The sequence below is a fragment of the Rutidosis leptorrhynchoides genome, chromosome 11, assembly GCF_046630445.1.
Source record: "Rutidosis leptorrhynchoides isolate AG116_Rl617_1_P2 chromosome 11, CSIRO_AGI_Rlap_v1, whole genome shotgun sequence".
NCBI lineage: Eukaryota > Viridiplantae > Streptophyta > Magnoliopsida > Asterales > Asteraceae > Rutidosis > Rutidosis leptorrhynchoides.
The window spans coordinates 274609465-274681553 of NC_092343.1; the positions used below are offsets into that span (position 1 = coordinate 274609465).

The following is a 72089-nucleotide window of genomic DNA, read 5'->3' on the forward strand; positions in this document are numbered from 1 at the left end:
AAAATTGGTAACAAATCTATTCCAACCATAACTTAATCAACTTGTATTCTATATTATGTAATCTTGAGATACCATAGACACGTATACAATGTTTTGACCTATCATGTCGACACATCTATATATATTTCGGAACAACCATAGACACTCTATATGTGAATGTTGGAGTTAGCTATACAGGGTTGAGGTTGATTCCAAAATATATATAGTTTGAGTTGTGATCAATACTGAGATACGTATACACTGGGTCGTGGATTGATTCAAGATAATATTTATCGATTTATTTCTGTACATCTAACTGTGGACAACTAGTTGTAGGTTACTAACGAGGACAGCTGACTTAATAAACTTAAAACATCAAAATATAATAAAAGTGTTGTGAATATATTTTGAACATACTTTGATATATATGTATATATTGTTATAGGTTCGTGAATCAACCAGTGGCCAAGTCTTACTTCCCGACGAAGTAAAAATCTGTGAAAGTGAGTTATAGTCCCACTTTTAAAATCTAATATTTTTGGGATGAGAATACATGCAGGTTTTATAAATGATTTACAAAATAGACACAAGTACGTGAAACTACAATCTATGGTTGAATTATCGAAATCGAATATGCCCCTTTTTTATTAAGTCTGGTAATCTAAGAATTAGGGAACAGACACCCTAATTGACGCGAATCCTAAAGATAGATCTATCGGGCCCAACAAGCACCATCCAAAGCGGATGCTTTAGTACTTCGAAATTTATATCATATTCGAAGGGTGTCCCGGAATGATGGGGATATTCTTATATATGCATCTTGTTAATGTCGGTTACCAGGTGTTCACCATATGAATGATTTTTATCTCTATGTATGGGATGTGTATTGAAATATGAAATCTTGTGGTCTATTATTATGATTTGATAATATATAGGTTAAACCTATAACTCACTAACATTTTTGTTGACGTTTTAAGCATGTTTATTCTCATGTGATTATTAGGAGCTTCCACTACCGCATACTTAAATAAGGATGAGATTTGGAGTCCATGCTTGTATGATATTGTGTAAAAACTGCATTCAAGAAACTTATTTCGTTGTAACATATTTGTATTGTAAACCATTATGTAATAGTCGTGTGTAAACAGGATATTTTAGATTATCATTATTTGATAATCTACGTAAATCTTTTTAAACTTTTATTGATGAAATAAAGGTTATGGTTTGTTTTAAAATGAATGCAGTCTTTGAAAAACGTCTCATATAGAGGTCAAAACCTCGCAACGAAATCAATTAATATGGAACGTTTTTAATCAATAAGAACGGGACATTTCAGTTGGTATCCGAGCGTTGGTCTTAGAGAACCAGAAAATTTGCATTAGTGTGTTTTATCGAGTTTGTTAGGATGCATTAGTGAGTCTGGACTTCGACCGTGTTTTCTTTAAAAATGATTGCTTAACATTTTTGTTGGAAACTATATATTATTAACATGTATATATTATGTGATATATTAATCTCTTAACATGTTTGATATTATGTGATAGATGTCTACCTCTAGCACAAATCCCATTGACTCACCTAATAATAACGAAGAGTCGAATATATATTGGACTGATTCACAAGTTCCCGAAGAAGAACCGGAAGAAGAATCAGAACCGGAAGAGGAGGAACCAGAGGAGGAAATAGAACTGGTGGGGGAAATAATAAAACGGTTAAGTAAAAGAAAATCATCAACCAACCGACCAAGGTTAATTATGGTCAATGGTGTTTTCGCCAAGGAAGCAAAATATTGGGAGGATTACCAATTCTCCGATGAATCGGATTCCGACGAGAATTCCGATGATGTTATAGAAATTACCCCAACTGAATTTAAGAAGGCAAAAGAAAATAATAAGGGAAAGGGCATAAAAATAGAGAAATCTAATTCCAACCCCGATGAACTTTATATGTATCATCAACATCCGTATTTCTTAAGTTGTGACAATAACCCGGGAATCTCTAAACCACCAGGTTTTTCTAAACCAATGTGGAAAATGACGGCTCGTATTAGGGGAACATCATATATCCATAGAAACTTGGCAAAACGAACCAAAACCGAAGAAGAAGAAACGAGCGAGTCGAAATAAGATAGTTGTATTCGTGTGGTGTAATATATGTAATATAGTGTGCTTATGCTTTATGATATATGTAAAAATTGCTTGTATTAATAAGTAATTTTTTTTATGAATCTAACTCTTGTCTATTTTACAGTATAAAAACACAAAATGGATAGACAACCCAATATTTTAAGAGACCTACCCGGAGACATGATTGATGAAATCTTGTCTAGAGTCGGTCAGAATTCCTCAGCACAACTATTTAAGGCGAGATCAGTTTGTAAGACATTCGAAGCACGTTCCAAGAATGCCTTGATTTATAAAAGGCTTTCGTTCGAAAGATGTGGATATCACATCGGGAAATCCATAAATTACGATGTGTTTACTTTGACGCATATATTGCGGGGAACCCAAATGCTATTTTACGCAACGGGTTAAGAAATTATTTTGACTCAATATATCCGAATACAGGACTTCGTGATTTAGAAAAAGCGGCTAACATGCAACATAAGGAAGCATGTTATGCTTACGGGTTAGTAATATTCGCTTCTCACCAAAGTGAGAACAAGAACATCGGGCTACAACTATTAAACAAAACGTTCCCACAAGTGACGGAGTCGGTAATTGGGGTAAGAAATGAGGTTTTTAGGTTATTACGAGACTGTTGGTCATTACGTAACCCTCGTCCCTTTGACGACGTTACAACAAGCTGTCTTATCAACGACCATAACGGTTATGTTCCACAAGACCAAGGATGGGAAGTAGTCCTAGTAAAACCAGAATGCATGACTTGTTTCTGGACGTATGAATTACGTGTCTTTATTGCCTTTGCTGAACGACTTGTGTACTAGCTAGAATTATCTTCACAACTATCTTGTATCAAAGTTATTGTGTGCTATATTTCATGCTTTATGTAAAATAAGCGGTATTGTAAGTTTGTAAAATATTGTGTAAAAGTTTGAACGCGAAATATTATTATAATCAGTTTTTCATATAGAATTGTAGTAGTTGAATTGTATATTAGCTACTAAGTATGAACTTAACGGGTAGGTACTACCCGACTTTAAACTTATAAAACGCTAATATGAAGAAAAAACTTTTATAAATGAGTTCATATTATGCTACGAGATACTATTGACTACTCTTAATATTCTGTATGATTAACTTGTTTCATTTGACTAATTTGAAGGAAATGGCACCAACTACTCGACATAACTTGAATATGAGCGAAGAGGAATTTCGTGCCTTTCTTGCTTCAAACATAGCCGCAGTACAGGCTGCGCTACATACCAATAATAACCTTGGATCTAGCAGTACAGGAAATCGTGTAGGATGCACCTACAAAGAATTCACTGCCTGCAAACCTTTGGAATTTGATGGAACCGAAGGATCGATCGGATTGAAACGGTGGACCGAGAAGGTAAAATCGGTGTTTGCCATAATTAAGTGTACTGAAGAGGACAAAGTGAAGTACGCTACGCATACCTTCACAGGTTCTGCGTTAACATGGTGGAATACCTATCTAGAGCAAGTGGGACAAGATGATGCGTACGCACTACCGTGGTCAGCATTCAAGCACTTGATGAACGAGAAGTACCGTCCCAGAACCGAGGTCAATAAGCTCAAGACAGAACTTAGAGGGTTACGAACCCAAGGATTTGATATTACCACGTACGAAAGACGATTCACAGAATTGTGCCTATTGTTTCTGGGAGCGTTCGAAGATGAGGAAGAGAAGATCGATGCATTTGTGAAAGGATTACCGAAAGAATTCAAGAAGATATAAGTTCACACGAGCCCGCCTCCATACAACAGGCATGTAGAATGGCTCACAAACTAGTGAACCAGATTGAGGAAAGAATTAAAGAACAGACGGCTGAAGAGGCCAATGTGAAGCAAGTCAAAAGAAAGTGGCAGAAAAACGGTGATAAGAATCACCAATACAACAACAACAGCAATTACAATAATAATCGCAACAATTATCCCAACAATCGCAACATCAATCGCAACTATAACAAACGGCCCAACAACAACAACAACAACAACAACAACAACAACAACAACAACAACAACAACAACAACAACAACAACAACAACATGAGCAACTACAACAATCATCCTAACAACAATAACAATCGCAACAACAACAACAACAATCAGAAGCATCTATGCCAAAGGTGTGAAAAGTATCACTCGGGGTTCTGCACCAAATTTTGCAACAAGTGTAAAAGAAATGGTCATAGCACGGCGAAGTGTGAGGTCTACGGACCAGGGGTTAACAGAACGAAAGGAACAAATGGTGTCGGAACGAGTAATGGCGGAGCAAGTAGTGCCGGAGCAAGTTATGCCAATGTAGTTTGTTATAAATGTGGAAAACCGGGCCACATTATTAGAAATTGCCCGAACCAGGAGAACACGAATGGACAAGGCCGCGGAAGAGTTTTCAATATTAATGCGGCAGAGGCACGGGAAGACCCGGAGCTTGTTACGGGTACGTTTCTTATTGACAATAAATCTGCTTACGTTTTATTTGATTCGGGTGCGGATAGAAGCTATATGAGTAGAGATTTTTGTGCTAAATTAAGTTGTCCATTGACGCCGTTGGATAGTAAATTTTTACTCGAATTAGCAAATGGTAAATTAATTTCAGCAGATAATATATGTCGGAATCAAGAAATTAAACTGGTTAGCGAAACATTTAAGATTGACTTGATACCAGTAGAGTTAGGGAGTTTTGATGTGATAATCGGTATGGACTGGTTGAAAGAAGTGAAAGCAGAGATCGTTTGTTACAAAAATGCAATTCGCATTATACGAGAAAAAGGAAAACCCTTAATGGTGTATGGAGAAAAGAGCAACACGAAGCTACATCTTATTAGTAATTTGAAGGCACAAAAACTAATAAGAAAAGGTTGCTATGCTGTTCTAGCACACGTCGAGAAAGTACAAACTGAAGAAAAGAGCATCAATGATGTTCCCGTCGCAAAAGAATTTCCCGATGTATTTTCGAAAGAATTACCGGGATTACCCCCACATCGATCCGTTGAATTTCAAATAGATCTTGTACCAGGAGCTGCACCAATAGCTCGTACTCCTTACAGACTCGCACCCAGCGAGATGAAAGAACTACAAAGCCAACTGCAAGAACTATTAGAACGTGGTTTCATTCGACCAAGCACATCACCATGGGGAGCTCCTGTTTTGTTTGTCAAGAAGAAGGATGGTACATTTAGGTTGTGTATTGACTACAGAGAGTTGAACAAACTTACCATCAAAAACCGTTATCCACTGCCGAGAATTGACGACTTATTTGATCAACTACAAGGCTCGTAGGTTTATTCGAAGATCGATTTACGTTCTGGATATCATCAAATGCGAGTAAAGGAGGATGATATTCCAAAAACTGCTTTTAGGACGCGTTATGGTCATTACGAGTTTATGGTTATGCCGTTTGGATTGACTAACGCACCAGCTGTGTTCATGGACCTTATGAACCGAGTGTGTGGGCCATATCTTGACAAGTTTGTCATTATTTTCATCGAAGACATACTTATTTATTCAAAGAATGATCAAGAGCATGAAGAACATTTGAGAAAAGTGCTAGAAGTATTGAGGAAAGAAAAACTGTACGCTAAGTTTTCAAAGTGTGCATTTTGGTTGGAAGAAGTTCAATTCCTCGGTCACATAGTGAAAAAAGAAGGTATCCAGGTGGACCCGGCAAAGATCGAAGCCGTTGAAAAGTGGGAAACCCCAAAAACTTCGAAGCATATACGTCAATTTTTAGGATTGGCTGGTTACTACAGAAGATTCATCCAAGATTTCTCCAAAATAGCAAAACCCTTGACTGCATTAACGCATAAAGGGAACAAATTAGAATGGAAGGATGAATAAGAGAAGGCGTTTCAATTATTGAAGAAAAAGCTAACTACGGCACCTATATTGTCATTGCCTGAAGGGAATGATGATTTTGTGATTTATTGTGACGCATCAAAGCAAGGTCTCGGTTGTGTATTAATGCAGAAAGGACAGAGAACCCATTCGAGTAAAATCTATGAATATAATGATTCACACTAACCTTACTACTCAAATAAAGGAGGCGCAACAAGGAGTTTTAAAAGAGGGAAATTTAAAGGATGAAATACCCAAAGGATCGGAGAAGCATCTTAATATTCGGGAAGACGGAACCCGGTATAGGGCTGAAAGGATTTGGGTACCAAAATTTGGAGATATGAGAGAAATGGTACTTAGAGAAGCTCATAAAACCAGATACTCAATACATCCTGGAACGGGGAAGATGTACAAGGATCTCAAGAAATATTTTTGGTGGCCGGGTATGAAAGCCGATGTTGCTAAATACCTAGGAGAATGTTTGACGTGTTCTAAGGTCAAAGCTGAGCATCAGAAACCATCAGGTCTACTTCAACAACCCGAAATCCCGGAATGGAAATGGGAAAACATTACCATGGATTTCATCACTAAATTGCCAAGGACTGCAAGTGGTTTTGATACTATTTGGGTAATAGTTGATCGTCTCACCAAATCAGCACACTTCCTGCCAATAAGAGAAGATGACAAGATGGAGAAGTTAGCACGACTGTATTTGAAGGAAGTCGTCTCCAGACATGGAATACCAATCTCTATTATCTCTGATAGGGATGGCAGATTTATTTCAAGATTCTGGCAGACATTACAGCAAGCATTAGGAACTCGTCTAGACATGAGTACTTCCTATCATCCACAAACTGATGGGCAGAGCGAAAGGACGATACAAACACTTGAATACATGCTACGAGCATGTGTTATAGATTTCGGAAACAGTTGGGATCGACATCTACCGTTAGCAGAATTTTCCTACAACAACAGCTACCATTCAAGCATTGAGATGGCGCCGTTTGAAGCACTTTATGGTAGAAAGTGCAGGTCTCCGATTTGTTGGAGTGAAGTGGGGGATAGACAGATTACGGGTCCGGAGATAATACAAGAAACTACCGAGAAGATCATCCAAATTCAACAACGGTTGAAAACCGCCCAAAGTCGACAAAAGAGCTACGCTGACATTAAAAGAAAAGATATAGAATTTGAAATTGGAGAGATGGTCATGCTTAAAGTTGCACCTTGGAAAGGCATTGTTCGATTTGGTAAACGAGAGAAATTAAATCCAAGGTATATTGGACCATTCAATATTATTGATCGTGTCGGACCAGTAGCTTACCGACTTGAGTTACCTCAACAACTCGCGGCTGTACATAACACTTTCCACGTCTCGAATTTGAAGAAATGTTTTGCTAAATAAGATCTCACTATTCCGTTAGATGAAATCCAAATCAACGAAAAACTTCAATTTATCGAAGAACCCGTCGAAATAATGGATCGTGAGGTTAAAAGACTTAAGCAAAACAAGATACCAATTGTTAAGGTTCGATGGAATGCTCGTAGAGTACCCGAGTTCACCTGGAAACTAGAAGATCAGATGAAGAAGAAATACCCGCATTTATTTCCAGAAGATACGTCAACACCTCCAACTGCTTAAAATTTCGGGACGAAATTTATTTAACGGGTAGGTACTGTAGTGACCCGAACTTTTCCATGTTTATATATATATTAAATGAAATTGTTATTTACATGATTAAGTGTTTTCAACATGTTAAGCAATCAAACTTGTTAAGACTTGATTAATTGAAATAGGTTTCATATAGACAATTGACCACCCAAGTTGACCGGTGATTCACGAATGTTAAAACTTGTAAAAACTATACGATGACATATATATGGTTATATATATAGTTAACATGATTTTATTATAAGTATTTATCTCATTAGGTATTTTAACAATGAGTTATATGTAGTGACCCGAACTTTTCCATGTTTATATATATTAATTGAGATTGATATTTACATGATTAAATGTTTCCAACATGTTAAGCAATCAAACTTGTTAAGACTTGATTAATTGAAATATGTTTCATATAGACAATTGACCACCCAAGTTGACCGGTGATTCACGAACGTTAAAACTTGTAAAAAAACTATATGATGACATATATATGGATATATATATAGTTAACATGATACTATGATAAGTAAACATATCATTAAGTATATTAACAATGAACTACATATGTAAAAACAAGACTACTAACTTAATGATTTTTAAACGAGACATATATGTAACGATTATCGTTGTAAAGACATTTAATGTATATATATCATATTAAGAGATATTCATACATGATAATATCATGATAATATAATAATTTAAAATCTCATTTGATATTATAAACATTGGGTTAACAACATTTAACAAGATCGTTAACCTAAAAGTTTCAAAACAACACTTACATGTAACGACTAACGATGACTTAACGACTCAGTTAAAATGTATATACATGTAGTGTTTTAATATGTATTTATACACTTTTGAAAGACTTCAATACACTTATCAAAATACTTCTACTTAACAAAAATGCTTACAATTACATCCTCGTTCAGTTTCATCAACAATTCTACTCGTATGCACCCGTATTCGTACTCGTACAATACACAGCTTTTAGATGTATGTACTATTGGTATATACACTCCAATGATCAGCTCTTAGCAGCCCATGTGAGTCACCTAACACATGTGGGAACCATCATTTGGCAACTAGCATGAAATATCCCATAAAATTACAAAAATATGAGTAATCATTCATGACTTATTTACATGAAAACAAAATAACATATCCTTTATATCTAATCCATACACCAACGACCAAAAACACCTACAAACACTTTCATTCTTCAATTTTCTTCATCTAATTGATCTCTCTCAAGTTCTATCTTCAAGTTCTAAGTGTTCTTCATAAATTCCAAAAGTTCTAGTTTCATAAAATCAAGAATACTTTCAAGTTTGCTAGCTCACTTCCAATCTTGTAAGGTGATCATCCAACCTCAAGAAATCTTTGTTTCTTACAGTAGGTTATCATTCTAATACAAGGTAATAATCATATTCAAACTTTGGTTCAATTTCTATAACTATAACAATCTTATTTTAAGTGATGATCTTACTTGAACTTGTTTTCGTGTCATGATTCTGCTTCAAGAACTTCGAGCCATCCAAGGATCCATTGAAGCTAGATCCATTTTTCTCTTTTCCAGTAGGTTTATCCAAGGAACTTAAGGTAGTAATGATGTTCATAACATCATTCGATTCATACATATAAAGCTATCTTATTCGAAGGTTTAAACTTGTAATCACTAGAACATAGTTTAGTTAATTCTAAACTTGTTCGCAAACAAAAGTTAATCCTTCTAACTTGACTTTTAAAATCAACTAAACACATGTTCTATATCTATATGATATGCTAACTTAATGATTTAAAACCTGGAAACACGAAAAACACCGTAAAACCGGATTTACGCCGTCGTAGTAACACCGCGGGCTGTTTTGGGTTAGTTAATTAAAAACTATGATAAACTTTGATTTAAAAGTTGTTATTCTGAGAAAATTATTTTTATTATGAACATGAAACTATATCCAAAAATTATGGTTAAACTCAAAGTGGAAGTATGTTTTCTAAAATGGTCATCTAGACGTCGTTCTTTCGACTGAAATGACTACCTTTACAAAAACGACTTGTAACTTATTTTTCCGACTATAAACCTATACTTTTTCTGTTTAGATTCATAAAATAGAGTTCAATATGAAACCATAGCAATTTGATTCACTCAAAACGGATTTAAAATGAAGAAGTTATGGGTAAAACAAGATTGGATAATTTTTCTCATTTTAGCTACGTGAAAATTGGTAACAAATCTATTCCAACCATAACTTAATCAACTTGTATTGTATATTATGTAATCTTGAGATACCATAGACACGTATACAATGTTTCGACCTATCATGTCGACACATCTATATATATTTCGGAACAACCATAGACACTCTATATGTGAATGTTGGAGTTAGCTATACAGGGTTGAGGTTGATTCCAAAATATATATAGTTTGAGTTGTGATCAATACTGAGATACGTATACACTGGGTCGTGGATTGATTCAAGATAATAATTATCGATTTATTTCTGTACATCTAACTGTGGACAACTAGTTGTAGGTTACTAACGAGGACAGCTGACTTAATAAACTTAAAACATCAAAATATATTAAAAGTGTTGTAAATATATTTTGAACATACTTTGATATATATGTATATATTGTTATAGGTTCGTGAATCAACCAGTGGCCAAGTCTTACTTCCCGACGAAGTAAAAATCTGTGAAAGTGAGTTATAGTCCCACTTTTAAAAATCTAATCTTTTTGGGATGAGAATACATGCAGGTTTTATAAATGATTTACAAAATAGACACAAGTACGTGAAACTACATTCTATGGTTGAATTATCGAAATCGAATATGCCCCTTTTTATTAAGTCTGGTAATCTAAGAATTAGGGAACAGACACCCTAATTGACGCGAATCCTAAAGATAGATCTATTGGGCCCAACAAGCCCCATCCAAAGTACCGGATGCTTTAGTACTTCGAAATTTATATCATATCCGAAGGGTGTCCCAGAATGATGGGGATATTCTTATATATGCATCTTGTTAATGTCGGTTACCAGGTGTTCACCATATGAATGATTTTTATCTCTATGTATGGGATGTGTATTGAAATATGAAATCTTGTGGTCTATTATTATGATTTGATATATATAGGTTAAACCTATAACTCACCAACATTTTTGTTGACGTTTTAAGCATGTTTATTCTCAGGTGATTATTAAGAGCTTCCGCTGTCGCATACTTAAATAAGGACGAGATTTGGAGTCCATGCTTGTATGATATTGTGTAAAAACTGCATTCAAGAAACTTATTTTGTTGTAACATATTTGTATTGTAAACCATTATGTAATGGTCGTGTGTAAACAGGATATTTTAGATTATCATTATTTGATAATCTACGTAAAGCTTTTTAAAACCTTTATCTATGAAATAAAGGTTATGGTTTGTTTTAAAAATGAATGCAGTCTTTGAAAAATGTCTCATATAGAGGTCAAAACCTCGCAACGAAATCAATTAATATGGAACGTTTTTAATCAATAAGAACGGGACATTTCATTATATACATAAAAATGAGACTATTAATTTAAAACACTCGAAAACGATATATATAACGATTATCGTTATAACAACGTCTTACTAGGTACATATGAATCATATTAAGATATTGATACACTTGGTTAATTATGTTAAATGATAAGTAAATATATCATTAAGTATATTAATAATGAACTACATATGTAAAAATAAGACTACTAACTTAATGATTTTGAAACGAGACATATATGTAACGATTATCGTTGTAACGACATTTAATGTATATATATCATATTAAGAGATATTCGTACATCATAATATCATGATAATATAATAATTTAAAATCTCATTTGATATTATAAACATTGGGTTAACAACATTTAACAAGATCGTTAACCTAAAGGTTTCAAAACAACACTTACATGTAACGACTAACGATGACTTAACGACTCAGTTAAAATGTATATACATGTAGTGTTTTAATATGTATTCATACACTTTTGAAAGACTTCAAGACACTTATAAAAATACTTCTACTTAACAAAAATGCTTACAATTACATCCTCGTTCAGTTTCATCAACAATTCTACTCGTATGCACCCGTATTCGTACTCGTACAATACACAGCTTTTAGATGTATGTACTATTGGTATATACACTCCAATGATCAGCTCTTAGCAGACCATGTGAGTCACCTAACACATGTGGGAACCATCATTTGGTAACTAGCATGAACTATCTCATAAAATTACAAAAATTACAGTAATCATTCATGACTTATTTACATGAAAACAAAATTACATATCCTTTATATCTAATCCATACACCAACGACCAAAAACACCTACAAACACTTTCATTCTTCAATTTTCTTCATCTAATTGATCTCTCTCAAGTTCTATCTTCAAGTTCTAAGTGTTCTTCATAAATTCTAAAAGTTCTAGTTTCATAAAATTAAGAATACTTCCAAGATTGCAAGTTTACTTCCAAGTTTTCTAAATCCATTCCAAGTAATCATCCAAGATCAAGAAACCTTTGTTACTTACAGTAGGTTATATTTCTAATACAAGGTAATAATCATATTCAAACTTTAATTCAATTTCTATAACTATAACAATCTTATTTCGAGTGGAAATCTTACTTGAAATTGTTTTCGTGTCATGATTCTGCTTCAAGAACTTTCAAGCCATCCAAGGATCCTTTGAAGCTAGCTCTATTATTCTCATTTTCAGTAGGTTTATCCAAGGAACTTTAGGTAGTAATGATGTTCATAACATCATTCGATTCATACATATAAAGCTATCTTATTCGAAGGTTTAAACATGTAATCACTAGAACATAGTTTAGTTAATTCTAAACTTGTTCGCAAATAAAAGTTAATCCTTCTAAATTGACTTTTAAAATCAACTAAACACATGTTCTATATCTATATGATATGCTAACTTAATGATTTAAAACCTGGAAACACGAAAAACACCGTAAAACCGGATTTACGCCGTCGTAGTAACACCGCGGGCTGTTTTGGGTTAGTTAATTAAAAACTTTGATAAACTTTGATTTAAAAGTTGTTATTCTGAGAAAATTATTTTTATTATGAACATGAAACTATATCCAAAAATCATGATTAAACTCAAAGTGGAAGTATGTTTTCTAAAATGGTCATCTAGACGTCGTTCTTTCGACTGAAATGACTACCTTTACAAAAATGACTTGTAACTTATTTTTCCGACTATAAACCTATACTTTTTCTATTTAAATTCATAAAATAGAGTTCAATATAAAACCATAGCAATTTGATTCACTCAAAACGGATTTAAAATGAAGAAGTTATGGGTAAAACAAGATTGGATAATTTTTCTCATTTTAGCTACGTGAAAATTGGTAACAAATCTATTCCAACCATAACTTAATCAACTTGTATTGTATATTATGTAATCTTGAGATACCATAGACACGTATACAATGTTTCGACCTATCATGTCGACACATCTATATATATTTCGGAACAACCATAGACACTCTATATGTGAATGTTGGAGTTAGCTATACAGGGTTGAGGTTGATTCCAAAATATATATAGTTTGAGTTGTCATCAATACTGAGATACGTATACACTGGGTCGTGGATTGATTCAAGATAATATTTATCGATTTATTTCTGTACATCTAACTGTGGACAACTAGTTGTAGGTTACTAACGATGACAGCTGACTTAATAAACTTAAAACATCAAAATATATTAAAAGTGTTGTAAATATATTTTGAACATACTTTGATATATATGTATATATTGTTATAGGTTCGTGAATCAACCAGTGGCCAAGTCTTACTTCCCGACGAAGTAAAAATCTGTGAAAGTGAGTTATAGTCCCACTTTTAAAATCTAATATTTTTGGGATGAGAATACATGCAGGTTTTATAAATGATTTACAAAATAGATACAAGTACGTGAAACTACATTCTATGGTTGAATTATCGAAATCGAATATGCCCCTTTTTTATTAAGTCTGGTAATCTAAGAATTAGGGAACATACACCCTAATTGACGCGAATCCTAAAGATAGATATATCGGGCCCAACAAGCACCATCCAAAGTACCGGATGCTTTAGTACTTCGAAATTTATATCATATCCGAAGGGTCTCCCGGAATGATGGGGATATTCTTATATATGCATCTTGTTAATGTCGGTTACCAGGTGTTCACCATATGAATGATTTTTATCTCTATGTATGGGATGTGTATTGAAATATGAAATCTTGTGGTCTATTATTATGATTTGATAATATATAGGTTAAACCTATAACTCACCAACATTTTTGTTGACGTTTTAAGCATGTTTATTCTCAGGTGATTATTAAGAGCTTCCGCTACCGCATTCTTAAATAAGGACGAGATTTGGAGTCCATGCTTGTATGATATTATGTAAAAACTGCATTCAAGAAACTTATTTCGTTGTAACATATTTGTATTGTAAACCATTATGTAATTGTCGTGTGTAAACAGGATATTTTAGATTATCATTATTTGATAATCTACGTAAAGCTTTTTAAACCTTTATTGATGAAATAAAGGTTATGGTTTATTTTAAAATGAATGCAGTCTTTGAAAAACGTCTCATATAAAGGTCAAAATCTCGCAACGAAATCAATTAATATGAAACGTTTTTAATCAATAAGAACGGGACATTTCACTAGATCCATTTGTCTCTTTTCCAGTAGGTTTATCCACAAAACTTGAGGTAGTAATGATGTTCATAACATCATTCGATTCATACATATAAAGCTATCTTATTCGAAGGTTTAAACTTGAAATCACTAGAACATAGTTTAGTTAATTCTAAACTTGTTCGCAAACAAAAGTTAATCCTTCTAACTTGACTTTTAAAATCAACTAAACACATGTTATATATCTATATGATATGCTAACTTAATGATTTAAAACCTGGAAACACAAAAAACACCGTAAAACTGGACATACGCCGTCGTAGTAACACCGCGGGCTGTTTTGGGTTTGATAATTAAAAACTATGATAAACTTTGATTTAAAAGTTGTTCTTCTGGGAAAATGATTTTTCTTATGAACATGAAACTATATCCAAAAATCATGGTTAAACTCAAAGTGGAAGTATGTTTTTCAAAATGGTCATCAAGACGTCGTTCTTTCGACTGAAATGACTACCTCTTACAAAAACGACTTGTAACTTATATTTCCGACTATAAACCTATACTTTTTCTGTTTAGATTCATAAAATAGAGTTCAATATGAAACCATAGTAATTTGATTCACTCAAAACGGATTTAAAATGAAGAAGTTATGGGTAAAAACAAGATTGGATATTTTTTATTTTTGTAGCTACGGAAAATATTAACAATTCTATACAAATCATATCCTAGCTAAATTATATTATATTATACATGTATTCTAATATATTATGTAATCTTGGGATACCATAGACACGTATGCAAATGTTTTGACATATCATATCGACCCATGTATATATATTATTTGGAACAACCATAGACACTCTATATGCAGTAATGTTGGAGTTAGCTATACAGGGTTGAGGTTGATTCCAAAAATATATATACTTTGAGTTGTGATCTAGCCTGAGACTTGTATACACTGGGTCGTGGATTGATTCAAGATAATATATATCGATTTATTTCTGTACATCTAACTGTGGACAACTAGTTGTAGGTTACTAGCGAGGACAGCTGACTTAATAAACTTAAAACATCAAAATGTATTAAAAGTGTTGTAAATATATTTTGAACATACTTTGATATATATGTACATATTTGTTATAGGTTCGTGAATCGACCAGTGGCCAAGTCTTACTTCCCGACGAAGTAAAAATTTGTGAAAGTGAGTTATAGTCCCACTTTTAAAATCTAATATTTTTTGGGATGAGAATACATGCAGGTTTTATAAATGATTTACAAAATAGACACAAGTACGTGAAACTACATTCTATGGTTGAATTATCGAAATCTAATATGCCCTTTTTTATTAAGTCTGGTAATCTAAGAATTAAGGAACATACACCCTAATTGACGCGAATCCTAAAGATAGATCTATCGGGCCCAATAAACCCCATCCAAAGTACCGGATGCTTTAGTACTTCGAAATTTATATCATGTCCGAAGGGTGTCTCGGAATGATGGGGATATTCTTATATATGCATCTTGTTAATGTCGGTTACCAGGTGTTCACCATATGAATGATTTTTATCTCTATGTATGGGATGTATATTGAAATATGAAATCTTGTGGTCTATTGTTACGATTTGATATATATAGGTTAAACCTATAACTCACCAACATTTTTTGTTGACGTTTTAAGCATGTTTATTCTCAGGTGATTATTAAGAGCTTCCGCTGTCAAATACTTAAATAAGGACAAGATTTGGAGTCTATGCTTGTATGATATTGTGTAAAAACTGCATTCAAGAAACTTATTTCGTTGTAACATATTTGTATTGTAAACCATTATGTAATAGTCGTGTGTAAACAGGATATTTTAGATTATCATTATTTGATAATCTACGTAAAGCTTTTTAAACCTTTATTGATGAAATAAAGGTTATGGTTTATTTTAAAATGAATGCAGTCTTTGAAAAACGTCTCATATAGAGGTCAAAACCTCGCAACGAAATCAATTAATATGGAACGTTTTTAATCAATAAGAACGGGACATTTCACTAGATCCATTTGTCTCTTTTCCAGTAGATTTATCCACAAAACTTGAGGTAGTAATGATGTTCATAACATCATTCGATTCATACATATAAAGCTATCTTATTCGAAGGTTTAAACTTGAAATCACTAGAACATAGTTTAGTTAATTCTAAACTTGTTCGCAAACAAAAGTTAATCCTTCTAACTTGACTTTTAAAATCAACTAAACACATGTTCTATATCTATATGATATGCTAACTTAATGATTTAAAACCTGGAAACATGAAAAACACCGTAAAACTGGACATACGCCGTCGTAGTAACACCGCGGGCTATTTTGGGTTTGATAATTAAAAACTATGATAAACTTTGATTTAAAAGTTGTTCTTCTGGGAAAATGATTTTTCTTATGAACATGAAACTATATCCAAAAATCTTGGTTAAACTCAAAGTGGAAGTATGTTTTTCAAAATGGTCATCAAGACGTCGTTCTTTCGACTAAAATAACTACCTCTTACAAAAATGACTTGTAACTTATATTTCTGACTATAAACCTATACTTTTTCTGTTTAGATTCATAAAATAGAGTTCAATATGAAACCATAGTAATTTGATTCACTCAAAACGGATTTAAAATGAAGAAGTTATGGGTAAAAACAAGATTGGATATTTTTTATTTTTGTAGCTACGGAAAATATTAACAATTCTATACAAATCATATCCTAGCTAAATTATATTGTATTATACATGTATTCTAATATATTATGTAATTTTGGGATACCATAGACACGTATGCAAATGTTTTGACATATCATATCGACCCATGTATATATATTATTTGGAACAACCATAGACACTCTATATGCAGTAATGTTGGAGTTAGCTATACAGGGTTGAGGTTGATTCCAAAAATATATATACTTTGAGTTGTGATCTAGCCTGAGACGTGTATACACTGGGTCGTGGATTGATTAAAGATAATATATATCAATTCATTTCTGTACATCTAACTGTAGACAACTAGTTGTAGGTTACTAACGAGGACAGCTGACTTAATAAACTTAAAACATCAAAATGTATTAAAAGTGTTGTAAATATATTTTGAACATACTTTGATATATATGTACATATTTGTTATAGGTTCGTGAATCGACCAGTGGCCAAGTCTTACTTCCTGACGAAGTAAAAATTTGTGAAAGTGAGTTATAGTCCCACTTTAAAAATCTAATATTTTTTGGGATGAGAATACATGCAGGTTTTATAAATGATTTACAAAATAGACACAAGTACGTGAAACTACATTCTATGGTTGAATTATCGAAATCGAATATGCCCCTTTTTATTAAGTCTGGTAATCTAAGAATTAAAGAACAGACACCCTAATTGACGCGAATCCTAAAGATAGATCTATTGGGCCTAACAAACCCCATCCAAAGTACCGGATGCTTTAGTACTTCGAAATTTATATCATGTCCGAAGGGTGTCTCGGAATGATGGGGATATTCTTATATATGCATCTTGTTAATGTCGGTTACCAGGTGTTCACCATATGAATGATTTTTATCTCTATGTATGGGAAGTATATTGAAATATGAAATCTTGTGGTCTATTGTTACGATTTGATATATATAGGTTAAACCTATAACTCACCAACATTTTTTGTTGACGTTTTAAGCATGTTTATTCTTAGGTGATTATTAAGAGCTTCCGCTGTCGCATACTTAAATAAGGACAAGATTTGGAGTCCATGCTTGTATGATATTGTGTAAAAACTGCATTCAAGAAACTTATTTCGTTGTAACATATTTGTATTGTAAACCATTATGTAATAGTCGTGTGTAAACAGGATATTTTAGATTAACATTATTTGATAATCTACGTAAAGCTTTTTAAACCTTTATTGATGAAATAAAGGTTATGATTTGTTTTAAAATGAATGCAGTCTTTGAAAAATGTCTCATATAGAGGTCAAAACCTCGCAACGAAATCAATTAATATGGAACGTTTTTAATCAATAAGAACGGGACATTTCAGTTGGTATCCGAGCATTGGTCTTAGAGAACCAGAAAATTTTCATTAGTGTGTCTTATCGAGTTTGTTAGGATGCATTAGTGAGTCTGGACTTCGACTGTGTTTTCTTTAAAAATGATTGCTTAACATTTTTGTTGGAAACTATATATTATTAACATGTAAATATTATGTGATATATTAATCTCTTAACGTGTTTGATATTATGTGATAGATGTCTACCTCTAGAACAAGTCCCATTGACTCACCTAATAATAATGAAGAGTCAAATGTAATTTAAAATGATTCGTGGACTGATTCACAAGTTCCCGAAGAGGAACCGGAAGAAGAGTCGGAACCGGAAGAAGAATCGGAACCGAAAGAAGAATCGGAACCGAAAGAAGAAATAGAACCAGTGGGGGAAATAATAAAACGGTTAAGTAGAAGAAAATCCTCAACCAACCGACCAAAGTTAATTCTGGTCAATGGTGTTTCCGCCAAGGAAGCAAAGTATTGGGAGGATTACCAATTCTCCTATAAATCGGATCCCGACAAGGATTCCGATGATGTTATAGAAATTACCCCAACACATTTTAATAAGGAAAAAGAGAACAATAAGGGAAAGGGCATAAAAATAAAGAAATTTGATTCCAAACCCAATGAACTTTATATGTATCGTCAACACCCGTATATCTTAAGTTGTGACAATAACCCGGGAACCTCTAAACCACCAGGTTTTTCTAAACCAATGTGAAAAATGACAGCTCGTATTAGGGGAACATCATATATCCCTAGAAACTTGGCAAAATGAACCAAAACCGAAGAAGAAGAAACGAGCAAGTCGGAATAAGATAGTTGTATTCGTGTGGTGTAATATATGTAATATAGTGTGCTTATGCTTTATGATATATGTAAAAATTGCTTGTATTAATAAGTATTTTTTTATGAATCTAACTCTTGTCTATTTTACAGTATAAAAACACAAAATGGATAGACAACCCAATATTTTAAGAGACCTACCCGGAGACATGATTGATGAAATCTTGTCTAGAGTCGGTCAGAATTCCTCGGCACAACTATTTAAGGCGAGATCGGTTTGTAAGACATTCGAAGAACGTTCCAAGAATTCCTTGGTTTATAAAAGGCTTTCGTTCGAAAGATGGGAGATATCACATTGGGAAATTCATAAGTTACGATGTGTTTACTTTGACGCATATATTGCGGGGAACCCAAATGCTATTTTACGCAACGGGTTAAGAAATTATTTTGACTCAATATATCCGAATATAGGACTTTGTGATTTAGAAAAAGCGGCTAACATGCAACATAAAGAAGCATGTTATGCTTACGGGTTAGTAATGTTCGCTTCTCACCAAAGTGAGAACAAGAACATCGGGCTACAACTATTAAACAAAACGTTCCCACAAGTGACGAAGTCGGTAATTGGGGTAAGAAATGAGGTTTTTAGGTTATTACGAGACTGTTGGTCATTACGTAACCTTCATCCTTTTGACGATGTTACAACACATTGTCTTACTATCGGTCACAACGGTTATGTTCCACAAAACCAAGGATGGGAAGTGGTATTAGTAAAACCAGAATGCATGACTTGTTTCTGGACGTATGAATTACGTGTCTTTATTGCCTTTGTTGAACGCCTTATTTATTAACTAGAATTATCTTCGCAACTACTTTGTATCAAAATTTTGTGTGCTATATTTTATGCTATATGTAAAATAGCGGTATTGTAAGTTTGCAAGTTATTGTATAAAGGTTTGAATATGATATATATATTTTTTTTTGTGATTAGTTTTTCATATAGAATTGTAGTAGTTGAAATGGTATGTTAGCTACTAAGTATGAACTTAACGGGTAGGTACTACCCGAATTAAAGAGTATTAAACGCTAATATGAAGAAAGAGCTTTTATAAATAAGTTCATATTACGCTACGAAATACTGTTGACTACTCTTGATATTCTATATGATTAACTCGTTTCATTTGACTATTTTGAAGGAAATGGCACCGACTACTCGACACACCTTGAATATGAGCGAAGAGGAATTTTGTGCCTTTCTTGCTTCAAACATAGCCGCAGTACAGGTCGCGCTACATACCAACAATAACGCTGAATCTAGCAATACAGCTAACGGCGCAAGAAATCATGTAGGATGCTCCTACAAGGAATTCACTACCTGCAAACCTTCAGAATTTGATGGGACCGAAGGACCAATCGGTTTAAAACGGTGGACCGAGAAAGTTGAATCGGTCTTTGCCATAAGTAAGTGTGCTGAAGGAGACAAAGTGAAGTACGCTACGCATACCTTCACAGGTATTGCGTTAACATGGTGGAATACCTATCTAGAGCAAGTGGGACAAGATGCTGCTTACGCGCTACCGTGGTCAGCATTCAAGCACTTGATGAACGAGAAGTACCGTCCTAGAACCGAGGTCAATAAGCTCAAGTCAGAACTTAGAGGGTTACGAACACAGGGATTCGATATTACTTCGTACGAAATATGATTCACAGAATTGTGCCTATTGTGTCTGAGAGCGTTCGAAGATGAGGAAGAGAAGATCGACGCGTTTGTGAAAGGGTTACCGGAGAGAATTCAAGAAGATATAAGTTCACACGTGCCTGCCTCCATACAAAAGGCATGTAGAATGGCTCACAAACTAGTGAACCAGATTGAGGGAAGAATTAAAGAACATGCGGTCGAAGAGGCCAACGTGAAGCTAGTCAAAAGAAAGTGGGAGGAAAATGGTGATAAGAGTCACCAATACAACAACAACTATCCCAACAATCGCAACATCAATCGCAACAACAACAAACGACACAACAACAACAACAACAACAACAACAACAACAACAACAACAACAACTACAACAATCATCCTAACAACAATAACAACCGCAACAACAACAACAACAACAACAATCAGAAGCAGCTATGCCAAAGGTGTGAAAAGTATCACTCGGGGTTCTGCACCAAATTTTGCAACAAGTGTAAAAGAAATGGTCATAGCGCGGCGAAGTGTGAGGTCTACGGACCAGGGGTTAACAGAACGAAAGGAAAAAATGGTGTCGGAACGAGTAATGGCGGAGCAAGTAGTGTCGGAGCAAGTTTTGCCAATGTAGTTTGTTATAAATGTGAAAAACCGGGCCACATTATTAGAAATTGCCCGAACCAGGAGAACACGAATGGACAAGGCCGCGGAAGAGTTTTTAATATTAATGCGGCAAAGGCACAGTAAGACCCGGAGCTTGTTACGGGTACGTTTCTTATTGACAATAAATTTGCTTACGTTTTATTTGATTCGGGTGCGGATAGAAGCTATATGAGTAGAGATTTTTGTGCTAAATTAAGTTGTCCATTGACGCCGTTAGATGGTAAATTTTTACTCGAATTAGCAAACGGTAAATTAATTGCAGCAGATAACATTTGTCGGAATCGAGAAATTAAACTGGTTAGCGAAACATTTAAGATTGATTTGATACCAATAGAGTTAGGGAGTTTTGATGTAATAATCGGCATGGACTGGTTGAAAGAGGTGAAAGCAGAGATCGTATGTTACAAAAATACAATTCGCATTGTACGAGAAGAAGGAAAACCCTTAATGGTGTACGGAGAAAAGGGCAACACGAAGCTACATCTTATTAGTAATTTGAAGGCACAAAAACTAATAAGAAAAGGTTTCTATGCTGTTCTAGCACACGTCGAGAATGTACAAACTGAAGAAAAGAGCATCAATGATGTTCCCGTCGCAAAAGAATTTCTCGATGTATTTCCGAAAGAATTACTGGGATTACCCCCACATCGATCTTGTACCAGGAGCTGCACCAATAGCTCCTGCTCCTTACAGACTCGCACCCAGCGAGATGAAAGAACTGCAAAGCCAATTACAAGAACTTTTAGAGCGTGGTTTCATTCGACCAAGCACATCACCGTGGGGAGCTCCTGTTTTGTTTGTCAAGAAGAAAGATGGTACATTCAGGTTGTGTATCGACTACCGAGAGTTGAACAAACTTACCATGAAGAACCGCTACCCACTACTGAGAATCGACGACTTATTTGATCAACTACAAGGCTCGTCTGTTTATTCAAAGATTGACTTACGTTCCGGGTATCATCAAATGCGGGTGAAAGAAGATGATATTCCAAAGACTGCTTTCAGAACACGTTACGGTCATTACGAGTTTATGGTCATGCCGTTTGGTTTAACTAATGCACCAGCTGTGTTCATGGGCCTTATGAACCGAATGTGTGGACCATACCTTGACAAGTTTGTCATTGTTTTCATTGATGACATACTTATTTACTCAAAGAATGACCAAGAACACGGTGAACATTTGAGAAAGGTGTTAGAAGTATTGAGAAAGGAAGAATTGTACGCTAAGTTTTTAAAGTGTGCATTTTGGTTGGAAGAAGTTCAATTCCTCGGTCACATAGTGAACAAAGAAGGTATTAAGGTGGATCCGGCAAAGATAGAAACTATTGAAAAGTGGGAAACCATAAAAACTCCGAAACACATACGCCAGTTTTTAGGACTAGCTGGTTACTACAGAAGGTTCATCCAAGACTTTTCCAGAATAGCAAAACCCTTGACTGCATTAATGCATAAAGGGAAAAAATTTGAATGGAAGGATGAACAAGAGAAAGCGTATCAGTTATTGAAGAAAAAGCTAACTACGGCACCTATATTGTCATTGCCTGAAGGGAATGATGATTTTGTGATTTATTGTGACGCATCAAAGCAAGGTCTCGGTTGTGTATTAATGCAACGAACGAAGGTGATTGCTTATGTGTCTAGACAATTGAAGATTCACGAACAAAATTATACGACGCATGATTTGAAATTAGGCGCGGTTGTTTTTGCATTAAAGACTTGGAGGCACTACTTATATGGGGTCAAAAGTATTATATATATCGACCACAAAAGTCTTCAACACAGATTTAATCAGAAACAACTGAATATGAGGCAGCGTAGGTGGATTGAATTGTTGAATGATTACGACTTTGAGATTCGTTACCACCCGGGGAAGGCAAATGTGATAGCCGATGCATTGAGCAGGAAGGACAGAGAACCCATTCGATTAAAATCTATGAATATAATGATTCACAATAACCTTAGTACTCAAATAAAGGAGGCGCAACAAGGAGTTTTAAAAGAGGGAAATTTAAAGGATGAAATACCCAAAGGATCGGAGAAGCATCTTAATATTCGAGAAGACGGAACCCGGTATAGGGCTGAAAGGATTTGGGTACCAAAATTTGGAGATATGAGAGAAATGGTACTTAGAGAAGCTCACACTACAAGAAAAATGCTCCTATAGGACCTTTTTTCTGGGACCTAGTAAAATATGGTCTTAAATACTACTTACATAGGACCAAACAATATTTAGGTCCTTTTATGAGCTACGCTTTTAGAGTATGGTCCTATTATGAGGTACTCTTTTAGAGTAGGGTCCTATGATGAGATACACTTTTAGAGTAGGTCTCATAATCATATATTTTCATAGGACACTTAAAAAGTAGATCTTAATAGAGGATATTATAAGACATTTATTTGATATACATTATATGTTTATGTAATATGACACTTAATATGAACGTCATATTAAATATATCTTTAGAGGCCAATTATTTCCGAGATTCTTATTAAATTGTATCATGTTAGGACTTTTGGTACTTATATCCTATAAATTTATGTTATTAAGACACATTATATGACGGTCATATGAAATGTACCTTTATAGGACGTTTATTTTTGTGAGTCGTGTCATAGTAGAACATAATAGGACTTAATATGACTGATTGAGTGATTGATATTTTTCTGGCTTAATGGTCATATGATTTCATAGGACACTTTAAGTGTGAACCATAAGATAGTACTTTATAAGACATTTATCGGCATAGTGTAGTATTACATTTTAATTTAATAGAACACCTTATATAAAAGTCATATGAAATAAACTCTAATAGGACATTATTTGTCATAGTCGTATTATAACATAAGCTAACAGGACATATGATATTTATGTTGTATCATTGTAAAATTTTAGGACACGTTAATTATAACTATCATATGATTTCATAGGACACTTTAATTGTGAATCATCAAATGGAACTTTATAAGACAGTTAAAGATTTAGTGTCACATTATGTGTGAATTTAATAGGACACTTTATAAAAAGGTCATATGAAATAAACTATCATAAGACATTTTTTTTCATAGTCGTATTATATCATAAGCTAATAGGACATGTGAAATATATGTCGTATCATTATAAATATTTAGGACACTTTTATTCTTTAATGTGACGGATGAGTTGTTGGGGTCCTAAATATCATATGATTTCATAGGACGCTTTAATTGTGAATCATCAAATGGAACTTTATAAGACATTTAACGATTTAGTGTCGCAATATGTATTTATTTAATAGGACACTCTATAAAAGAGTCATATAAAATAAACTATCATAGGACATTTATTTTTCATAGTCGTATTATATCATAAGGTAATAGGACATGTGAAATATATGTCGTATCATTATAAATATTTAAGACACTTTGATTCTGTAATGTGACGGATGAGTTGTTGGGGGTCCTAAATATCATAGTAATTCATAGGACACTTTAATTGTGAATTATAAAATAGAACTTTATAAGACATTTAACGGTTTAGTGTCGCATTATGTGTTAATTTAATACGACACTTTTAAAATGGTCTTATAAAATAAAATATCATAGGACATTTAATTGTCAAAGTCGTATTATATCATCAGCTGATAGGACATTTGATATGTATGTCGTATCATTTTAAATTTTTCTGGACACTTTGATTATTTAATCTGACAGATGAGTTGTTGGGATCCTAATTATCATATGATCTCATAGGACACTTTAATTGTGAATCATAACATGAAACTTTATAAGACATTTAACGGTTTAGTGTCGCATTATGTGTTCATTTAATAGGACACTTTATAAAAAAAAGTCATATAAAATAAACTATCATAGGACATTTATTTGTCATAGTTGTATTATATCATAAGCTAATAGGACATGTGATATTTATGTCGTATCATTGTAAAATTTTCAGGACACTATGATTGTTTAATGCGACGGATGAGTTGTTGGGGTCCTAATTGTCATATCATTTCATAGGACACTTTAATTGTGAATCATAAAATGGAACTTTACAAGACATTTTACGGTTTAGTGTCGCATTATGTGTTTATTGAATAGGACACTTTATAAAAAAGTCATAAGAAATAAACTATCATAGGACATTTATTTGTCATAGTCGTATTAGATCATAAGCTAATAGGACATGTGATATTTATGTCATATCATTGTCAGTTTTTAGGACACTTAGGTTCTTTAATGTGACGGATGAGTTGTTGGGGTCCTAAATATCATATGATTTCATAGTATACTTTAATTGTGAATTATAAAAGGGAACTTTATAAGACATTTAACAGTTTGATGTCGCATTATGTGTTAATTAAATAGGACACCTTGTATAAAGGTTATATTAAATATACTATCATATGACATTCATTTGTCCTAGACGTATTAGATCGAAACATAATAAGACACTTTATATTTAGGTCATATTAATCTAAGTTTTTAGGAGACGTTGATTGTTTAATAAGACGAATGAGTTTATTATAAAAAGGACTTATAAGAATTGAAATTTGTGATCTTATGAACATTGCTAGAATAATATGATTTTGTATTTGTAACTTTCCTTATCGGTGTCGTACTTAAAGAGATGACACGTGAATCATAATATTTTGTATTCAGTTTTAAGTAATTATATATAAGCTTAGTTCTTCGAGTTATTTTTTATGTTTTGTATGCAATTCTAATAATGGTTAAAACCATATATGAACACGAAATAAAAAGGTGTATTTTTAATAAAAGAAAAGCCATCCTTAGTCAATTATGAATTTGTCGTATTGTCTAAACGAGCTTTGATATTTGTCGATACATAGGATTACATGTAATGATGTAAACCAATTTTATCAACTAACATAAAATTACCGTTTGTATACTTGCCTATTGATAGTAGAGTGGTTTGTGTGTTATGATTTCAACCGATCTTTTTTTTCTTTTTTGTTTCAAATATTAAAAATGTCGACAATTTGTGTCAAAGTAAGCCAGAAAGTTTGACAACATGATCACACAAAATAAATAAATAGACTAAGCCAAGAATTGAACTTGTGACCACCCATAACTCCAAAGTTCGCTCAACCACTAAGCCATCCTACAATTCTACATTAGTTTGAATTAATTATTATATTAACTAATGAAAAAGCCTCATCATAAAACAATTATGATGTATCTGATCAGCAATCCAAATACATTAAAACAAAACAGTATGATCGATTTCCGAATTTACATATAAAAGAATTGCTAGCGGAGTGGTGTATGTGTGATGTTTGTCAATGGTTTGACATCAGTTCAAATCCAAGCCCTTTCTTTTTTTTCATAAAATAGAGAGAGGTGTGCGTGCTTCGCTGCTTGCTCTCGAATGTTTCTTTGCGGATGTTTCTTGTTGCTGTTTCTGCTCATCTCCGGCTGCTGATTGTCGTATTAGTCTAAAAAATGAAAATGGTAAGTGCAATAGTAACATAAATGTAATTTTCAGTCGTTGACTGCAATTTAGATGATATTTACCTGAAATTTTCATGTTTGTTTATTAAAGAGAGAAGTTAATAACAGCGAACTTATACAAAATGATAGTAACATAGTACTCGTAGGAGGTTTGATATTTGAATTCGAGTAAAATTATAAAAAAAATTCAAAAGTGAAAATTCCACTGTTTGACTTTGAAAGGAACTAACTGTATCGGAGCCGTACCTCCAATTTTCGGACCAAAACCTTAGCAGTTGGAGCCGAGACGATGATGTGACGTGAACTTAGGCTAACAAAGCCTTCTTCCACTGCACTGTTAATATACATCAACAATGAGTTGTAGTATCCATCCACATTTAGCAAACCAACCTGCAACATTTTTACACATCGTAATTCCTTTCTTTAGGGTAGAAGATAATTAGCTACAAACTTCAAATTCGAAAAGAAATATACCGGTTTTTCAAGAATTCCGAGTTAAGCCCAGGTTATCACTTTAAGAATCTCTTCAAGAGTGCCATACCTACCTGCAGCAAAACTTACATAAAGTCAAAGAATTAACACAAATTATATAACTATTCCAGTTTAACTTATATACAACACAGAACTCCATCAAATAAATCTCATAAATCTAAGTATTATTAACAGTCATGTGGAAACAAAAATTAAAAAAGGAAAGAAGTCAAATGAAAAACCATTTAGTTAACTGTAACTGGAAAATAACATAAAACTTGTACGTAGCATTCATATATCACTTATTTATTATGCATCTCCGTATCTAACCTCAATAAGAACGGTTTCCAAATATGACAGAAAAATAATTCTGCTATCCTTCAGCGTATCCGTTAGGTGATACAAAAAAAACAACACTTAATGTGGTCCGACTCCATATCAGTTTCAATCAAGGAGCGCCCTTCAGCCATCGTCACCTCCGTTTCATATTGATGGAGCAACACATTAATCGACATGGCTACAAGTTTTGATAGCAGCTCATTACCTGTATTTGCATATTCAGACAGAAACCTAATGAAACATAATATAAAAACTGGGCCAACACAAATATTTTCCATAAGTTAACCACACAACATTCACCTTACTAATACCATCAACGAATGAACACTTGGAGTTTATAAATTTGTAACAAAGACTACATAAGAAGTTGTAATTCCTATTGTAAAGCAGCACGTGATATATCACATATACATATAAGTATAAAGATTATTTTAAGCCATCACAAATATTAAACATAGAAAGCATGATATATCACAATAGCAGTAGCAATGTAGCATATTTACATGCGAATAGCAGTAGCAACTAAACATAAAAAAAACTGCTATATTGTTAAGTATTATACTTACAACAATAGTACAAGACGGATGACAATAGTTGCACCTAATGGGTTGCAATTCATATCTTACCATGCCAACTTGATAAGCCACAATTTAAGTTAACATAAACCAACGTGGAAAATATTGGGTACAAAACATATCCTGGCAACAGAAAAGTTCACAAACTCAAACCCTAGTTCGACCATAAAGCATACGTATTGAAAAAGAGACAATAAAAAATATTGTAAGAACCAACTTAGCCAATTTCAACAGATTGAAAACCCTAAATTTTGTCATCGCAAAAGGGTACAATTTTTATGCCAGAAAAACATAAGACACCGATAGCCACAACCGCAAATCGTCAAATTAAGTAACAAAACAACCATATCAAAACATACCGATCAAACTGATTGCAGTCGGCGATGCCATTGAAACGACTTCAACCGTCAATCGATCCTTGGAAAACTGTCACAAAGCTAAAGAACCGCATATATGCGCATCATCGATGAATGATTATCACTTGATGCTCGATTAATGAAAGTCGATTAAATCAGTCGTTGTCCACGAACCCTAATTTTTTATATGAAAGTCGATTATCAGTTGATCCTTTTATTGTTCGGTTCTTTTCCAGAAAATAATTGGGATAAGATGGTGGGAAAAAGCCCGCCACTCAATTAGATTAGATGCAGTATTAAAAAAATTTGGTGTTGTAGTAAAATTATAAATTGAAACAAAATTTCTTAACATGAGATAAAAATTATATACACACTCACAAAAAAATACACAATTTAAAAAAAAAAATAACGGTCACATGTATTTTTTCTATACAATTCATATTATTAGGCCTTTTTACACATGTATTTCTTCTTATTTAGGGTACAGGGTTTATGGTTTAGAGTTTAGAGTCTATGGTTTAGGGTATAGGGGTTTTAGGGTTTATGGTTTAAAGTTTAAGGTTTATAGTTTATGATTTATGGTCTAGGGTTTTTTTTGGGAAAAGGGCCCAACACTCGGCAAAATATATTAGAAAAAAATTACAAATGTTTAAACTTTTGTAGGCTTACCTAAGGGATTTTAATGGACATCCCACACAAAAGCAACTACTACTAGGGTTTGGGGTTTAGGGCCTAGGATTTATGGTCTAGAGTTTAGGGTTTATGGTTTAGGTTTTAAGGTTTATGATTTAGGGTATAGGGTATAAGGTTTAGGGTTTATGGTTTAAAGTTTAGGGTTTAGGGTTCATGGTTTAGGGTTTAGGGTTTAGGGTTCATGGTTTTAGGTTCAGGGTTTTAGGTTTTGGGTTTATGGTTCAGGGTTCAGGGTTTAGGGTTTAGGGTTTAGGGTGTAGGGTTTAAGGTCCAGGGTTCGGGGTTTAGGGTTCAGGGATATAGGGTTTAGGTTGGGGGTTGCGGGTTTAGGGTTTTAAATTTAGGGTATAAGGTTTAGGGTGTAGGGTTTAGGGTTTAGGGCTCATGGTTTTGGATTCAGGGTTTTGGATTTAGGGTTCAGGGTTTAAGGTTTAAGGTTTATGGTAAATGGTTTAGGGCTTAGGCTGTATGGTTTATGATTTAGGGTTTACAATTTATGGATTTGGGATTAGGGTATAGGGTTTGTGTTTTAGGGTTTAGAGTTTAGGGTTTATGGTTTAGGGTTTAGAGTTTAGGGTTTGGGGTTTAAGGTTTAAGACCATCTTAATGATGAGGATAAGCTTAACGCGTATTGGACGAGCTTAAATCTTATCGAAATAGTTTATATGATTAGCGGACGATCATAAATAATATCCAAAGACCTTTGCCTAATTGAAAATAATTTAAACTAAACTCTCTCTCGCTATACTAAAAAGCTCTCTACCTAAAATTTAAAAAAACTCTAACCCTCCTCCTCCGGCCACCGGTGGTTAGGCTTCCTTTTTTACTTCCTTTTTGTTTTTCTATCCTTTGGCTTTGTTCTGATTGTTTTGGTTCTTCTTTGGTGTTTCCGGCTCACGACAACAGGCTCCCTCTCTGCACTGTCTACAGGCGGCGACTACCGTGATTTACTCCGGTAGTTTGTAGATCTGGTGGTAGGGATGGTTGTTTGGGTGGTAGTGGGGTTGGTACTCGTCGAAGATGGACTGATTGCGCGTCAACTGGCGTTCTTGTTTCCACCAGAGACAGGGCGTCATATTTCAAGTTTGGTTGGGTTTCAATACGATGGTAGTTCGCCGGATCTGACGTTTGTTGGCTCAAACTCACCAGAGTTTGCTATTGGTTTACACCTAGACCCACACACTTACTTATGTCTCTGATGTTAGTGTGTCACCATTTTCTTTGGTTTTCCGGTGAGACTATCAGGTGGTAGATCCCCGTGTCTCTGCCGAGGTTCTCCGGCTCTTCTCTTTCCAGGTCCTCCTTCTCCGCTTCCTGCCTTCTACCTTGGTGAAGGTATGGTGTGGCTCAAGGATGCGTGGCATCCTAGTTTGTGGTTTTCTGTTTTCCGGTGCAGACAACGTTCACTACGGCCGGAACAGCTGCATTATTCTTCATCTTGGTTTGGTCACGGTGTGGGGTTTGGTTGCTTGGTGTTATGAGATGATTTGGTGATTACTTGCTGTGATTTACTTTCGGTTTTGTTGGATTTACGAGTCTCGAGTTTCTCCTGGTTTTGGTTGTTCATAGGAGATGGAGTTTTTGGTAGGATGGAAGTTAGGCACTATGGTGTGTTTACGGGTTGTTTGATTTTCACAGATTGTATTGTAATTGTGTGTACGTGTGTAGTGGTACAATTGTTTATTGTAATGGTTTGGTGATTAGGGTCTAGGTCAATGCGTGTAGAACATATCGGTGCAGTGTTCAATCAGACATAGTTCTGAATCTTCTATCTTTTAGATCTTCTGATTTAAATTCGTGTTTTTTGTCAAAAAAAAAAAAAAAAAATTGAAAATAATTTTGTTTTGTTGTTTTATTGAAAAAATAAAATAAACAAACAAAATACCAAGAACATGTATGGTAAAACCAATTATTCCCCAAAATTTCAAGTCACCCGCCTTTTTATCCCCCCAAATATTTCGCCAAAAATTTAACCAATTATTTGAACTTCTTCCCATTATCTCACCAATCGACATCCTCTCTGTTGGTGTTTTTTTCTTTTTACCTTCCTCCCATTCTCTCATCAATCTGCAGAACGGACTTCACCCAAATATACACCCTTTTAAACCCTAATATCTTATTCTCTACCCATTTTCTCCGCTTCATCGATTCTCTACTAGGTCTCGGTGATTAAAAGTTCTTTTCTCCTTTTTTTAGATCGATTGAACATTTGGGTTTGTGACTAGCTTTTGATGGGATTTAACTCAAATCGTTGTCATCACTCTATGCCTAACGAATTGTTTAATCTTTTTCAACAGGTATTCGTTATGATTATTATTTTGTTTGCGTTATAAATGTGTTGGTATGTTGTTGTACCATATTTGCGATTTTATCATGTTGTCAATTAGATTGCAATTATTGTGTCTTTCTTGAAAATGGCTGATTTTAGTCACTTTTGTTTGTTTTTAAGTATCTAAATCCATTTGAAGGTTGTATATGTCAATCTGTTTATATGCCTATGACATGCTCGATAAAATGTCTGAATAAGTAGTGTTTACAGGTTTATCACTGCTACTCAACGCGATAGGTTATATGAAGTTTTATTGTTTTATTATTACGAAGTTTTTATGTCGTGTTGATGCAAATACAGAAGTAGTGTTTACAGCAATGTTTCCTCCCGGGCAGCGATGGGGGCGGGGTTATTGTCGCTTCATCCGCATAGTTGAAACGGGAGATGATCGCAAAGGATGGTTTAGTCCCCCTCGGTTGATTCCAATCGCTGTCCAAAAAGAAAAAGTCATTCTACTTTTATGTAAGATTAAAAGTCATATGAAAAATAGTTGGACTGCACTGTATGGGAGAGTTTACTTATGGTTCATGATCTCTATAGCCTGTTCATTATTAGCACTCTTCTAGATATTTAGGGTTAGTCAGTTTTTTTTTTCACTTTCATTTTCTTGTACTTGTTATGCTATTATTGAAGGTATTTCATATGCCCGAGAGACATATTAAATTAACGTGGCTAATATGTTTTGATCCAAGTCGGGTCATACCCAATAACAAGCTTACCGACACCTTAATTGTATTTTGATCTTAACGATTGGTTCGTTGATTAAATACGCGACACTTGAACTTTAAGAAAAATGGTTTTCTTAAATATTACTTGATGTGTATATATATATATATATATATATATATATATATATATATATATATATATATATATATATATATATATATATATATATATATATATATATATATATATATATATATAAATTATGGAATAATTTATATAATATGGATTTAATTATTTATAGGTTAAATAATTAATTATGTTATGTTGCATTTTATAAATTGGTTTTATAAAATAAAGTATACATAACAAATGGTATGGAATTTTATTAGTTTTATAAATAATGTAACATAATTTATAAAATGCAAGTTTGTAAAATTTGTTTTATAAAATTTAATTTTACTAAACAAATTTATAAAAGATGCAAGTTTATAAAATATGTCAAGTATTATTTTATAAAATGATGGGAGTGGCCTTGGAATTGGATGTAGCATGCTAAAGATTCCATCTTGGTCAAATACAATTCCCATTCCATATACATGCATGCTCCTTGACCAAAGAGAGAGACACATCACATTACACATCAAAAACAACTTGAAAATTCTGCTCAAAAGAGAGCTGTTGGCCGTGGCCTTTGAGGGTGCCAAAGGGATTCATTTTCAAGTTTTTCAAGCTCATTTCAAGTGTAAAGTAAATCCTAACCAAAAGCTAGGGTGTTGGTGCACAAGTTTGGGGTATAACAACTTGAGGTTTCATTGTTTTGGAGCTCCATTCATCATCATCATCTTCATCACTTATCAACAAGCTTGGAGTAGGTATAATCTCTTATCTTGCTTGTAGTTTGTAAGCATGTTTCACAACTTGATCCTAATTGGGATTTAACTTTAAATTGGTTAAAGTCATAACATGTTCTAATGGTAATTACATGCTTCCGCTTTTTAATTGATTGATAAATGGTTTTATGTATAATGGAACTTGTCTACCAAAAATGGTATCTAGAGCCGAAGCTGTTGAAATATGCTTCGAGATGGTTTTTGAACTCACCATAACTTTGCATTTTATGTACATGCATGATAATAAAATGCAAAAATTATTGGTTTTGGGTGGTTTGATGTCTTGGCCGAATTTGGAAGCTCCAAAAATTGGGTTTGGTTCCTCCATTTTGGTCATTTTGTTGTATGTTGAAGTTCACAATCAAGCCTTGGCCTTTTGTTTGAATGGTTGCATGTGTGGTTGAATTAATTCATTCATTTGGTATGTAATATTAATTCATTCATGTGGTTGTAATATTCATGTAATTTGGTGTGTAATAATTGTTCCTTTTGTTATGTAATTTATTTTATATTTGGTATGTAAAATAGATTAGGGTGTATTTTCATTTTCTAGACAAAATGTATTAGGATATATTTTGTAAAATGATGAAGATGATGAAGACTTGAAGAACACATGAAGAAGCATTTGGATGCAAGATTAAGTGGGAGGTTAAAACCTCCTACTTTGTGTTATAACCCCTTTACCGGTGGCATTTGTTTTCGGCTAAACAAATGTCTACCAAAAATGGCTTGATTGTGAACATATGATTTTGCATGCATGGTTGTTTTGTATGATTATGTGGATTGTATGTTTGTATGCTACAAGTTAATCACACAAGTTAACAACAAACTAAAATGGCAATTTAAATTGGTTAAAATTGACATTATTAACGACATGCAAAACGTCAATTTAAATGGTTTAATTAAAAACGGCTAAAAGGACATTAATAATTGGTTATTAAGAACATGATAAGGATCATACATATAAAATGGTTTATATCAAAGTAATAAAATTGGCTTTATTACATAACATGAAAATGGATTTTCAAATAAACCGTACACTAAATGCATGTTGGTGTATGGTGCATAAGTTTTCTCAAACTAGAATTAATGAAAACTTAAAATCCCTTATTAACAAGGCAATCAAGTTAAACGCCATCCTTTTTGTGGAAACACTTAGACGTATTAGGAAACTCTTGATGGGATAAAGGTCACCTAACCGTCATGAGCGAACTAATATGAATAAGGTACACTTCGCATACATGTGGGATAAAGGTCACCTAACCACTTGTATGTTAAGTCTACATGTTTACACAAGTAGGACGACTTGATTTGGGAATCATGAACTTAGGGTCACCGAAGCATGATGAACAAATAGGCGTTGATGGAATAAATATGCCATGCAAAAGGATTGCATGATCCCATAACTTAGAAGTTGCAAAAGGATTGCAATTGTCATATAATGACTACCTAGCTAAATCAAATAACGGGATAAAGGTCACCTAACCGAAATTTGATTTACCGTTGGATTCTAATATTTAATAAGTCAATTAAAATTTAAAAGGGTATTGAATGTTAAATTAAAATCGATACTTAAACGAACTTTGTTAATTTTGTAGATGGCCGCCAATAATAACAACAACATTCCAAACGCACCACTTAACCTAAACCATCTATCATTAAGGTCTCTCTTAGAGAAAGACAAACTCAACCATACCAACTTTATGGATTGGTTCCGCAATCTTCGGATTGTCCTCAAACAAGAGGATAAAATGTATGTGCTTGAGGACCCCATTCCCGATCAACCGGATGAGAATGATGTGGAGGCAATGGCCTCTTTCGATAAGTATTGCCACGACTCCCTTCAAGTCTCATGCTTAATGCTTGGGACTATGATACCCGAACTCCAAAAGGATTTCGAGCACCATAGTGCATACGACATGATAACGCAATTGAAGGAGATGTTCCTCCAACAAGCACGTGTCGAGCGCTTCGAAACGGTTCGGGCGCTACATGCTTGTCGTATGGACGATACCCAATCGGTTTCATCTTATGTACTTAAGATGAAAAGCCTTATTGATCGTGCTAACCGTCTTAACTTGAACATATCAAATGAGTTAGCCACCGATCTTATCCTTAACTCCCTATCAAAAAGGTTTGATCAATTTGTAATTAACTACAATATGAATGGGATGGATAAGAGCATAGGTGAGCTTCACGGTATGCTTAGAACGGCGGAAACTAGCATGGGTAAAAGGGCTTTACCCGTGTTAGCAATCGATCAAGGTGGGTCCAAAAGTAAGACCTCTAAGCCAAAGGTGGCTAAGAGAAAAGGACCCGCTCATCAAGGCAAAGGGAAGGGAAAGATGGTTACCTCAACCATCAACAAGGCTAAGAAACAAAAGGTAGCCGAGAAAGCAAACCCCAAGGAAGACCCATGTTTCGGTTGCGGTGAAATGGGTCATTGGAAACGAAACTGTCCGATCTATCTTAAGGAGTTGAAGGAGAAGAGGGATGCAGGGCAAACCTCAGGTAATATATATATGGTATATATAGAGCTTAGTATTACTTCTTCTAATACATGGGTATTAGACACTGGATGTGGAACTCACATTTGCAATTCATTGCAGGGGTTCAAAAGAAGTAGCAAGCAAACGGGAACATCAAGTCTCTACATGGGTAATGGAGCCAAAGTGCAAGTGAAGGCTCAAGGAGACTTTGTGTTAAAACTTCCAAGTGGCTTGGAACTTATTTTGAAAGATGTTTTGTATGCACCCGATTTATGTCGAAACATCATTTCCATTTCCCGTTTGAAACAATGTGGTTTTAATCTTAATTTTGTTAATGACGATATCCATATTTATTTAGATAATGTATTCTATTTCAAGGCTTCACCTTCAAATGGAATTTATGAATTGGTTCATGATGACACATCATCTAGTAGCTCAATGTACCATACAAGCACCAAGAAACTCAAAAGGGATTTGAGTGATTCCTACTTATGGCATTGTCGCCTTGGTCACATAAACAAGAACCGAATACATACACTTCAAAAGAATGGACTTTTGAAATCAAATGAAATGGATTCGTTTGAAGTATGTGAATCTTGTTTACAAGGCAAGATGACTAAAGCACCTTTCAAAGGGACCCATGAAAGGGCTAAAGATTTATTGGGATTAATACATTCGGATGTATGTGGACCCTTTAAACCCATGACTAGGAATGGTGAAAGATACTTTGTTACTTTCATTGATGACTTTAGTCGTTTCGGATATGTCTACTTATTAAGACATAAGGACGAAACGTTTGAAGCATTCAAAGAATATCAAAACGAAGTACAAAATCAACTCAATAGGACAATTAAGGTACTTCGTACCGATAGAGGAGGTGAATACCTAAGCGATGCCTTCCAAGATCATCTTAGGAGTTGTGGGATTATCTCACAACTTACTCCACCCGGAACACCCCAACTTAATGGAGTTTCCGAAAGGAGGAACCGAACCCTAATTGTAACGACCCTGGTTTTACCAACGTTATTTATTAATAATTATTATTATTAATACGCTTGATTAAACGAATGTATGTTATTACATTTACATGTTGCTTTAATTGCCCGTACTTGAACTTTAAATGCCCGAAACGTCTTTGTGACACCCGGAACTTGCACGAATAATATTTTAAGATATTATTTACATCCATGATTAATTTTATTAATCATTTTAATTAACTAAGGCTTTTAGTTAGTTACTTGGGCTTAACTTGGACTTTTATTGGATTACTTGCAACTTGGGCTTTAATTAGTTTAATGGACTCATGAATAAGACTCACAAGCCCACCCTACATCTTAGATGGGTTTATTAGCCCATGTCTTTCATAGTGTAAGTAATACTTACAACAATAACTAGCTAGTTTGTATATTTAGAATCTTGTTGCCTTATAATCCCCATGTAATCACCCATTTTAACCACACTTTTGAAGCTTTACTTGCAAGTGACCAAAGAACAAAGCCATCCACCCTCCCCCACCAAGAAAACCGTCGGCCTACTAGTGCATATGGGGAGTTTTGTTTCACTTTTCATTCATTTCTTCATTTTGTAATCTCTCATTCAAAACACACACTTACTAGTTTCCAATTTTCTCTCCATTCTCTCTTGTTCTTGTAAGTTAACTTGAAGTTTTTCTTCTTCTTTTTCCTTGTGAAAACCATGGCCTTCATCATCTTAATCATCATCATCTTTTGTTGTTTGTTACTTAATCTTGTTGTAGTTTAATTACTTGTTAGTTACTAGTTATTATTTACTTACTTACTTGTCTTTATTTACTAAGTTACAAGATCAAACTTTCTAGTTTTGATTCTTCATCTTTATCTTGTTATGACAAGAACATCAAGAACATAATCTATCTAGTTATGTTCTACATATTTTGTTTCAAAAGATTTAAAGTTTATAATCTTTATAATTGTTACTTGTGTTCTTGTTTGTTGTATGTTACTAGAATACCACCTTCATGGTTGGTTTAGGCTTATCATTTGTTTTCTTTATTTCTTATTGTTAGTTGCTTACTACACATTTGAACAAGGACATGAAACCAACAAGAGCTTACACTTTGGTGCAAGTATCATGGATCCAACACTTGGTTGTGATCTTTCTTAGTGTTCATGAACTTGTTCATAAACTTACATGTAACCTTGGTTCATCAAACACTTACAACACTTGCACTTGAGTTATGATGGTCAAACCTTGGCCAAAATGATGTTAACACATCAACGAGTTGTACACTTGAAGCTATACGCATCAAGGATGAGAACCGTGATGAACATCAAGCACCGAGACAACCGGAACTCTCCAAAACCCACTGTTCTGTCCAAAACCTACTGACCTGATGCTTCTGGAACAGACCAGTAGACCTGGGCTGTTCTAACCTTGATTTTTAGATAGAACTTTTCGAGTAGATAACTTTTCATATAGGACTCGTCTTAATCCGAGTTACGGTTTAGGATTTATGGCCCTCCGATCGTTACCATGTCCTTTAACGTTGTGCAGAAATTTCTGACCTACTCGCACTTAGACCGTCGCCACGGTCAAACCAAGACGAGTTTGCTTCTGTAAATTTTACCACACTTAAGGGACTCATAGACGGAGCCATGACCACTGGTCTCACCTTAATTCAGTAAGGGTAGAGGCCGTGGTGACTGACCGAAGTCAGCCTTTGTTTTAAACGACTTTCATAAACGAGTCTTACTTGTTACCTTTTGTTTAATGATGATTGATGATGACCCTTATGACCTTAATTACGTACTTGTAAACCTTTTGAGACGACTTATTGACTTAGTGCTATTTGACTTAGGTTGAGGACGTTTGGACCGTTACTTGCACACCACTTTCCGACTACTACCTTACCATTACTACTAATCATTGTGAGTTATAGCATTCCCTTTTTACTTTAACTTATTTTGGGAACTGAGAATGCATGCGGATTTTATGTTTTACATACTAGGCACGAGTACTTAAACTTTATATATGTGTGGGTTATATAACGGCAGAAACATTCCCTTTAGCTCGGTAACGTTTAATCATTGGTTTTTGAACCGTGAACGCGAATCTTAGATATGGATCCATAGGGTTTGACATCCCCACTCGGGCTAGTAGCGCTAGCATTTAACGAGTGTTTAATACTTCGAGGTTATACGCACTTGCCAAGTGCACTTTAAGGGGGTACATTAAACGTTAAGTTAGTTACCGGGTGCCCACGGTTAAGCATATACTTTTACATACTTTTGAAACGCTCGTTGTAGCACTGAAATCTCGTGGCCTACTTACATTACTGTTATACTTAAACTATAGCTCACCAACCTTTGTGTTGACCTTTTTAAGCATGTATTTTCTCAGGTGCTTGAAGTCGCTTCCGCTATCTTACTAGTCGTGCTGTAGAACCCGCTGCCTAGAGTTGTTATCGCATGACTACTTATGTTGCATTCAAACTTTTTACTTATGAATTTATGTTATGTAACGACCATTATGGTCACGTACACTTATTTAATGCTTCTACTTAGCGAAGCATACTTTTGATTTGTAAAACAATTGACGTATGTTATGACGTCACTTTTATTAATGAATGCAAACTCTGTTTTGAAAACGCATATAGTACTTAACCTTGTAATGATCCTGTAGTTGATGGTCCGTACATGATGATTTAGTACGGGGCGTCACATTTGGTATCAGAGCATTGGTTGTAGGGAATTAGGATGCATTAGTGAGTCTAAGACCGACCCGAGTAGGATTCACTAATAGGGCTAATCTACAACTTGTTAGTTTACTTGTTTCCGCTGAACTTACTGCATGCTGCTGCTTACTGTTACTGCTATATGCCGTATGCTACTACGTGATTTCACTACTGCATGCTATTACTTGCTTTCGATTGCATGCTAGTTTCGTACGATTACTGATATTGCCATGCTACTTATTGTTATACATGATTTAAACTGTTGGCCTATTATTTGCTTGCTTTATGACATACTGACATGGAAAATTTATTTTTCCTTGTTCAGATGTCGGACGTTCCACCTACTGACATCCCGAGCGGCTCAGGCCCCGTTGTTCCACCCACTGCTGCACCTGTTGCTGCTGCTGCTGCTGCCGACATTCCGGCCCCGACACCCACTGGCGACCCCGGCGCCTCTAGTTCTGGAGCTAGCTCTAGTGTGCCTATCCCGGCGTCTTCTTCCAGACCCCTGAGACAACTGGCTCGCATTGGTGGCATGGAGATCCCCGCGGAGTTCGGGGAAGGACCCTTCCGTAATCACTGGCGCACACCTTGCCGACGCACTGCCGACGGCCGCTTAGCCGTGATTACGCCAGGCCGACACCGACAGATGTTGGCCGCTTTCGGATATGTTGAGCCACCCGCGCCACCACCGCATGATTCAGACGACGGTTCTTCCACCGATGCTTCTTCAGACGACACCTCATCTGACGACTCCAGTGATGAGGAGGATCCCGCTGACCGACCGATTCAGGCACCTTCTACCCCGCCGAAGAAGCGGTATCGCTTCGCTGGCATAATTCCTGGTCGTACTGTCACTGACGCTTATGGTCGGCGTCGTAGGATCACTGCTCGTAAACGGCTGGTGCCGTACCCCGCCGACCCACTGATATTACCGTCTCCACCCAGAGCCGGACCATCCACTTCAGCACCACCGGCTCCACCTGCACCGCCAGCACCACCTGCCCCATCACCTTCCTCTAATGAGGAAATGAGGCGGGAGATTGAGATTCTCCAGACTCGAGTTACTGAGCTCGAGGAGCAGATGACTCATGTTTTGGACATCTTGTACCCACCATCGCCGTAGGACTTTGTACTAGATTCTGTATTGTAATTTCTTTTGTAATTTCATATTTCACCTATGTAATGTACGAACTTATTGTAATGTATGAACTTATTATCATTAATGAATGGAATTTGTGTTGTTACTTTGTGCGCAAGTGTTCTATTTACGTTATCATCTCATGGTTTTGTGGTACCTATATCTGCTTGCGTTATTTAATCAACATGTGTTGTGCTGTTTTCATGTTGGTTGTTATATACTATATTATTATTATTTGCATAATGGATTTTGACTTGAGTCAAAATGTTTGTATAGAACATCATGGCCAACGGGAGATCTATCCCCACCGCGGCACAAATTGAGGAAATGATTAACGAGCGAGTCGCTGCTGCACTAGCTGAAAGACAACCCCAAGTTCCACCACCACCGCCTGTCAATCCACCTGTCGTCCGAGATGGGTGTACTTACAAGGAATTCCAAAACTGCAAGCCACACTACTTCAGTGGCACTGAGGGACCCGTCGGTCTCACCAGATGGTTCGAAAAGTTGGAATCGGTATTCAGGGTTAGCAATTGTTCTGAGGCTAACAAAACGAAATTTGCATCTTGCACGCTGTCTGATGGCGCGCTCACATGGTGGAATACCATGGCCCAAGCGAAAGGAATTGATGAGGCGTATGCTACGCCTTGGGAAGAATTTAAATGTGCTATGATCGAGGAATACTGTCCGAGAACCGAGATTCAAAAGATGGAAATCGAATTTATGCAATTGAAAACCGTAGGGAACGACCTTAACAGCTACAACCGTAGGTTTTTGGAATTGGCTCTTATGTGTCCAACCATGGTCACCCCCGAATTTAAGCGTTTGGAGAAATACTTCTCGGGACTTCCTAAGTCCATCAAGGGTAATGTTACCTCATCCAAGCCACCAAGTGTTCCCGAAGCAATGCGCATGGCGCATACTCTCTTGAATCAAATCATCCTTGACGAGCCGGAGAAGGCTAAGTTTGAAACTGTTAGTGGTGAAAAGAGGAAATGGGACAACAACCACAACAACAACAGGGGTAGGAACTATGATCAAAACCCGGCAAAACGACATGAAGGGTTCAGGCAAAACAACAACATGCACAACAACAACACCAACCCCAACAACAACAACCGCACCAATCCGAACTACAAAGGAACCCTACCACAATGCAATAGGTGCTACAAGCACCACACTGGGTATTGCAATGTTATCTGTGAGAAGTGCCAACGATCTGGACATGTTGGCAAGGATTGCAAGGTTACCACTTTGAATGTGAAGCCAAACCACAACAACAATGGGCCTAAGAAGTGTTACGAATGTGGAAAGACGGGCCATTTCAGAAACGAGTGTCCTAACAAGCGTAAGGATGGCGGACCACCACGTGCTAGAGCCTTCAATGTTAATGCAAGGGACGCTCGCGACAACCCCGACTTGGTGACAGGTATATTCAAGATCAACAATCTTTTAGCTTCTGTCCTATTTGATACTGGTGCCGATAGAAGCTATGTGTGTAGACATTTTTGTGATAAGTTAGATTGGTCGTTAGTTCCTTTGAAGGAAAGTATGCTTGTCGAGGTAGCCAATGGAAAACTTGAAAAAGTTGACCATATTAGTCGTGGAGCTATTATCAACATAGCTGGTGCAGATTTCGAAATTGATTTGATACCTATCAAACTGGGAAGTTTTGACGCGATCGTCGGTATGGATTGGTTGAGCAAGATAAAGGCCGATGTTATCTGTGGAGATAAAGCACTTCGCATACCACAAGGAGATGGCGAACCACTGGTTATCTATGGAGAGAGATGTACCTCGAAGTTGAACCTCATTAGTTGCGTGAAAGCGCAAAAGATTATGAAGAAGGGACGCTTTGCTGTCCTAGCACATGTGAAAGCGGTAGAAACTGAGGTGAAGAACGTGAACGATGTGCGTATTGTGAACGAGTTTTCCGATGTCTTTCCCGAAGAACTGCCTGGATTACCGCCACCGAGGGCAGTAGAGTTTCAGATTGACTTAGTGCCAGGAGCTGCACCTGTAGCTCGCGCACCTTATAGACTCGCACCCTCCGAGATGCAAGAATTACAGAGTCAACTACAAGAGCTATTAGATCGAGGGTTTATCCAACCAAGCTTCTCGCCTTGGGGCGCACCTGTGTTGTTTGTAAAGAAGAAGGATGGATCCTTCCGTATGTGTATCGACTACCGTGAACTCAACAAATTGACTATCAAGAATCGATATCCTCTTCCACGAATCGATGATCTTTTTGATCAACTACAAGGATCGAGCGTTTATTCAAAGATCGATTTGCGATCCGGATATCACCAGCTGAGGGTGAAGGAAAGTGACGTGATGAAAACTGCATTCAGGACCCGTTATGGTCATTATGAGTTCCTCGTGATGCCATTCGGTTTGACAAATGCCCCTGCCGTGTTCATGGATCTCATGAATCGTGTCTGCAAGCCTTACTTGGATAAGTTTGTTATCGTCTTCATAGATGATATCCTCATCTACTCTAAGAGCGAAGAAGAACATGAACAACACCTTCGGCTTGTGCTTGAACTCTTAAGACAAGAGCAACTTTACGCCAAATTCTCCAAGTGCGAATTTTGGTTGAAGGAAGTACAGTTTTTGGGTCATGTTGTGAGCGACCAGGGTATCAAAGTTGATCCCGCCAAGATTGAAGCCATCAGCAAGTGGGAGACCCCCACTACTCCAACGCATATTCGTCAATTTCTAGGTCTCGCCGGTTATTATCGAAGGTTTATCGAAGGATTTTCTCTGATTGCGCGTCCTTTGACCGCACTGACTCACAAGGGCAAGAAGTTCATTTGGGAACCCACACACGAATCAGCATTCCAAATTTTGAAGAAGAAGTTAACCTCCGCACCTATTCTATCGCTTCCCGAAGGCAGTGACGATTTCGTTGTTTATTGTGATGCGTCGAAGAGTGGTTTTGGTTGTGTACTGATGCAACGATCAAAGGTTATTGCCTATGCCTCCCGCCAATTGAAGATTCACGAGCGGAACTACACTACACATGATCTTGAACTTGGAGCCGTTGTCTTTGCACTCAAATTGTGGAGACATTATTTGTATGGAACTAAGAGCACTATCTTCACCGATCACAAGAGTCTCCAGCACATCTTCGATCAGAAGCAATTGAATATGAGACAGCGTCGATGGATCGAGACGCTCAACGACTACGATTGTGAACTCCGTTATCACCCTGGCAAGGCCAATGTTGTAGCTGACGCTTTAAGCCGAAAGGAGAGGACGGCACCTCTCCGTGTTAGGGCTCTGAACATCACCATCCACTCGAACCTCAACAACCAGATCAGAGTAGCCCAAGTTGAGGCTCTCAAGGAGGAGAACATATCTCACGAGCATTTGAACATACTTGTCTCTCGATTCGAGGATAGAGAGTCTGGACTCCGATGTTATGCCGGAAGAATTTGGGTACCTTACTATGGAGATCTACGAAGCCTGATACTTGATGAAGCACACAAATCGAGATATTCGATTCACCCCGGTGCAGGTAAGATGTACCAAGACCTTAAAGAACAGTATTGGTGGCCGAATCTTAAGAAGGACGTTGCGACTTATGTTGGTAAGTGTTTGACTTGCTCGAAGGTTAAAGCCGAACATCAGAGACCTTCTGGGTTACTTCAACAGCCGGAAATCCCACAATGGAAGTGGGAAAGGATCACAATGGATTTCATTACTAAGCTGCCGAAGACGGTGGGCGGATGCGATACTATTTGGGTTATTGTTGACCGCCTCACCAAATCTGCACACTTCCTAGCGATGAAGGAAACTGATACAATGGAAAGACTTGCTCAGCTGTACATCAAAGAGGTTGTATCTCGTCATGGTGTACCTTTATCAATCATCTCCGATCGCGATCCCCGTTTTGCTTCCAGATTTTGGCGTTCTTTGCAAGAAGCCATGGGAACTCGTCTTGACATGAGTACTGCTTATCATCCTCAGACTGACGGGCAAGGTGAACGAACGATTCAGACCTTGGAGGACATGCTGCGTGCATGTGTCATTGATTTTGGAAAGGCCTGGGAAAGGCATTTGCCACTCGCCGAATTCTCGTACAATAACAGTTATCACTCAAGCATTAATGCTGCACCTTTTGAAGCATTGTATGGTCGTAAGTGCCGATCTCCTATTTGTTGGGCCGAAGTAGGCGAAAAGCAAATCACCGGACCCGAGGTAGTTCACGAAACCACGGAGAAGATTGCTCAAATCCAAGCTAGACTTAAGACTGCCCGTGATCGCCAAAAGAGCTATGCCGATCTTAAACGGAAAGACTTTGAATTTAATGTTGGTGATCGTGTAATGTTGAAGGTTGCACCTTGGAAAGGTGTGATCCGTTTTGGAAAACGTGGAAAGTTGAACCCACGATACATTGGTCCTTTCGAAATCTTGGAACGTGTTGGACCAGTTGCTTACCGTTTGGATCTACCAGCACAATTGAGCTCAGTTCATCCTACCTTCCATGTGTCAAACTTGAAGAAGTGTCTTGCTGCACCCGAACTCATCATACCATTGGAAGAACTTACTATTGATGACAAACTCCACTTTGTGGAGGAACCTGTTGAGATTATGGATCGTGAGATCAAAACTTTGAAACGCAACAAGATTCCGATTGTACGAGTACGATGGAATGCCAAACGAGGACCTGAGTTTACTTGGGAACGAGAGGATCAAATGATGCGAAAGTATCCTCATCTTTTCCCGACTCCTCCATCTACTTCAGCTTAAATTTCGGGACGAAATTTTCTTTAACAGGTGGGTAATGTAACGACCCTGGTTTTACCAACGTTATTTATTAATAATTATTATTATTAATACGCTTGATTAAACGAATGTATGTTATTACATTTACATGTTGCTTTAATTGCCCGTACTTGAACTTTAAATGCCCGAAACGTCTTTGTGACACCCGGAACTTGCACGAATAATATTTTAAGATATTATTTACATCCATGATTAATTTTATTAATCATTTTAATTAACTAAGGCTTTTAGTTAGTTACTTGGACTTAACTTGGACTTTTATTGGATTACTTGCAACTTGGGCTTTAATTAGTTTAATGGACTCATGAATAAGACTCACAAGCCCACCCTACATCTTAGATGGGTTTATTAGCCCATGTCTTTCATAGTGTAAGTAATACTTACAACAATAACTAGCTAGTTTGTATATTTAGAATCTTGTTGCCTTATAATCCCCATGTAATCACCCATTTTAACCACACTTTTGAAGCTTTACTTGCAAGTGACCAAAGAACAAAGCCATCCACCCTCCCCCACCAAGAAAACCGTCGGCCTACTAGTGCATATGGGGAGTTTTGTTTCACTTTTCATTCATTTCTTCATTTTGTAATCTCTCATTCAAAACACACACTTACTAGTTTCCAATTTTCTCTCCATTCTCTCTTGTTCTTGTAAGTTAACTTGAAGTTTTTCTTCTTCTTTTTCCTTGTGAAAACCATGGCCTTCATCATCTTAATCATCATCATCTTTTGTTGTTTGTTACTTAATCTTGTTGTAGTTTAATTACTTGTTAGTTACTAGTTATTATTTACTTACTTACTTGTCTTTATTTACTAAGTTACAAGATCAAACTTTCTAGTTTTGATTCTTCATCTTTATCTTGTTATGACAAGAACATCAAGAACATAATCTATCTAGTTATGTTCTACATATTTTGTTTCAAAAGATTTAAAGTTTATAATCTTTATAATTGTTACTTGTGTTCTTGTTTGTTGTATGTTACTAGAATACCACCTTCATGGTTGGTTTAGGCTTATCATTCGTTTTCTTTATTTCTTATTGTTAGTTGCTTACTACACATTTGAACAAGGACATGAAACCAACAAGAGCTTACACTTTGGTGCAAGTATCATGGATCCAACACTTGGTTGTGATCTTTCTTAGTGTTCATGAACTTGTTCATAAACTTACATGTAACCTTGGTTCATCAAACACTTACAACACTTGCACTTGAGTTATGATGGTCAAACCTTGGCCAAAATGATGTTAACACATCAACGAGTTGTACACTTGAAGCTATACGCATCAAGGATGAGAACCGTGATGAACATCAAGCACCGAGACAACCGGAACTCTCCAAAACCCACTGTTCTGTCCAAAACCTACTGACCTGATGCTTCTGGAACAGACCAGTAGACCTGGGCTGTTCTAACCTTGATTTTTAGATAGAACTTTTCGAGTAGATAACTTTTCATATAGGACTCGTCTTAATCCGAGTTACGGTTTAGGATTTATGGCCCTCCGATCGTTACCATGTCCTTTAACGTTGTGCAGAAATTTCTGACCTACTCGCACTTAGACCGTCGCCACGGTCAAACCAAGACGAGTTTGCTTCTGTAAATTTTACCACACTTAAGGGACTCATAGACGGAGCCATGACCACTGGTCTCACCTTAATTCAGTAAGGGTAGAGGCCGTGGTGACTGACCGAAGTCAGCCTTTGTTTTAAACGACTTTCATAAACGAGTCTTACTTGTTACCTTTTGTTGAATGATGATTGATGATGACCCTTATGACCTTAATTACGTACTTGTAAACCTTTTGAGACGACTTATTGACTTAGTGCTATTTGACTTAGGTTGAGGACGTTTGGACCGTTACTTGCACACCACTTTCCGACTACTACCTTACCATTACTACTAATCATTGTGAGTTATAGCATTCCCTTTTTACTTTAACTTATTTTGGGAACTGAGAATGCATGCGGATTTTATGTTTTACATACTAGGCACGAGTACTTAAACTTTATATATGTGTGGGTTATATAACGGCAGAAACATTCCCTTTAGCTCGGTAACGTTTAATCATTGGTTTTTGAACCGTGAACGCGAATCTTAGATATGGATCCATAGGGTTTGACATCCCCACTCGGGCTAGTAGCGCTAGCATTTAACGAGTGTTTAATACTTCGAGGTTATACGCACTTGCCAAGTGCACTTTAAGGGGGTACATTAAACGTTAAGTTAGTTACCGGGTGCCCACGGTTAAGCATATACTTTTACATACTTTTGAAACGCTCGTTGTAGCACTGAAATCTCGTGGCCTACTTACATTACTGTTATACTTAAACTATAGCTCACCAACCTTTGTGTTGACCTTTTTAAGCATGTATTTTCTCAGGTGCTTGAAGTCGCTTCCGCTATCTTACTAGTCGTGCTGTAGAACCCGCTGCCTAGAGTTGTTATCGCATGACTACTTATGTTGCATTCAAACTTTTTACTTATGAATTTATGTTATGTAACGACCATTATGGTCACGTACACTTATTTAATGCTTCTACTTAGCGAAGCATACTTTTGATTTGTAAAACAATTGACGTATGTTATGACGTCACTTTTATTAATGAATGCAAACTCTGTTTTGAAAACGCATATAGTACTTAACCTTGTAATGATCCTGTAGTTGATGGTCCGTACATGATGATTTAGTACGGGGCGTCACACTAATGGATATGGTTCGATCTATGATGGCAAGAAGCTCGTTGCCTCTATCATTTTGGGGTTATTGTCTAAGCTCCGCGGCTCGTATTTTAAATATGGCCCCAACCAAGAAAGTGGAACGAACTCCTCACGAGATGTGGTTTGGTAAACCTCCATCTCTATCATACTTAAAGGTATGGGGATGTGAAGCTTATCCTAAGCGTTACGTCCCTAATAAGTTGAATGCTCGATCCACGAAGTGTATCTTCATAGGATATCCCAAGGATGATATGGGATACTATTTCTATGATCCATCCGAGCAGAATGTATTTGTTGCTCGGAAGGCGGAATTCCTTGAAACTAAGTTCCTAATGGAAGGAAACAGTGAAAGGAAGATAGATCTTGAAGAGGTTCAAGATCAAGTAGATGATACACAATTGGTTGACACTAGCACTCAACATGAAAATGTTGAAAGTGATCAAATGGATGATCAAAATACACAAGGCATTCGTAGATCTGGTAGGATTAGCAATCCTCCTGAGAGATATGGGTTTCTCATAGATGGTTGCTATACGGTTGATTTGGATGAACCAACAAACTACCAAGATGCTTTATCAAGGATTGATAAAGATAAATGGCAGGAAGCCATGAACGCTGAGATGCAATCCATGTATGAAAACCAAGTGTGGGAACTTGTTGAGCAACCTCCTAGCTCTAAGCTAGTTGATTGCAAATGGCTTTTCAAAATGAAAACCGACATACATGGAAACTTGGATACATATAAAGCCAGACTTGTTGCAAAAGGTTTCACTCAAACTCAAGGGGTTGATTATGATGAAACTTTCTCGCCTGTGGCAATGCTAAAGTCTATTAGGATATTATTTGCCATTGCTGCTCACTACGACTATGAAATATGGCAAATGGATGTCAAAACCGCTTTCCTAAATGGATATCTTATGGAAGATGTCTATATGGTCCAGCCTGAAGGTTTTGTTGATCCAAAATATCCTAAAAGTGTATGCAAGTTAAAGAAGTCAATCTACGGATTGAAACAAGCATCTAGAATGTGGAATCATCGTTTTAATGAGGAAGCCGAGAAATTTGGCTTCATTAAAAATGGTGATGAAGCTTGTGTATATAAGAAAGCTAGTGGGAGCACTATCATGTTCCTTGTACTATATGTGGATGATATATTATTATTTGGGAATGATATTACCACAATGCAAGGAGTCAAAACTTGGCTGAAGAGTTGCTTCTCCATTAAGGATCTTGGAGATGCACAATACATATTGGGGATAGGGATCTATAGGAATAGATCCAAGAGATTGATAGGTTTAAGTCAAAGTACATACATTGATAAAATCTTGAAAAGGTTCAAGATGGAAAACTCTAAGAGAGGTTTGGTACCTATTCAAAAAGGAACCGTTCTCAGTTCATCTCAGTGTCCTACCACGAAAGATGAACAAGAGAGAATGAAGAAAGTCCCATACGCATCTGCTATTGGGTCTATCATGTATGCAATGATATGTACTAGACCGGATGTGTCATGCGCTCTAAGCTTGACAAGTAGATACCAGAATAACCCAGGAAATAGTCATTGGATTGCTGTTAAAAGCATATTGAAATACCTTAGGAGGACTAAGGATATGTTTCTAATATATGGGTCTGGTGAGGAGGAACTCGCTGTAAAAGGTTACGTGGATGCGAGTTTCCAAACTGATCGAGATGACTCTCGATCACAATCCGGTTATGTCTTCATGTTAAATGGTGGTGCGGTCTCTTGGAAGAGTTCGAAACAGGAGGTTGTTGCGTTATCCACTACAGAGTCGGAGTACATTGCCGCCTCACTGGCAGCTCAGGAAGCTGCATGGATGAAGAAATTCATCGACGACTTAGGAGTGGTCCCTTCCATTCAGGACCCTCTTGAGATCTTTTGTGACAACGAGGGTGCGATTGCTCAAATCAAGGAACCTCGTGCTCATCAAAAGACTCGTCACATTGAGCGGAGATTCAACTACATCAGGGATGAGGTTGAAAAGGGAAAGATATGTATTCACAAAGTTCACACAGATCAAAATGTTGCGGATCCACTCACGAAGCTTTTACATGGGCCAAAGCATGAGGGACATGTTTGTGCATTAGGGCTTCGGTATTCTAGTGATTGGAATTGATCTATTTTATGTATTGTATTGGAACGAATTAGTTCAAACTCATTAATATAATTATGGTATTAATTTATTTATGAGTCATGTTCAAATTTTGCATATTTTATCCAAGAATAAACTATTATTCTGAATTCCGTAGTTGATCACATTTGTGGGAACAAGTGTGAGGTCTAGACTATTATGAACTTGGATTGGTTAGCATTCAAATGGTGAATGTGGGGCAAGGTTGCGACCAAGGTTCATAGATATTTGTGGGAAACAAATATTGGAAGACCCGCTCTCAAGAATTACTGTATAGAGCCTTTGTGGTTGATCACATGTAATCTTGAGTAAAGGCGAATATCATTGTATCCTCTGACCTGAGATACATATTGGGTTCGGATATTCACCAAGTATTGTGCCTTGATTCTTTCCTTCGCTATTCTGAAATATGGTAGTACATAAGGAAGAACTCAGGTATATTACAAAGTGTATATCTAGGACGTATGTAGTCAAGATGGAATTTGTCCCTCTTATTCGTTGAGAGTCAGATGTCTAAGGCCTGAAAAGTTAAATCTATAAGAGAGTGATCACTCTGTATCTCCTGGATTTAACATGACATCTAGGACGAAAGGAAATAATGAAAGATTCACCTAATCATATTCGAGATGGGAACTCGAAAGGGATGATGTTATTGAATGGCACAAAGTCATAACATATTAGGGGTGATGGACGGTGTGTTAGGCTGTATCCATCACTTGCATTAATTTCTTATGTTTCTCGTGCAAGTGGGAGATTGAAGGTATTTCATATGCCCGAGAGACATATTAAATTAACGTGGCTAATATGTTTTGATCCAAGTCGGGTCATACTCAATAACAAGCTTACCGACACCTTAATTGTATTTTGATCTTAACGATTGGTTCGTTGATTAAATACGCGACACTTGAACTTTAAGAAAAATGGTTTTCTTAAATATTACTTGATGTGTATATATATATATATATATATATATATATATATATATATATATATATATATATATATATATATATATAAATTATGGAATAATTTATATAATATGGATTTAATTATTTATAGGTTAAATAATTAATTATGTTATGTTGCATTTTATAAATTGGTTTTATAAAATAAAGTATACATAACAAATGGTATGGAATTTTATTAGTTTTATAAATAATGTAACATAATTTATAAAATGCAAGTTTGTAAAATTTGTTTTATAAAATTTAATTTTACTAAACAAATTTATAAAAGATGCAAGTTTATAAAATATGTCAAGTATTATTTTATAAAATGATGGGAGTGGCCTTGGAATTGGATGTAGCATGCTAAAGATTCCATCTTGGTCAAATACAATTCCCATTCCATATACATGCATGCTCCTTGACCAAAGAGAGAGACACATCACATTACACATCAAAAACAACTTGAAAATTCTGCTCAAAAGAGAGCTGTTGGCCGTGGCCTTTGAGGGTGCCAAAGGGATTCATTTTCAAGTTTTTCAAGCTCATTTCAAGTGTAAAGTAAATCCTAACCAAAAGCTAGGGTGTTGGTGCACAAGTTTGGGGTATAACAACTTGAGGTTTCATTGTTTTGGAGCTCCATTCATCATCATCATCTTCATCACTTATCAACAAGCTTGGAGTAGGTATAATCTCTTATCTTGCTTGTAGTTTGTAAGCATGTTTCACAACTTGATCCTAATTGGGATTTAACTTTAAATTGGTTAAAGTCATAACATGTTCTAATGGTAATTACATGCTTCCGCTTTTTAATTGATTGATAAATGGTTTTATGTATAATGGAACTTGTTAAATCCCAACAATTATGATTGTTGATATTTCTGGTTGGCTTTTGTACACCATTTAATATATAATTCCATATCTAGTAATGCCATCGCCCATCAGTATTTTTGTTATTTTATAATAAATTCCAAGTGGCATGGTCAATTTGGATCGAAATGTGTTCGAATAGGAAGATGTTGCTAAAACTTCAAAGATACCTGTTTTTACATGTTACAACTGTCATTTCTCTCAATAAGTTTATCTTACTTTATTGGTTTGATATGTGAGATTGTTTTCAGGCAATTATTACTGTTGGAAAGCAAGAAGGTGTAAAAGGGTACTGGAAGGGTAACCTTGCTCAGGTGTCGTACTCCGCTCACTTCGTATTTTAGCATTCTGTCATCGATTAGTCCTCTTATTTATTTATTTATTATTATTATATTTTTTATACATTGCTGCAGCCTGCAGGTGATACGTATTCTCCCATACAGTGCAGTCCAACTATTTGCATATTGAGTCAATATCTCAGGCGCTGAAATGACTTTTAACGTGTATGGGACCGTTAATATTGGAGGTGTGTATTAACTAGATATCCTGTTTATGGATCTTTATGTGGAGGTGTTGTACCAAACTTTTAACAAATGCTGAATAAAGGTTACAGACAACATAGAACAACAGGTGTTGTACCTTTCAACATTTTAAACTCTACTCGCTGTATAAACTATTACTTGAGAATTAGCAGCTGGAAAGGCTCACCAAAGAAGTTTGTGCAATAACAATCACAAATTTTGAGATATAAATATTTAACTAGCTAGGTAAAAAAATGCATCTTCAGCTATTTTATTATATGCAGTTTGCAAATACTACATATTCACCATAATTCATATAGTTACTGCAATCGTTGGCGTTTCTATCATCTTCAGCGTCATCTGATACTTTTTTACTGAAGTAAGTTTCCATATCTGTTTTGTTACCAAAAGTGTTATTTTAATTTTTACTAAAGTAACTAGTTTTTTTTACTGAAGTAACTAGTTTGATACAATTAAGACGTTACTTGTTAAACTTGTGGGACATGTCATCATACCCATGATCTTTGCTGTTACCATCTAGAGGCACATGTCGTCTATATGTATTTAATTTCGAGACAAGTTTGAGTGGATACAAATCTCCACTTGGTTTGCATACAAGTTTAAGTAGATTTGAATACAGGTCTGTATTGGATGTATCCAAATCTTCTCATACAAATCTCTAATTTAGTTTGACTTTTGATTATTTAGTTTTAGAATGCAGGTTGCCACCATTGTGCCAACCCTTCAATATGCTGCAACACACATTGAACGTTACTTCCAGGAGCAGAAGTTCTAGTGAATTCTACCAAAGAGGGTGTAGAAAACTGATTATCACAAGAATAACTCACGGGTACGTTACTTCCTGTTGCACCATTATATAAAATTGAACGTTACTTCATGTAGCACCATTGTGTTTGGTTTACGTTTCTTTAAAACTTTTGGGTAAAAAGAAAACTGATATTTTCAAAGATGCTAGAGCCTAATGATCTGAGTATTGGTCCATGTATTTCAATACGTTGTTCAGTTCATTCGATTGCATCGAATTTGATGGATGTTTTATATATCCTGTTGTATCCCTTTTGTTGTTCCAGGTTGAAATATGTTGTTGGAGTTAATAGGTTATGTCACAAAATCGTGGTTAATGTTTTATTCTAATTTTGATTTAATTATGTTATGTTATAGTTAAAATTAACAATAATTTAGTACTCCGTATTAGTGTTAGAAATGGTATTTAGTTGACTAAATTTCAAGCTTCTGAATGTTGGCAACATGTAAGAACGTGGATATTGGTGTGTAGTTATAGGCCACGTTTAGTTATAGGCCACATTGTTCTCCATTTGGCTATACATAGCTTCATTTAGTTCTTTATAAAACAAATGAGTTTAAAAAATGTAGTTTCACAAGTTAAAAACTGCGACTATTGCTTGGCTTTGTACGTTTATTTTTGGTATGTCCTTGTTAAACTTGTAATAGTTAAGATTAAACTTTATAACGTGCACCTTTATGTTTATACATGGATGTTTTTTTGTAGTTGGTACGTGAATATTGATAAAGAGAGATGCCGACTCAAGACGTTATGTGTTGTTTGTCGTTGATTTTATATATTTGTTAAATGTTATTCGAAGTCTTTATTTTTTTGGATTATCTATGAATTTTTATGTTTAGTGATTTTTATGTTTTAAGAATACTTTATTATTAAAATTTAATAAAATATAATTATGTTTTATTTCATATTTGTTTATTTAGCGAAACATGACCTAAAAAGCCCAATTGTCTGAACTGGGCTTGAAAGGCCCAATTACCATAAGCCGGCTCAAAACCCAAAATGGACCTGAATATCCGAACCGGATTCGAAACTCCTGACTTGTTAGGACGCTTTTTGTGGTACTAAACAAATATCTACTTATATTAGGATCCCTTTTTGTGGTACTTAGAACCCTTTTTGTGGTACTAAATTAATATTTAGTTATATTAAGATCCTTTTTTGTGGTACTATATTAACTTAGGACCCTTATATTGGTACAAATGTAACTTATCTTCATATTAGGACTCTTTTTCCTTGGTACTAACATACTATATTTTTATAATAGGACCATTTTTTGGGTACGTAAATTGTTTATAATTATTTTAGGACGTTTTTATTGGTACTAACATAGTTATTTTTTATATTAGAACACTGTTTTGGGGTCCTAATATGCACCTTAATTATAATTATATTAAGACCCTTTATGTGGTACTAAAGTATCATATCAATATATATTAGGACCCATTATGTAGTTTTAAGGTTTTAAATATTTATATTAGGACTTCTTTTAGTGGTAGTATCCTTAAAAATAATTTTATTAGGACCCTTTATGTGATACTAAAGTAACATTTGTGCAGATTAGGACTTTTTCTCTTGGTACCAAATTAGTGTATCGTTAGATTAAGACTTTGTTTATTGGTACTAATGTACTATTTTTTTTTTTTTTTTTTTTTTTTTTTTTTTTTTTTTTTTTAACAATAGGACCATTTTTTTGGTCCTTACGAATTATAAATTTTTATTAGGACACTTTTGTTGGTACTTATATCATATATTTTTACTTTTTGGGACACCTTGTGTATGTCTCAATTTCAAAAAGTGACTCCTAATATGTATTTTATGGACCTTTCTTTGTGGTTGTTAATTATATTATAGGACCTGATCATTGGTTTCATAATCTTATGACATTTTAGAACACTTTTCAGTTTCAATACTTTATACGACCGCGTTAGATACAACCCCCATTGGTAAGTCCTATTAAGCCCAAAGGTCCTATAAAATGGCTTTATAGACAAATTGGGGGTCCTATAGGAGCATTTTTCTTGTAGTGTTATAAAACCAGATACTCAATACATCCTGGAACGGGGAAGATGTACAAGGATCTCAAGAAACATTTTTGGTGGCCGGGTATGAAAGCCGATGTTGCTAAATACGTAGGAGAATATTTGACGTGTTTTAAGGTCAAAGCTGAGCATCAGAAACCATCAGGTCTACTTCAACAACCCGAAATTCCGGAATGGAAATGGAAAAACATTACTATGGATTTCATCACTAAATTGCCAAGGACTGCAAGTGGTTTTGATACTATTTGGGTAATAGTTGATCGTCTCACCAAATCAGCACACTTCCTGCCAATAAGAGAAGATGACAAGATGGAGAAGTTAGCACGACTGTATTTGAAGAAAGTCGTCTCCAGACATGGAATACCAATCTCTATTATCTCTGATAGGGATGGCAGATTTATTTCAAGATTCTGGCAGACATTACAGCAAGCATTAGGAACTCGTCTAGACATGAGTACTGCCTATCATCCACAAACTGATGGGCAGAGCGAAAGGACGATACAAACGCTTGAAGACATGCTACGAGCATGTGTTATTGATTTCGGAAACAGTTGGGATCGACATCTACCGTTAGCAGAATTTTCCTACAACAACAGCTACCATTCAAGCATTGAGATGGCGCCGTTTGAAGCACTTTATGGTAGAAAGTGCAGGTCTCCGATTTGTTGGAGTGAAGTGGGGGATAGATAGATTACGGGTCCGGAGATAATACAAGAAACTACCGAGAAGATCATCCAAATTCAACAACGGTTGAAAACCGCCCAAAGTCGACAAAGAGCTACGCTGACATTAAAAGAAAAGATATAGAATTTTAAATTGGAGAGATGGTCATGCTTAAAGTTGCACCTTGGAAAGGCGTTGTTCGATTTGATAAACGAGGAAAATTAAATCCAAGGTATATCGGACCATTCAAGATTATTGATCGTGTCGGACCAGTAGCTTACCGACTTGAGTTACCTCAACAACTCGCGGCTGTACATAACACTTTCCACGTCTAGAATTTGAAGAAATGTTTTGCTAAAGAAGATCTCACTATTCCGTTAGATGAAATCCAAATCAACGAAAAACTTCAATTCATCGAAGAACCCGTCGAAATAATGGATCGTGAGGTTAAAAGACTTAAGCAAAACAAGATACCAATTGTTAAGGTTCGATGGAATGCTCGTAGAGGAACCGAGTTCACCTGGGAACGAGAAGATCAGATGAAGAAGAAATATCCACATTTATTTCCAGAAGATACGTCAACACCTCTAACTGCTTAAAATTTCGGGACGAAATTTATTTAACGGGTAGGTACTGTAGTGACCCGAACTTTTCCATGTTTATATATATATTAAATGAAATTATTATTTACATGATTAAGTGTTTCCAACATGTTAAGCAATCAAACTTGTTAAGACTTGATTAATTGAAATAGGTTTCATATAGACAATTGACCACCCAAGTTGACCGGTGATTCACGAAAGTTAAAACTTGTAAAAACTATATGATGACATATATATGGTTATATATATAGTTAACATGATATTATGATAAGTAAACATATCATTAAGTATATTAACAATGAACTACATATGTAAAAACAAGACTACTAACTTAATGATTTTGAAACGAGACATATATGTAACGATTATCGTTGTAACGACATTTAATGTATATATATCATATTAAGAGATATTCGTACATCATAATATCATGATAATATAATAATTTAAAATCTCATTTGATATTATAAACATTGGGTTAACAACATTTAACAAGATCGTTAACCTAAAGGTTTCAAAACAACACTTACATGTAACGACTAACGATGACTTAACGACTCAGTTAAAATGTATATACATGTAGTGTTTTAATATGTATTCATACACTTTTGAAAGCCTTCAAGACACTTATCAAAATACTTCTACTTAACAAAAATGCTTACAATTACATCCTCGTTCAGTTTCATCAACAATTCTACTCGTATGCACCCGTATTCGTACTCGTACAATACACAACTTTTAGATGTATGTACTATTGGTATATAAACTCCAATGATCAGCTCTTAGCAGCCCATGTGAGTCACCTAACACATGTGGGAACCATCATTTGGCAACTAGCATGAAATATCTCATAAAATTACAAAAATATGAGTAATCATTCATGACTTATTTACATGAAAACAAAATTACATATCCTTTATATCTAATCCATACACCAACGACCAAAAACACCTACAAACACTTTCATTCTTCAATTTTATTCATCTTTGATCTCTCTCAAGTTCTATCTTCAAGTTCTAAGTGTTCTTCATAAATTCTACAAGTTCTAGTTTCATAAAATCAAGAATACTTCCAAGTTTGCTAGCTTACTTCCAATCTTGTAGAGTGATCATCCAACCTCAAGAAATCTTTCTTATTTACAGTAAGATATCTTTTTAATATAAGGTAATTCTCATATTCAAACTTTGATTCAATTTCTATAACTATAACAATTTTATTTCGATTGAAAATCTTACTTGAACTTGTTTTCGTGTCATGATTCTACTTTAAGAACTTTCAAGCCATCCAAGATCCTTTGAAGCTAGATCCATTTGTATCTTTTCCAGTAGGTTTATCCAAGGAACTTAAGGTAGTAATGATGTTCATAACATCATTCGATTCATACATATAAAGCTATCTTATTCGAAAGTTTAAACTTGAAATCACTAGAACATAGTTTAGTTAATTCTAAACTTGTTCGCAAACAAAAGTTAATCCTTCTAACTTGACTTTTAAAATAAACTAAACACATGTTCTATATCTATATGATATGCTAACTTAATGATTTAAAACCTGAAAACATGAAAAACACCGTAAAACTGGACATACGCCGTCGTAGTAACACCGCGGGCTGTTTTGGGTTTGATAATTAAAAATTATGATAAACTTTGATTTAAAAGTTGTTCTTCTGGGAAAATGATTTTTCTTATGAACATGAAACTATATCCAAAAATCATGGTTAAACTCAAAGTGGAAGTATGTTTTTCAAAATGGTCATCAAGACGTCGTTCTTTCGACTGAAATGACTACCTCTTACAAAAATGACTTGTAACTTATATTTTCGACTATAAACCTATACTTTTTCTGTTTAGATTCATAAAATAGAGTTCAATATGAAACCATAGCAATTTGATTCACTCAAAACGGATTTAAAATGAAGAAGTTATGGGTAAAACAAGATTGGATATTTTTTATTTTTGTAGCTACGGGAAATATTAACAACTCTATACAAATCATATCCTAGCTAACTTATATTGTATTATACATGTATTCTAATATATTATGTAATCTTGGGATACCATAGACACGTATGCAAATGTTTTGACATATCATATCGACCCATGTATATATATTATTTGGAACAACCATAGACACTCTATATGCAGTAATATTGGAGTTAGCTATACAGGGTTGAGGTTAATTCCAAAAATATATATATACTTTGAGTTGTGATCTAGCCTGAGACGTGTATACACTGGGTCGTGGATTGATTCAAGATAATATATATCGATTTATTTCTGTACATATAACTGTGGACAACTAGTTGTAGGTTACTAACGAGGACAGCTGACTTAATAAACTTAAAACATCAAAATGTATTAAAAGTGTATATATTTTGAACATACTTTGATATATATGTACATATTTGTTATAGGTTCGTGAATCGACCAGTGGCCAAGTCTTACTTCCCGACGAAGTAAAAATCTGTGAAAGTGAGTTATAGTCCCACTTTTAAAATCCAATATTTTTTGGGATGAGAATACATGCAGGTTTTATAAATGATTTACAAAATAGACACAAGTACGTGAAACTACATTCTATAGTTGAATTATCGAAATCGAATATGCCCCTTTTTATTAAGTCTGGTAATCTAAGAATTAAGGAACATACACCCTAATTGACACGAATCCTAAAGATAGATCTATTGGGCCTAACAAACCCCATCCAAAGTACCGGATGCTTTAGTACTTCGAAATTTATATCATGTTCGAAGGGTGTCCCGGAATGATGGGGATATTCTTATATATGCATCTTGTTAATGTCGGTTACCAGGTGTTCACCATATGAATGATTTTTATCTCTATGTATGAGATGTATATTGAAATATGAAATCTTGTGGTCTATTGTTACGATTTGATATATATAGGTTAAACCTATAACTCACCAACATTTTTTATTGACGTTTAAAGCATGTTTATTCTCAGGTGATTATTAAGAGCTTCCGCTGTCGCATACTTAAATAAGGACAAGATTTGGAGTCCATGCTTGTATGATATTGTGTAAAAACTGCATTCAAGAAACTTATTTCGTTGTAACATATTTGTATTGTAAATCATTATGTAATAGTCGTGTGTAAACAGAATATTTTAGATTATCATTATTTGATAATCTACGTAAAGCTTTTTAAACCTTTATTGATGAAATAAAGGTTATGGTTTGTTTTAAAATGAATGCAGTCTTTGAAAAACGTCTCATATAGAGGTCAAAACTTCGCAACGAAATCAATTAATATGGAACGTTTTTAATCAATAAGAACGGGACATTTCATTGGCGACCCTGTTTGATGCCGAGGTCCGTGGATTTCCAGCTGATTTTCGAGAAAACTTTACAAGGTTTTTCGTAGACTCTACAGCCGGTCTGGACGAAAACTTCTTGACCTAAATCAAAAAGCGTGTTTCGTTTTTGGAAGACTTTACTTCCTCTAAGGATGGAATTGAGTCATCCTGAAGACCTCTTGTATTAAAAGATTAATGTTTTTCTTAAGAAAAATAAGATTTTATGAACACATTTTGATCTTTTAAAAACATTTTGTACGAAGGGTCAGTTGGGTGCAACACTATCCCTTATAGTGCAGATCGCCCTTTTAGTTCTCCAATTGGCCCATGTCCCGGTTTCAATCATGCTGTTTAATCATCGTTCTTTGTGGATTACATCAAAAGCACCTGCAAAAACTTCGCACAAACATGTGATATGCAATTTTAAATAAATAGATTGGTAAATCTCCCCACACTTGGCTTTTTCTTTGCCTTTTTATTCTCCTCTATTCTATTAAATAAATTCAACCTTTGTGTTATTTCTCAATTTATGTCCATTTTAGGTGACGATAGTTTCAGTAAATTTTATTTAATTTTACCGTTCATAAATATATATAAACATGATTTGAATTTATTTAGCTAGAAATTTTTAAAATTTTCACAAAATTTAAAGAATAAGTCAAGTGTATAAACCGAGAGAATTATAACCCCTCCCCACACTTGAGATCATACAATGCATCATTTACAATGAAATCAGACAAAAATTAGAATTCATGAGGGCAAATAGTATAGAAAGGGTGTTACAACCTCTTAGAGCTCCACGGATGTGAAATTTTTTTTTTTTTTTTTTTTTTTTGCAGGCTTAAATTGGTAGTGTAGATTCAAAATAAATAAATAAAACTTTAATAAAATTCTAATAACTAAAAACCTATAAATAAATTAATAAAAACTAATAAAAAAATCTAAAATACTTAAAATGTAAAAAAAATAATTATATAAAGCTAGTTCACCAGAGTATTATTTTTAATCTATCATATCACATGACATCCACCGTACAGAGAATAGTGTGACAGGGGAGGGACACAAGAAGTCAAACACAAAAACCAAAGATTCTTTGTCTTAAATTTCAATTAACTAAATAAAATTAATATATATATATTTTCGTATGTTTTTGTTTTTTGTTTTAACAACTAATTATTTATCTAATTAAAAATCTAAATTAAAATTTATCTAAACTATTACTATTTTAACAACAAAAAGGGGTTTGGTACTGTAATTGTGAATTATCGTTACCTAAAAATTATGTATATTACAAAATATAACTTAACTACTTAAATATCTAAAATTAGCCGTAAAGACACAAAAAGTGTCCCCGGCAGCGGCGCCAAAAACTTGATGTGCGTTTTCGTGGTGTACTAAATAGTTATCAGTTTTATATTATTTACTACAGGAAATTACCTAAATTAAACTAAAACACAATAGGGAAGTATACCTATCGTGTAGTAATATAGCTAAGGTAAAGTCCGGGAGGTCAATCCGTGGACACTTTTATTGGGTGCTCTACTAGGGTTAACTAGGTAAATTAAGTAATTAAGTTAGAGTTAGTAATTTATATTAATTTTAGTAACTTTGGGGGTTTTACCGTTTAACGACCGGATTGTCTTTTTAGCTTTTTTTTTTAATTTAAACCACAAGATAATAAATTTAAACTAGATTATAGCAATGAAGTAAATAAAAATTACTGCGGTAAATAAATATTACTTTAACTAAACGAGATGAAAATACAATAAAAAGAGTATTATGCTTATTTAACTTCCGTAGTTATAATGTTTGACTTTTACTTTTTTACTTTTTTTTACCCTGGGTTAATTTTCCTTGCACCCGTAGAATATTTAATATGTCCACCTAGAGTTGTCCAGTGCAGTCCTATAATTACAAGCATCAAATGCGAGTGTCCTCGTCATTCTATCTTGTAACCACAGTTAAATATTCTAACTAATTACTATTTAGATGGTTTGGCGCGGTTGTCACGTATATCAATAATTACACCAGTTGTCACTGAATGTAACCCACCTTAATTTTAACTAGTCTTTTAACCATTAATCCATTCACATGTCCGTTTCAATGAATAATATACCATATGTAAATAACCCGTCTTCCGTGTCCGGTCAACGTATGTGATTATTTATACATATAGTAAATTATAAGTAGTGGTAATTTAACAAATTGTCACGTAATTATTTTACCATACCCATTAATAGTAAAAACCCCAATTTCCCTTAAGGTCGTTCTTTATCTAAATATTAATCGTTGTACAAATTTAGATTAACCCATTTCCTATTTTTAGTCAAACATAATAACTACTTTGGTTAAATAAGCATAATATTAAATTAGTTACTAGACATGGTAAAAGAATAAATAACACTTACAGAAAAGTTCTTAGCTTCCATTATTTCGATGCGGTAGAAACTTGATAGAAAATCACCATTGCGATAATCTTTTTACAATACCCAAACTACTAATTACTAGAAGTGAAATAGAAATAGAAATTGAAAATAGAAGTACTCCGTAACTACACCACTTCTCAGCTCTCTCTGACTCCTCCTCTATCTTCTTATATCACATAAAGCAAGATTATAATAATGATTGGTGTTTGTGAGTTGTCTCCTCCCATATGCATCTATGACTTTTATCCAACTCAAAAGTACAAAGTAATTATTCTTAATATATAAAGAATTATGAGTTATGGGTTGTGATTTGTGAGATGTATCCCCAACCATATACGTACTCATCTTCATTTAAATATCAATTTTTGAATTGAATATATGATTGTGTCTTGAGTTGGTGAGCATTTGTCTGACCACTTAAATTATATATATGTTCAGTTCTATTGAGCATCCAATAATATACTCCGTAAAATCCATCGTGCATACCCCAACCATCCATGAATTCCGTATTGAAATTCTTCTTCTTATTTCTTTAAGATCAAAAGTAGCAGCCAACATGATAAGTGGAGACCAAGACCAACTTATTAATTTTATTTATATCTTGTGTGCTTTATTGACTTGTATCATGCATTTCTTTCACTTGTACACTTTTAGATGATAATTTGTACCTTGCGTGTTCTGGCGTTTTCTTGACATATTCTTTAATCTTCATTTTCACACTCCGTCTTCACTTTTATTTATTTATACAATCACAATAGAAAAATGATATAAAAACATATACAAACTTATTATTTTGGACTGATATTGCGCCTAAATATATGTTCATTTTGAGCAATATCATATATCTTCATAAATATTCTTGTCTGATATTATTATTCTCTCCGCGTTATCTGAAAACTGCTAATTTCTAAATTTCTGAAAAATTCAAGTTTGAATTATGAATGTTTTGAAGTAGTGTTGGAAATTGATGCATGAGTTAGTATAATATAATGATACTTGATCAACGTGATTATATTACAGTAAGTCATGCTGAGTTTCTAAATGGAATGTGATGATTCACAGATCTTAACGTCATCATATGCCATGTTACACGACTCTTACATTATATCTAATCTCTAAACATATCAAGAACATATATTCTTGATAGTTTTGTCTTTTTTCTTAAATTCTGGTAATTTAACCAATCAAGATCGTGCTATTACAATTTCTCTCTTAGAACGTTAGTCATGTTCATTCGAAATCCATACCTACGAATTCTGAACCATTATTCGCTTGACTTAAAGTCGGGAAGAGAAAAACAAAAGTATGGAACTCCAAAATATAAAGGAAATGAAGAGGGTGGATTTATAGTAAAATATCCGACAGAGCAATCGAAACAGATTATTGTATTTAATCAAAGAAGATTCTAATTTCCTTAATTATCGAAGAATCAAATCTTATTACGAAGATTTTCTCTAAATCCTTGAATTCCAGAAATCAACCATGAATACGTCATCGGTTAAGACGAACCTGCATTTACTCATTTCATTCTTTTGTGATAGCTTCACTCGTACTCTTTGAGTAATCGAATTATCTTATCCATATTACTCAACAGTAATAAAACTCTATTTATCAGCTCATATTCGTCAGGAAAACATTCTTATTGTTAGCTATGACGATCTCGATCAAATTTCGGGAACGAAATTTCTTTAACGGGTAGGTACTGTGACGACCCGGAAATTTCCTTCCAAAATTTAAACTTAATCTTTATATGATTCCGACACGATAATCAAAGTCTGTAATGTTGAGTCTCAAAATTTTTAAACTATTTTCATTACATTCATTTAACCTCGACCAATTTCGGTGATTCACGAACAATTAATTGTAAATAGATATGTGTGTATATACATATATATGGTAAATTGAAAATATAATTTGAAATATTATATGTTGTTGCTATTAAAATGTAATTATGTAAAGTAAAATAAAAATAGGATATTATAATGATTATTATTTAAAAAGTATCTATATATATAAATAAAGTATATTGAATATATATATAGTTTCGAATTTATTTGGAAAATGATAGTAACACTCAATTATCATTCGACTGATAATAAACAAGTTATAAACGAACTTATTTGATTTTAAAATAAACGGTGATCCGAAAATGAGCTATATAAATTTTAGGCTTATTAAAATTATATTTAGAAGCTAATTAATAAAATTCAACATTTTTTATATTTTACCCATAATTGAGAGTGACAGTTGGTGTAATTTTGATTTATTAAATTAATGATTGAATTTTATACCATAATGACCAAAATAAATAAATATAGTTAATTTAAAAATTTGAGAATTTTTCGAAGACTTTTATTCGCCATTGATTATCAACGGAGCACGAATTTCAGTCCGTGAATGAAATAGTAGACGACGGCTAACAATTTACACGTTTATATTTTAAATTATATTATAATTATTATTATTATATTATTATTATTATTATTATTATTATTATTAAAGTTAGTAAACTCTGCTTTCCATTGATTGAACTTGTAACGAAAATGGAATCAAACATCAAATTGGTAATTGAGGTTACTGTACATCCGTGTATTGATTGAAAACAATATGTTACTGTGCCAAATTCCAATCATACTATACTATTAAAAGTCACTACTTCATTTCAATGCAAAATCACACGTTTATTTTCTCTAATAGTTACTTTATCATATTGAGAACATATATATATATATATATATATATATATATATATATATATATATATATATATATATATATATATATATATATATATATATATATATATATATATATATATATATATATATGATACATGGGTACACAAACAACCATATCCACCATATTTGATCGACCTTAGGCTCATCACCTCGATCACTTTATCACCGCCACCTTACACCATTCTTGACACCATCACCTTGGCACTTTCCATGTTTCTTAATTCTTGGAGCCAACCGCCACCACCAATTAACCATTACAACACCTTAAACTACTACTATTCGCCACTACTAAATCTATCTATTTTGCTGCGGTATCATTCAAAAACCATCACCAAAACACCATGACCATCGAACTCATTCTACAACTTGTTGATATTGCATCCCCGTTGTTGTTTCTATCAGAGCAAACAAACCCCATCCATCTCTCTCCTCTCTCTCTCCTTCTTCGCTTTGTTCTCTTCTTCGTGAAACTAACCAAACACCATTAAACCACTTATGTTTTTCTTGCAGATTGAATCGACTACTGCAGCTTTAAGCTTTCTGTTTCTATCGGGCTACTTTAGTGTTCCGTTTCACCTCGAATCAAAATCAAAACACTACCTGCAACACCTATATATCTTGTTTCTGTTTTAGTTTAAATCAACACCATAAAACCATCACGATCCCACCTTAAACTCTTGCTCGTTGTTGTTAGGACAGCCACGAAGCATGATTAACACTGCTGAAATCTTTTACTATTTCCATTCGATGGTGTAACAGTGATAATGATGACGAGAATGATGATGATGAATGAAGAAGAAGATTACGAAGATAAAGAATGATGATAATTAATGAGCATGATGTTTATGATCATGAAGAAGCTAAAGGCAATCGTGATATCTATGATATCATTATTCAAGAATGACGATGAGTGACTGCGTAATCTTTTTGTTTTTGCCTGCTGTTCCAAGTTTACTTGTACCAAACCAAAACTTGCAAATTTGATTTTAGATCGGGTTTTAGTTAAATGGATCCTGTAAATGGGCTGCAATTCTAAACGAGCTTTAATTATAATAGGAATGGTTTAATGGGCTTATGAACCGAATTCAATTTTTGGGCTCGTCAACTTGCTAATAGACCAAGCACACTAAATTTTTGTATGACGATGACGAGAATGACGACTAAATGAGTTGATGATCATATCACGATGATGCTCATCATGATATGTATGATGATTTTATGATAATGATGATGATGTTAAATGATGATGGTTGATGATGATAGAAGTTGGAAGGGATAACAGTTTCATACATATTAATTATATAAACGAGCGAGTTTAAAACAAAAACAAACGAATGGTGGAGTGGTCTGGAGGGTGTTTATTGATCGAGAGGTCGCGGGTTCGAGCTCGGGCAGTGGCATTTTATTTTTAGAAGCTTGTTTCTTCAAAGGTTGTATTCTAAAATCATTTATTATTATTATTATTATTATTATTATTATTATTATTATTATTATTATTATTATTATTATTATTATTATTATTATTATTATTATTATTATTATTATTATTGTTATTATTATTATTATTATTATTATAACTATATTATTATTATTATTATCAAGATTACTATTAATATTATTATTATTATCATAATAGAATTTGTTATTAAAATATTTATATAAAACATATATATAAGTATATATATAAAAATATAAATAATGGAAATAATATATAATAATATAAAACTAATTCGACTTCAATTATGTGTTTTAATATATATATTACTGAAATAGGTTCGTGAATTCGAGGTCAACCTTGCATTGTTCAGTTCCGTCGTATGAATATTTTTACTACAAAATATCGTATTGTGAGTTTCATTTGCTCCCTTTTTAAATGCTTTTGTAATATAAAATTTTGAGACTGAGAATACATGCGCTTTTATAAATGTTTGACGAAATAGACACAAGTACTTAAAAACATTCTACGATTGAGTTACGAGTACACCGGATATCACCCCTTTATAGTCTGGTAATCTAAGAATTAGGGAATCGAGCCCCTAATTGACGCGAATCCTAAAGATAGATCTATGGGCACTCACTAACCCCAGTCAAAGAATTTGAACTGCTTTAGTACTTCAAAATAGGTATACTACCGCCAGCTTTAAAAGATATGATCTGTTTGTGAGGTGTACACAACCATCATATTTAAAAGAGTGGCCTGTTTGTATGCTTTTGCATGACCGTGTGGAATACCGGTATGCGGGGGATATTCTATATGCATCTTGTTAAGGTCGATTATCAGGTGTTTATATATCGTATGAATGATTTTATAGCAGTGAGCAGACCTGCACATATTGTTTTCGAAATATGAGTATCTTGTGGTCTATTATATTATTAGAAATGATTGTTTATGATAAACTAATGAACTCACCAACCTTTTGGTTGACACTTTTAAGCATGTTTATTCTCAGGTATGAAAGAAATCTTCCGCTGTGCATTTGCTCATTTTAGAGATATTACTTGGAGTCATTCATGACATATTTCAAAAGACGTTGCATTCGAGTCGTTGAGTTCATCAAGATTATTATTAAATCAATTATATTTGGATATATTATGAAATGGTATGCATACCTGTTAACTTTTGATATAATGAAAGTTTGTCTTTTAAAAAAACGAATGCAATGTTTGTAAAATGTATCATATAGAGGTCAAGTACCTCGTGATGTAATCAACTATTATGAATTATTTATAATCGGTATGAACGGGGCATTTCAATAAATATCCTCTATATCTCTGAAGATATCTTCATAACAATTCTTGTCCGTAATTAATTATCTCTTTGCGATATCTTTATTACATCATAAAGGAAACTGTTTTAGTTTCTATATTCTGTAAAATTCAAGTTTAAATTATAAATGTTTTGAAGAAGTGTTGGGAATTGAAGCATGGGTATGTATAATATAATGATATAAGGCCAACGTGATTATATTACAGTAAGTCATGCTAAATTTTTAATGGAAGATGATGATTCATAGACTTTATAATCATCATTTGTCATGTTACACGACTCTTACATTCTACCTAATCTCTAAACATATCAAGAACATATATTCTTGATAGCTCTATCTGGTAATTTAACAAATCAAATTGCGATATTACGTTCCTTTCTGATTAGAACATTAGGTTTATTTGAAACTTCATACCTACGAATTCTGGACCATTACTTGCTTTATAAAAGCATGAATCTTCGAGAAATAAATAGGAGTATAAATCACAGCAAATAAGAGAGATCATTAACCCTGGGTGTCGATGATTATGGAAAGACAGATGCAAGGAAAAATTATAAAAACCACTACCCAAGAGTGAAGTAGAAGTAAACAGATTCCTCCTGAGGGACTTGGAATATAAGGATGATTGCTGCGATAGCCAGCGAAATATCAAGAATCAGAACTGGATTAAGCATTTTCACAATCTTTGGAAGTATGGATTAAGGAAGAAAGTATAGGAGTGGTGAGAATAATGAAACAGAAGGGGTTAATTTATAGTGAAAATATCAGACATAGTAATCAAGGCAGATTACAAATTTAATTAAAGAAAATCCAAATTTTCTTAATTACCGGAGAATCAAATCTTGTAAAGATCACGAAGATTTCCTTTAATCCCTTGAATTCTAGAAATCAATCGTGACTACGTCAAAAGTTAAGGTATACAGATATTTCTTTATTTCAATCTTTTACGATAGCTTCGTTTATATTCTTTCTATAATCAAATCGTTTTATCCATATTATTCAAAGTTGATAAAACTCTATTTTTCAACTCACATTCGTCATGAAAATGTTTTTATTGTTAGTCATGTAGACCTCGATCAAATTTCAGGACGAAATTTCTTTTAACGGGTAGGTACTATGACAACTCGGAAATTTCTGACTAAATTTAAACCTAACTTCGACTAATTTTGACGATTCACGATGTAACGACCCTGGATTTTCTAACGTTTATTTATTAATAATTGTTATTATTAATGTATGTTATTACATTTACATGTTGCCATGATTGCCCGTACTTGACTTTTAAGTGCCCGAAACGTCTTTGTGATACATGAAACTTCACGAATAATATTTTCAAGTATTATTTGCATTCATGATTAAGTTTTATTAATCATTTTAATTAACTAAAGTTATTAGTTAGTTACTTGGGCTTTAATTGAATTTATTTGTTAAATACTTGAACTTGGGCCTTGTTAGTGAAATGGACTTATGATATTGGGCTTCCAAGCCCACCCTACCTTTTAAATGGACTTGACTAGCCCACTTAGTCTTGTAAGTAGTATTTAAATTGTAACTAGCTAAGTTATGGCTCATGGAATCTAGTTACCTTATGATCCCCATGTAAACACCACCATTAACCAACTTTAAGGAACCTTTACCATGCAAGAACTAGTGTGTAATCTCCTCATCCCTCCCCCACCCCTAACCGTCGGCCTTGAAGGGGTCTTGGGAAGTTTTCCTTGCTCATTTTTGTGTTACAACTTACTCTCATTCTCTCATTCTCAAAACACACTCTTCATTCCATACTTGCAACTTTTCTTTTCTCTCATTATTCTCTCTCAAATTGTAAGCAACTTGAACTCCTTTCTCTTCTTTTTCCCTTTGTAAAACCGAAACCAAGAGACACCAAATCATCATCATCATCTTTTGTTACTTGTTGTTTGATTACTTGTAATTACTAGTTGTTATTAATTACTTACTTTGTAGTTTCTTGTTATTTACTTACTAGCTTTCAAGAATCTAACTCACTAGTTTGATTCTTCATTTTTATCTTGTTATAAGAAGAACAACAAGAACATAATCTATCTAGTTATGTTCTACCTTACTTGTTTCAAAAGATTATAAAGTTCATGGTTGAAAGACATACTTGAAGTTCATGAAGTAAATTTAAATTTACTTTCTAAAGATCAAACTTTGGTTTGAATCTTTAAAGTATGAACAAACATGAACAAATTACATGTTTACTTAGTTACTTCTTCATTTTATGCACTTTAATTTCATGTAGTTAGATTATATGGTCAAGTACTACAAGTTAGTCTTGATCTCATATCTCTTGGAACTAAAAGTTAACTTAAAAGTTCAAGAACATGTATATAAGTTTTCTTTAAATATAACTTTGTATACTTATGCTTGATCTAGACTTTTGAGTCTTGGATCTTCAAGATCTAACTAAGAACTATGTTCTACATCTTAAGATCTTTATTAGTTAGTTAACTTTCAAGTTTATAGTTCAATACTTCTTTTAAAGTTCATGTATGTGTTAGATCTAAGACTTTGATGTAACTTTGGTTCATCAAACTTCATACAACTCTTAAGTGAGTTGTGCTTCATGTCTTAGACTTGCACTTGGGTTATGATGGTCAAATCTTGGTCAAGATGATGCAAACACATCAATGAGTTGTACACTTGAAGCTATAGGCATCAAGGATGAGAACCGTGATAAGCATCGAGCACCGGAACCCATTATCTTACTGTTTCTGTCCAAACCCTACTGACCTACTGTCTCTGTATCAGACCAGTACACCTGGGATGTTTTGATTATAATTTTCAAATAGATCTTTTCGAGTAGATAACTTTTTATATAAGGCTCGTCTTAATCCGAGTTACGGTTTAGAATCTATGGCCCTCCGAGCGTCACTATGTCCATTTATTTTCTGCTTTCTGTTTATAGTTTCTGTTCTTCTGGTTTATGTAACAGACCATTACACCTGGGCTACTGTAACCTTGATTTTCAGATATCTCAGTTCGTGTAGATAACTTTTCATATAGGACTCATCTTAATCCGAGTTACGGTTTAGGATTTATGGCCCTCCGATCGTTACTATGTCTTTTAACGTTGTGCAGAAATTTCAGACCTACTCGCACTTAAACCGTCCCCACGGTTAAACGAAGACGAGTTTGCTTCTGTAAATTTTACCACACTTAAGGTACTCATATACGGAGCAATGGCCACTGGTCTCACCTTAATTCAGTAAGGTTAGAGGCTGTGGTGACTGATCGAAATCAGCCTTTGTTTTAAACTACTTTCATAAACGAAACCTACTTTACGTCTTTTGTTTGATGATGAATGATGATGACCTTTATGACCTTAAATACATACTTTTAAACCTAGTAAGATGATTTACTGACTTAGTATTATTTGCCTTAGGTTGAGGACCTTCGGACCGTTTACTTGCACACCTTTCCTGACTACTACTTTACCGCTACATATCATTGTGAGTTATAGCATTCCCTTTTTACTTTAAACTTATTTTGGGAACTGAGAATACATGCGGATTTTATGTTTTACATACTAGGCACGAGTACTTAAACTTATATATGTGTGGGTTATACAACGGCATAAACATTAGCTTTAGCTCGGTAACGTTTAATCATTGGGTTTTGAACCGTGAACGCGAATCTTAGATATGGATCCATAGGGTTTGACATCCCCACTCGGGCTAGTAGCGCTAGCATTTAACGAGTGTTTAATACTTCGTAGACATACGCACTTGCCAAGTGTACTTTCAGGGGGTATAAACGTTAAGTTAGTTACCAAGTGCCCACGGTTAACATATACTTTATCATACTATTTTGAAACGCTCGTTGTAGCACTGAAATCTTGTGGCCTACCTTACATATTGTTATACTTAAACTATAGCTCACCAACCTTTGGGTTGACGTTTTTAAGCATGTTTTTCTCAGGTGCTTGAGGTTAGCTTCCGCTGTGTACTAGTCGTGCTGTAGACACCCGCTGCTTAGAGTTGTCATCGCATGAACTACTTTACCTTGCATTCAAACTTTAGTACTTTTGAACTATGACTTGTAATGACCATTGTGGTCACATACACTTATTATTTGCTT

The 72089-nt window shown here is 34.6% G+C and overlaps 1 long non-coding RNA gene across 1 annotated transcript; it reads left to right on the forward strand.

Moving 5' to 3' along the window:
* Positions 1–31413: 31413 nt before the first annotated feature.
* On the forward strand, positions 31414–52984 carry LOC139877796 (uncharacterized). Its single transcript, XR_011768779.1, has 3 exons — positions 31414–31689; positions 52343–52405; positions 52505–52984. It is a non-coding gene; the product is annotated as an uncharacterized lncRNA (long non-coding RNA).
* The last annotated feature ends 19105 nt before the right edge of the window (positions 52985–72089 follow it).